This window comes from Erigeron canadensis, chromosome 1, assembly GCF_010389155.1.
Source record: "Erigeron canadensis isolate Cc75 chromosome 1, C_canadensis_v1, whole genome shotgun sequence".
In the NCBI taxonomy this organism is placed as follows: domain Eukaryota; kingdom Viridiplantae; phylum Streptophyta; class Magnoliopsida; order Asterales; family Asteraceae; genus Erigeron; species Erigeron canadensis.
The window spans coordinates 4,369,060-4,441,148 of NC_057761.1; the positions used below are offsets into that span (position 1 = coordinate 4,369,060).

General features: G+C 36.1%; 3 protein-coding genes and 1 long non-coding RNA gene across 5 annotated transcripts; 1 reads left to right on the forward strand and 3 right to left on the reverse strand.

Moving 5' to 3' along the window:
* Positions 1-7,308: 7,308 nt before the first annotated feature.
* On the forward strand, positions 7,309-9,890 carry LOC122603170 (scarecrow-like protein 1). The gene is made up of 2 exons (XM_043775806.1): positions 7,309-7,416; positions 8,141-9,890. Exon 2 carries the CDS (start codon positions 8,192-8,194, stop codon positions 9,746-9,748), a length of 1,557 nt encoding a protein of 518 aa, XP_043631741.1. The 5' UTR covers positions 7,309-7,416; positions 8,141-8,191; the 3' UTR covers positions 9,749-9,890.
* Positions 9,891-13,773: 3,883 nt separating this feature from the next.
* Positions 13,774-15,594, reverse strand: LOC122598588. The gene is made up of 2 exons (XR_006323657.1): positions 15,114-15,594; positions 13,774-14,320 (listed from the first exon to the last, which is right to left on the reverse strand). It is a non-coding gene; the product is annotated as an uncharacterized LOC122598588 (long non-coding RNA).
* A 181-nt stretch (positions 15,595-15,775) lies between these two features.
* Positions 15,776-18,636, reverse strand: LOC122598571 (UBP1-associated protein 2B-like). Of its 2 annotated transcripts, none has more exons than XM_043771175.1 (2): positions 16,991-18,636; positions 15,776-16,084 (listed from the first exon to the last, which is right to left on the reverse strand). In XM_043771175.1, the coding sequence occupies exon 1, from the start codon at positions 18,455-18,457 to the stop codon at positions 17,033-17,035; it is 1,425 nt and encodes a 474-aa protein (XP_043627110.1). In that variant the 5' UTR covers positions 18,458-18,636; the 3' UTR covers positions 15,776-16,084; positions 16,991-17,032. The 2 variants fall into 2 exon arrangements, with proteins under 2 accessions (XP_043627110.1, XP_043627102.1); XM_043771167.1 differs by having other exon boundaries at positions 17,033-18,635.
* Positions 18,637-21,156: 2,520 nt separating this feature from the next.
* On the reverse strand, positions 21,157-33,895 carry LOC122578124 (rho GTPase-activating protein 7). Its single transcript, XM_043750015.1, has 22 exons — positions 33,481-33,895; positions 33,227-33,263; positions 30,451-30,527; positions 29,087-29,157; positions 28,916-28,994; positions 28,676-28,820; positions 28,465-28,584; positions 28,242-28,319; positions 27,965-28,020; positions 27,749-27,818; positions 27,437-27,524; positions 26,557-26,800; positions 26,228-26,449; positions 25,753-26,082; positions 25,539-25,588; positions 25,170-25,230; positions 25,000-25,083; positions 23,808-23,921; positions 23,544-23,713; positions 22,873-22,942; positions 22,159-22,368; positions 21,157-21,734 (listed from the first exon to the last, which is right to left on the reverse strand). The coding sequence occupies exons 1-22, from the start codon at positions 33,532-33,534 to the stop codon at positions 21,558-21,560; spliced, it is 2,607 nt and encodes an 868-aa protein (XP_043605950.1). The 5' UTR covers positions 33,535-33,895; the 3' UTR covers positions 21,157-21,557.
* Between the last annotated feature and the right edge of the window lie 38,194 nt (positions 33,896-72,089).

A 72,089-nucleotide genomic window follows, 5' to 3' on the forward strand; every position in this document is an offset into this window, starting at 1 on the left:
ATTTTTACAAAGTTCGTACATACGATAAGAGGTTCTGAAAGTTCGTGCATACTATAAGTTTTCGATCTTAGTTATCTATATTTCCACGTAGCTTATCCCTGAAATCTATTATCATTACATAATACAAGGGGTTTATACGAATCTCGTGCCACCTAGCACGGGAAAGTGTGATTAGGATTAGGATATACGAATGACGATTCCCTGCTAATAAATCATATTATGTATGCGGTTTTACGCCATCCAATCCTATGATGGTAAGTGCTTTCGCAATTTTGGATAAAGGATGATTAGAGAGATCTTTGTTGCTTTTCGGAGTCTTTTCATATGAAAACTATGATGATACATTCTTTCTTCACTCACATTTTTATAGTGATTTTGTAGATTTCCTGTAATTATTAATATTTTTTTGAATAGATTTTATTTAAGATATTATCCAATATAATCTGATATAACTCGATATTGATATTATTCTTTTGGATATATATTATTCCAGATGTTAATACTTTCGACATATATTATTCTTTTGGATAGATTTTATTGCAGATATTCAATGATATTATAGACATTATTCTTTTTTTATAAATATTATTCCGTATATTATCCAATATTATCGACATTATTGATTTTCGTTTAGAAATTACACTATTTTATTATACAAAATTATATATGTATATATACCCTTGGTTGTATGAAACTCTCAAGAAAAAAAAAATCTCTCCCAACATCACAACATATTCTATTCTCTATTCTCTATCAAGGCCCCCTAATTCGTGTGATAAAAATATATTATCGTTAACATACGAATTATTCAATTGGCCTAGATATTATCCGTAAATGGCACGATAAGATAGATAATATATTTGTGTTTTATATGGGATGGTGATATAAACTCTTCACATTTAAATGTGATACTATCGGTTTATACACTAACTTTAATTTTTTTAGTTTTTAATTTTTTTTATGAACAACGAGTTAATAGTTAGCATTCGAGACATTACAGTGACATCTTATTGGGCAGTATGCGGAGCTTGAACCGCGCATGTCTTGGATGAAACCTTGGGCTCTCAATACCCCCTCAATAATCCACTCCTATGAGTGTAGGATGTCTGATTCAAACCCTGGTGGAGTTCTCTTAGGCCTAAAACCTTACCAATGAGCCCCTAACCCATTGGTTTTATTTATTAGTATATAGTTCTCACATGTGATAATAAATTTATTTCTTTTTGTATTATTTATTTATTTCTAAGAAAAAAATTAATAGGAAAAATGCTTATATAACTTGATATATAGAGTAATATAGTGTAATACATTTGTATATGGTAGCTTTGATGTCTAACATTCTTAACCCTCGTTTACCTATACTATTGGATGAGTGACTTTGTTCAAATAGTGACATGTTTCTTTTTTACCATATGGTTCACGATTCCATCTCTCTCTATCCATATTACTGACTTTTTTCGGGGCATACTATTGACACCAGTGAATTTGTCTATTGACACTCGACCCCAAAAGGAACGAAATTCGTCCCTTCTGACTAAGAAGATTCGCCCCTTCTGGCCAACATAATTATTGTTTTTTTTACCCTGACTTAAAGTGTAGATGTAAAAGCATATCTTATCCTTACCCTTTCTAACTCACTTCCCCTCCCTCTAATCTATTCCCAACCGGGTTAACTAATATGTTGTTAACAACATTTAATTGGTTGTTGTTGCCCTCACATTCAGAGGGATGATTATTTATTTATCATGTGAGAAATTCAGGGGGGACATGTTTGTGAGAGTAGCAGGAATGATGTTAACAGCATTTTATATTTTCCCATATATATATAGGGGGCCCTTATTTTGAGAATCCATTTTTTTGTAAGAACCTTGAGAACTTTTAAATTATGTATTGGATCTCATGTTTTTTTGTTCATTCACATGTGAAACGTTTTAAAAATATATGTTGCAGAAGAAAGTTTTTTTAAAACCTTATAAATACCCATTTGTTAACATGTGAACGAAAACGAGTGAACATATTCATTCACAAGTTCACAAAACGCTATTTTGAATGTCTTTTTAAAAAGTTTCTTCAACAACATACTTTTTTATATTATTTCAAATGTGAATGAACCAAAAGAACATGTGATCCAATACATAATTTGAGAGTTTTCATGGTTCTTACAAAATTAATGGTTCTCAAAATAAGAAAAGTATATATATATATATGTGATAAAAGCATGTGAATGTACCCAACTATGGAAAAAAGGCTATGTAATGTACCCTACTACTCGACTTGCTATTCAGTGTAACCAATTACGTTTTTTGGGTTATCCAACGCATGCAACCAGATACCCAACAAGTAGCAGGTAACCACTTGCATTTTTTATTTCCTTTTTATTAAAAAAAGGGACACATGTTACAGATTTAATATATTAAATATAAATGTATATATATACCCACCATCTATATATCTTTCTTTTCATTTTCATTTCATCTTTTTCTTCCCCAAAATCACCCGCCCGTTTTTCTTCTTTTTTCCTTCACCATTAATTTCTGTTAAAATTCCCCCAAAAAAACATATGATTTGCATTCCGCTTTGTAATTTATGAAGGTATTCATCGTCTATTTCTCTATATTTCAGTCTATTATATTAACCCTAAATTTCTAGGGTTTTGTTGAATTTTTATAATTTTATTATTATTTTTTTTAATCTTTTAAATTACTGATCGATGTTGTATTTTCTTCTTGTCTTTTTTTAGAAATATATTATATATTTTATCGTGTAGTTTACATGTAATATTTGGGTCAATTGAATAATTCATATGTTAACAATAATATATTTTTATCACATGATTTAGGGGGCTTAATAATATACGTATATACTTTAGTATACCAAAATGTTGTCAAATCTAAATGAATATTGAATAATAACGATAATGTAAGGAATAGTATCTACTCGGATGGATCTGGAATAAAATCTATCCAAAGGAATAATATCTCAAATAGTATTTATTAAGAGGGATGATAATAATATCTAGGGGTGAGCAAAAAACAAACCGAAAAAAAACCGATCTGAAGAAATTACCGAAAACCGAACAAAACTTAGTGGTTTGGTTTTGGTTTTTCAAGAACCGAATGGATCATTTTGGGTTTTGGTTTTGTATGCGAAAACCAACAAAAGAAAACCCAAACCGAACTGAATCAACGTATTCTTTATTTTATTATATATTTATATCATTATATATCATTATTTTTTTTACATACATCTATAAAACCATCAACATTATATATGCTTTAGCAATAATGATAATGATCTAATATATATTTAACTTACTCAGTTTGATTAATGGCTATATATGTATTCTTTACCCAAATCTTTAGTTTTGACATATAATGTTTGTATATCCAACTAAATTATTAACCCGCGTAATACACGAAATGAACATATATAATTAGTGACATTTGATGTTTTATAATACTAATACTATAAATGCATAACTATAAATAAAAGATAATGATAAATTAACCTAAAAAATTTAAAATCAATTCAACAATAAAATGATGACATTTTAAAGATTACACAACATTGAGTTAATTTTAAACCCACATCTATTATAAAAAATAGATTCAAATCATAACTCATTCCCGTTGTGGAATATATAAACTAAGTGAAATAAAAACCTCTATGGCAATTACAATTATTAAACACCACTAAAAACATAATAATATATGCAAGAAGTATTAATATTTCCCTTAGAACAAAAAAAGATAGTTCAATTTGAAAATTTATCAAATATCTAATGTAATGCAAGAGGCAACATTTAAAATATAAATTCTTGTAAGAAGTTGACCAAATACTTCTAGGATTACATATTGACATTAATTCATACTCTATTATTATTTTTTATTAAAAATGTACATATTTATTAGATACCTTAATTTTTTTGAGATTAAAAATATTTTATTAATCCATACTTAAAAATTTATTACATTTGCCCGGTAAGTCAATATATGTTTGTTTCTTTTCCTTAGATTAAGATTAAACATATTAATTTATAATACTTTTAGAAGAATTGTTATCAAATTTGAGAAATTAGCATAAAAAGGTGTTAAATGTGAGGCACTTTTATATTTGTCAGTTTCTTATATATGATATAAAGTTTAAATTTAAATTTTCAATAAGAACTATAAAAGATATTTACAAATTTTTTATGAGTTTCTTTCTTATAATTATAAATATAGTTATGTAAATTATCATTATAGGATACTAATATAAATGGAATATAGTACTACATAATATATAAAATAAAATAGTTAAAACTTAAAAGTTAAAATCAACAATAATAAATATAACAAATAAGAATATAAAAATATCATGTGTTATGAAGTAAAAAATATATAGATGATACATAGTGTGTTGTACATGGTCTATCAAAAATATCTTTAATAAAATAATTTACAATATCTAAAATTAGATAAATAAATAAAAGGCATAAGTTAAAATAATATGAAAGTCATACAAATTTAAAAGTATTTAAAAATAAAAATCATAAAGGTATTAAAAATGTTTAGTAAAATTTTGAAACATCTATCTATCAATAAACTGAAAAAAGATTGTATATCTTTTAGAATGACATGTGGCATGACACGTGTCTTATTTGATTTATATTAATTTAATTATTAAGAATCTATATGTTATAAAATTTCTATCATAACTATAAATTCTGGATTACATCTTCTTTTGTGTTTATTATTCTTATTATTAGTAATGACAAGATGATACGTTGCGGTTTTTTTAAAACAAAAATTTACTAATTTATTATAAACTATTTATTATTATTATATTTATAAATTATTCTTGCCAATATTTTATCTTCAGCTGACAATACTTTGATGACAAGGTATATCTGGACATAAAACTTTGATGACACTAATTTATAATTGTTGAAAGTTTTTAATGTGATGCTGAGTAATTTATTAGTTAGTGTTATTTTTTTAACATTAATTACATTAAGCATTTAATATTTAGTAATTTAGTATATAGTAATTTAAGGAATAAATCTGAAAAAAGGTAGATGATGCAAGCAAATTAATACAAGGGCTAAAATTCAAACTTGTTTTTCATCCAAGGGTTATTACTTTTGTAAGATTGAATTTAGAGAGTTGTTTTATTATTATTGGGAGATACAATAGGCGTAAACATATCAACATAATATATTTCACCTGCATACTTTATGTCATTTAAAACTTGTTATTTCTATATTTGAATTTTGAAGGTAAGTTTGGTCTATCGGTTAGCTGCTCATGTATGTATGTTACTCCGTTCTATTATTACAATAACAAATATTCTAATATGCTGGTAAATTTGATAAACTAGAAAAAACCCAAAACAAAACTGAACCGAAACCAACCTAAAAAAACGAATCGATCCAAAACCGAATCCAACGGTTTTCGGTTTCCAAAAACCGAAAGGTTTGGTTTGGTTTTTTGCTTTAGCCAAAAGCCGACCCAAATTGAACCATGCTCTCCCCTAATAATATCTATGCAAAAGAATAATATCAAATTATTATAGGGATAAATCACTATAAATATGTAATTTGAAAAAGGAATGGATCATTAGAGTTTTGATATGAAAACACTTTGAAAAGTAACAAAGATTTCTCTTAATATTCTTTATTGGATGACGCAAAACCGTATATATAATACGAGTTATCACCAAGGAATTGTCACCGAAATATTCTAATCCTAATCACATCTACTGTGCTATAAATCCCTTGTATTATGTAATGGTATTAAATTATATACTCCCAAAATTTATATGTGAATCGACGTATACACCATTTTATTCTACTCATATTAATTTATGTGTTACGATAATGTATGCTAGACATCCCATTGTTGAATCACGATATGAAGTTTCAAGCGAAGTTCACCTTAAAAAAAAGAAGTGAAACAACGACGAGAACCATAAATATCAAAACAAAAGTCTCTTTAAAATTTAGAGGTAATAACTCTTCATTTTTATTTTGCATTACCTTTAAAGTTAACTAGTGGTCGGGGATAACCTAAATGTTAAAAAATATATTTATAAAAAGTATTATACAAAAACCAAAAAATAAAAAAGGAAATAGGAAAAACAAAAAAAAACTACGAAAACTAAATGAAAGAATTATAAAAAAACAAATGATACATTTGAAAAAAAGTATAAAAATCAAATGTTTAAAAAACAAAAAACGAATATATAATGCAACAAAAAAAAATAAAAAACCAAATATATAGCAATTTAAAAAATTATAGAAGAACAAAATGTAAAGTTGAGAAAAATGTATAAAAAAACAAATGTTAAAAAGGATTAAAAAAACACAAGTTATATAAGGTTAGGGGGTAAGGTTAATAAAAATAGAAATAAGAGGGGCAGAAAAGAAAAAGGAAAAAAGGATGCAGCGGAAGAAAAAGGAAAAAAAAAAGGGACAAATTCCAAAAACAAAAAGAAAATCAAAAAAAAAAAAAAAAAAGCAAAAGGGGAGGGTTTCAAACTCGTGACTTCCCACCCCACAGCAAAAAAAACAAACCACTCAACCAAGCCTCACTTTTATGTTTAAGTTGATAAATTTTCTATTTAACAAAACACTGTAGATAAAGACAAAAATAGGTATTGTTAATGCGAATTCTTTTTAAATAGGTTATAATTGACTTTATAGAATGTTTTATAATAAATATTCATTTTTATCTCAAAATATAATATATATATATAAAATAATAAATTTTGGGTGAGTATATTCTTTTGTTCTTGTTTTGGGCTTTTGTCTTAATCTATACATCTTTATAAAAATTATCACACCCCTCATTTTTAGAAATAATTACACAATAGTTACATACAGAATTATTAAATTACTCATAATAAACACCCACTATGAAAAAAGTTTTTATAAGATACCAAATTTTTTCCTTAATGAATTAAATTACACTCTAAACATTTATTTTAATAATTAACATTTTATATTCTTATCTTCTAAAATTTTTTTACCGTTATAATTACATCAACCTACACCACTTATTGTCACCACCATCAATAGTACCATCACCGAAATCACTAGATAGCCTTCCCCATCAGCACTATCGCATTGCACGGATATCATGCTCATTATTATTAGATATATAAATAGTTAATTTATTTGTTGATGTTGGTGAATGACCAAACTTGACGATCACTAACTATGTTTGAATAAATTAATGTCAAGTAGTGTATAGTTGGGGAAAAGACTTATCTATTGCTTTTGACTTTCTATATAGCTTATGGTCTGATCTTTAAAATCTTTCTTTTTCTCATTTCTTTTCTTTTCTTTTTCTAGCCAAACAAACAGATCAATAATAATCAAATATATATCTTGTTGATTAAGTTTCTAATTTTCTTATCTCAGAGACTCTATATCAGGTAGTTAATTTTTCGTTTTTTGCAAGTGTTTCTTTAACTGTATTATTCGTATTGTTAGGTAGAATTATAGAAAATTCCAATTAGAGTTTTAAGCAAGGGTTTTTTAATTGCTATACAGAAATTATAATTTTGATATCAGTTGTGTTATCTATATATGATTCGGTGAACCTTGAATTTCCGGGATTAGGAGGAAGGCCTTTTGCTTGAGTTTGTCCGTGTATATGCTCTCTTATTTCGCTTTTTGGTTTGTAGACATGACAAAAACTCATTTTTTTTATGGTCAACAATCTGATGGAAGTTTATATGGCTACCCCCATGTGTTTTAGAGGATCCTAACATGTCTCTTCTTACGTGGCCGGAGGTCCCTATGGAAGCAGTCTCTCTACCTTTGCGTAGAGGTAAGACTGTCTACAGCTTACCTCCCCATACCCCGCGCAGGGATTGGGTCCTGTTGTTGTTGTTGTTGTTGTTGTTGTTGTTGTTGTAACATGTCTTCTTACCTAGTATGCAGATCGTAAATAATTATTTTTTTAATCTGATTTAAAACCTTGAGCAAACGCAGTAATCAGACGCAATCCCAAACCCCCATGTGTTTTAGAGAATCTGATTTAAAACCGTTGACCTCTGTTTCCAGAGGCAAGGGGTGTTAACCACTTATCCAACCTTACTATTTTCGATGATTATGCTAGTTTAGTACTGACCTTCATGTTTCTTGAAACCACAGATCATAACAAAAGTCAAATACACAACATCTGGACTCTGGAGTAAGTCAACGATGATTCGATCTATTTCACCGTATGGGAACCGCAAGCTTTATCTGTTGAATGGAAACAAAGAAAGAACATTTAACAGTGACGGGGATCAAATCATTAATAATTCTTCAAATCAATCTTACAGCGAAGATAGCTATGATCCAGCAAACTACTTTCTTGATTCCCCAACTGAGGAACATGAATCACATCTTGAACCTGAATACATGTTAAGTGAAAGTTTTGAAGATGGATTAAGTTATGATGAAGACAAAATGAGATTAAAGTTTCAAGAACTTGAACAAGCTCTTCTTGAGAGTGCTAATGAAAATGACGATTCTGGCCTTAGTCCAAGTATGGAAGTGGAAGGGGAATGCGGTTATTCTATGATCCTTGAATCACCAAAAGAATCTTCTTCATATGTTAGTAGCAAAGAAGTTACACCTACCGGGACTCATGCCACTACCCCTAAAGAGTTGCTTTTTGAGTGTGCTTTAGCTGTTTCTGAAGGTAACTTGGAATATGCATCTAATATGATAAACGAATTACGCCAAACAGTTTCCATTGATGGAGAACCTTCACAAAGGATCTTAGCTTATATGGTGGAAGCCCTTGCTGCCCGAGTGGTGGCTTCCGGTAGAGGTCTATACAAAGCTCTAAAATGCAAAGAGCCGCCTTCTAAAGATCGGCTTTCAGCTATGCAGGTTCTCTTCGAGGTTTGCCCTTGTTTTAGGTTTGGGTTCATGGCAGCTAATGGTGCTATTCTTGAAGCATTTTTAGGTGAAGAAAGGGTCCACATTATCGATTTTGATATCAACCAAGGAAGTCAATACATAACATTGTTGCAGACATTAGCGGTTCAAAACGTGAAAAAACTCCATTTGAGGTTGACCGGGGTCGATGATCCCGACTCCGTTCAACGACCTGTTGGTGGGCTGAACCACATCGGGCTACGACTTAAAGAGCTCGCTAAATCCCTTAATTTAGATTTCGAATTCAACTCTGTGGCAGCAACGACAATGGTAATGAAGCCTGAGACGCTTAATTGTAGGGATGGTGAGGCAGTGATTGTGAATTTTGCATTCCAACTCCACCACATGCCTGATGAGAGCGTTTCCACTGTGAATCAAAGAGATCAACTGCTTAGAATGGTTAAAAGTTTAAACCCGAAACTTGTAACCGTTGTGGAACAAGATGTAAACACGAATACAGCCCCATTCCTGCATAGGTTTCATGAAGCTTATAGTTACTATTCTGCAATGTTTGACTGTTTAGAAGCAACACTTCCAAGAGAGAGTCAGGAGAGATTAAATGTGGAGAAACAGTGTTTGGCTCGTGATATAGTTAACATAATTGCGTGTGAAGGTGAAGAAAGGATTGAGAGGTATGAAGTGTCTGGAAAATGGAAGGCGAGGATGATAATGGCAGGTTTTCAGGAGTACCCGATTAGTGAAAATGTGCATGATATGATCCGGAACTTGATAAAGCAGTATAGTGAGAGGTATAAAACAAAAGTGGAGACAAATGCAATTCATTTTGGGTGGGAAGATAAAGTATTGATCGTTGCTTCTGCTTGGAGGTAAGTTGCAAGTTGTTTCTTTATAGTTTGACTTGACTTTTTTATTTGGTAATAACCGATCTTCGTTGATGTAACTTGTAACTTATATGTTTTGTTTGGGTTACTATGTACTTAAATCTTGTTTCAATAGAAGTTGTTAAATGTAATATCTTGTACTGAATTACTGATAAACCTTCATAAAGTCAAACACTAGATACTTAAAAGTCAACACCCGATAAAATACATCTCGGTGTGAAAGTTGCATATGTTAGCATGTTTTGCCACCTTAGCCACCCTTTGTGCTGATCTCATTGTGCAGTTCCACCAGAGTTATATGTACATGTATTGAACTACACTGAACCACTGGGTTTCAACAAGGAGTATAGGTGCATCACTATTTATCTGTTGACTATAGCATATTGTTGCTGCGAGCAGTCACAGAGGATCTGATGCATCCTGGTTGTATATGATATATGAACACAATCTATAAAGAACGCTCTAATAAAAAGAACAGACTAATGTACACAGAAGATTATCATTTATTAGCTTTGTATCATACTTAATTTAGTACATAATAGCCAAATAAATACGAGCCTCCATCCCTGTACAACTTATTAATTGGATTTTAATCCTAAGCTTCCATCCCAAAAAGGACAATAATAGCCAAATAAATACGATGCAAACACATTCCTTAGCTTGTACATCAACAAGGCCTTGCCATGCCTACCAGAATGCCTTACCAAACGCTTGCATCATGACTCCACGTCGTTGTTCCTACCTAAAGGGGCAGCTCAACAAACCTTTATTCTGTCCTAATCATCCTGTACAGATACAGGGCTTACAAAAGCTTCGTGGATCTAAACAACTTGTTACCATATAGTAAGTGGCCGGACCCTGCTGTGGAGTTGATGTGGGATTTACCACCAGAGCTACCATGTACAGTGCAAGCTCACTGTGACTCAACCTCCAATTGCTGGGATGCTAAGGATGGCAAGCGAAGGTGTTTCTGTATGCCTAAATTCCGCTGGGATGCAGTTGCTGGACTGTGTGCTATATGTAATGATCACAGTATCCAAGGTTGTAAATATCGGTTTCAGTATCGTATTGGCCGACCCCCGATATGCGATATATCGGATATGCCGGGGATATATCGGATACCTTAAATTGTAAAGGAATTCATCTATATATATATATATATATATACACACACACACTAACAATATATACAATTTGACATAACTTTACATATCTTTCGATCTTAATTGCTATGTTATAAAGCAAATTTTACATATCTTTTAATCTTAAAGTCAGAAACCCTATTTTTGGTTTATAAAAAAAAAAAAAAAAATCAACTTTTTGACCAATATTGACCGACATTTGACCGAAACGATAAGTTTAGCCGATAACCCATATATCGTATCAGTTGAAGGCCGATATCCGATATATCATCAGCCAATATGGCCGATATTTGCAACCATGACAGTATCTATTCACATTGATGAAATGAACCTATATATGACCTTGCTATTGAATCGACATGTTGCAGATCTCAGAAAGGAAAGATCAAGACGAATTGAACTTGTCACAACTACAATCTGCACTAGCACCATACTTTTTTTAATAGTTAGTATTCGTGATTAAAAGGAGCATTAGATGCCGAAGAATTAAAGCAGCGCGACAACAACTTGTTTGTGAGTTGTGAGCGAATTGATTACTGCAACTGAAGTAGCAGAAGTGATTAATGATGGTGAGTGAATTGGCTAAGTGGATGGGAAGAGAAATTTCCGATGTTGGTTGAGGTTCCGCCTCCTCTATTGAGCTTAAACAGAAAAGATATAGTAATGTGGAAAAATAAAACTGAGAAAGTTATTCCTTTTGCTGTTAAAAGTGTTTGGGCAGATATGGTGTGAACTGAAGGCTATGACAAAATTGGAGAATGCTCCCAATGGTTGGAGCAAAGTTTGTGTTTTGTTGCACCATTGGTTTGTTATAAGGTTATTCATTGGGAATGGTATAGATATAATAGATGGGCATGTGATTAATTGGCCAGTCTTCATTGGCTATGTTGACTGTTAATACTATAGTGGGAATGGCTGGAAAATGTTTAAATAAAAGGCTTTTTAGTTTTTATGAGATTGTCCCGGTAGACATTACGTTTATTTATATGGTTGGTGCTGTAATAGATTATGTTTGATTAATGTGGGAAAACACTTCGGCAGGGATGAGGTTGGGCTTACAGAAATGCATAAACAAATGGGCTTAGTTTATGGGCCTTAGGATTGAAGCTTATGATAAAGAGTTTAGAGTTTGGAATTGGGCTAAAGGATAACCATGTGACCCATGTGATATTAAGATAACTGTAGAGATTTATTACAGAAGTGTCAAAGACTCACAGTTGAAGAATGACAATTGATAAACGAATCATAACATAACAATTATAATACTATATAAAAGTACTAGTTATTATTAACACATGATCTTAAAGCAGCCATAAAAATGACTATCTATAATATCTTATAAAGCAAACTGGATTCCTCCCTTAACTTAATTAAGAATCTGATAAGACAAAAATACCCTTAAATAATCTTCCTTGCTAAGCACCCTCTCACGTGATATACCAACTATGCCCTTCAACCATTTTCGTCTCTAGCAAAATAAAACCCTATCAACGCCACCACCAGATTGTCTTCCCCACCACCGCCGTATTACGCGGGTACCATGCTCGTATTTACATAAGCGTCCTGATAAATAGTGTCAAACGACAAAATTAACTACGAAACAACGGTGGATTCACGACAAGTGATATGTTAGTGTCGAACTACAATATTAACCCATGAAAAACGTCGGCTCCAAAGCAATTGATATGTAAAGAAGTGAGTCAAGTTACTGTGGGAATTTATCTTTGTTATACATATTAAAATTTGCATATCACCCTCGCATTTTAAATTCATTATTATTTTTATTTTTGATTTTTTTTTTTTTTACCATATAACTTCTATTCTAATAATTAAAGTAGGGCACTTTATATTATTACATGCATCCTTTTTATTTAAAATTTTTGTTTTAATTCAAATATGCATATTCCAAACCACTTGGAGTTAGGGACATGTACGGATACATGTGACACTTAAAAGAAAGTAACTTATGATTATGATCACTTATAAAATTACTCCTTACGTCTCATTAAAAGTATCATTTATTAAATTTTCAAAGTTAAAATTTTTTAAGGTTGACTTTGAATAAATTTATTTGTGTTTAATAATGTTTGATAAAAGTTATATGAATTTATTGTGTTTTAAATGGGTTTCAACAATATAACTTTTTCAAGTTTTATATAACACAAGATATATATTTAAGATCAAAGTTTATAAGTAAAGACTTTGAAAATTAAAAAGTGGACCCATTAATAAAAAGGAGGTAGTAATTCGTTTGTATTGTAAGTTTACAACTCTGAGCACGAACGCCCGATGTCATCTGTTTGGATTGTGCAATAGTGCACCATTCGTTTTCTCTCTTATAATTTTTAGACCTCAGGTCCAAGTATGAATCTAAGAGTATATTTGACAAGAGGTTTTTTTTTACAGACTCAACTTTTAATTTTGACCTCAACTCCTGTTATGTTAAAAGTTTTGTTTAAATATAATTAGTTTTTTTTTTTTAAAAAAACTCCAAAATAAAAATATTACGCTTTTAAAGAATTTTTAGTTTAAATGAAGTTTTGAATTTTTAAAATTACACGAATATCTTTTTAAGTTGCCGTTGTAAACATACAACTACCATACCATATACTTACAAAAAAAAAAAAAAAAACTTTAACTAACAACTTTATTTAAAAACTATATTTTACAATTACAACTATAAAATACAGCTAGAAGACATATTTACTTTGCCAAACATATTTCAAGATAGACATTTTTAGTTCCAATATTGTTTAACTTAACTAAACCATCCTACTACTTCCAAACAACAGATTTCGTATCTCTTGTCTTTACCAATCCTCTATCTGGGATAAACCCGCCCCATGCCAAGGGGAAGTCAGGTTCAAGAGAGTAATTTAAATTACTTATAGTATAAAGTATAGTAAAATGATCAACCTTTTCAATTAAAAAAACAAGTATCTACCAACGCCTTTGAATGAGCAATTGATGTCATTTGAACACTTGCTAACTTACAATCCTTTTTACAATAAATACATCATACAAGACAGCTATACGATATGGACAGATATGGTTGTAAATAGATAAAAACGGTTGTAAGTTTATCACCTTCTTTTCATTTGCTCTATGCCTCTATCTAATATCTTCAACTTTATAATTGTGTTGACAATAAGGAAATCAGATACATATAGACGCAACGATTGAGATATCATTTACATGATGGCCAAACAAATTTAACTCTGCGTCTCACTCTTAAAACAGAACATCCGTGACAATATAGTCCTCAAGATAATGCCACAACCCATTTATTGGCTTGGACTACTCCTGGCTATGTGCGGGCATTATCATGAACTCAGCCAACAACAGGTTGCTTGGGATCACCAACCGCGAGCAACCACTTGCGATTCCCATCACAATGTTTATATCCTTAACAACCAACTCTTCACACCATGTTTATTTAGTCAGAAACCAACACACGGCTTCAACAAAGTTTTGACCAACAATAGTGTTGGACAGTATCAATAAAATATTTACGAACAGCATAAAGAAGACTTGGTAATCACATCTATTGCAATAGTGTCAAAAGTTTTAACAAAGAAACGTTCTCAGGGGTGTTCATGATTATAAAAATGCTTATGCCTATTAACAAAAAGAAAATGCTAAATACAACCCTAACGACTGTAGTAAACATGTATAAAAAATTGTATCTTTCATATCAAAAGCTCACCCTTGAATTTTTGGTAAGTGTACAACTATTTTAGGCTCGCAAAAATAAGCTTTGTGCCTATAACAAAATGGATCTCTGCTAACTCGTGACCCCTAACATAAGGATAGTGTATTTAATAAACTCAAATTTTTCTCAAATATAACAATATTTATTTATAGTTTATATAAAATAGTAATTATTGCAATGAATTATGAACTTTTAAATATTTTTATTAAAGTGCAGATTTCATTAAATGTACATAACTTGTACACACAGAAGCAAGTTAGTAAAACCCTGATAAGAATATATATCATTCACTGTCAAAAGTTTTAAAAAAATGTTTTTATTAAAGGGCTGTTTGTTAACGCATCTAAGTGCTATTAACAAAATAAACCTTGACCCTTATTAAGCATGTTAACAAGCTCCCCAAGCTTATTACAGTTAGCTTACTGAAGTTAATAAGCTGTTTAGAAAAAAGCTTATTAAGTTTTGAAAAGCTAATAGGCCCTACAAAACCATGAACATACCTCTCCCGTCCAGGCTCCAGCCTGTGTATTTAACCATCATGGCATCTGTCATTTCTTCTACAAATGCTGCATGTGGTACTACATCCTAAGTTGATTTCTCAAACTGTTGTTCATGTTCTTGGGTTTCCACAACCCACACATATAACCCAATCCCAATACTCCAATAGAACAGATTACTGTCAAAAACCTATACAGCCACTCAATTAAAAAAAATAAAAAAAATTACCCTTTCAAGTGAGTCATGATAACCACATTTGAAGATAGTCTAATGTATACTATAGGTTCTTCAATAAAGAAAGAAAAGTAGCATTTGTTGATGTTGTGCTTGGCCAAACACCAAACCATTAATACCATAAGAGTATAAACAAAGTTGTAGATGGAAAAAGTCATTAAGTTGATGATTATAAAAAGGTTTTTGCAGGTCAGCCCAACCCAACCGCAACAAGCATTTTATAGTACTACCCAACCGTCTTACCTAATATAATACCTGAAGCAGCCACAGGTGTAGAATTGTATGAGCAGCATGGTAAAATATGCCACAGACCAGTCAAATGCCAAGCTCATTCTAAAACAGAAGCAATAAAACACTAGCTGATAGAAGTAAGCCAAATAAAAAATGCCAATGATGTTACTTATCGTGAATAGTGAACACGTCATAAAACTTGGTAATAAAAAGAACTAGATAAAGCATAACAATTACAATCATAAGTGCATAAAACGTTAATTATCGGAGTAATGGTGTAACTACCAGCTCCTTAAACATCTTTTTGTAAACATCATATAGTCAAAGTACTACATTGTTTAAAAAAAGTCCAAGAACTACGTACTGAAAATAGGGAAATACGGGTTTAACAAATCCGCTCTTTAAGCAAATGGTTACTTTTTGTTACATATAATAAAGACTTCATTTGCATAACTTTCTGGAACTTGAGAACATTCAGCGGGAGTCCAAAACAAAAACATGATGGAATCTGCACAATAAAATTGTATATTATAAAAACTTGATTTCAAAAACAAGATTCCCAGCTGAAAGAGTTTTGCCAACTGAAACTGAAAAAACCGTTAAGTTCATAAATTAAAATGAGAACTTATCAGAAAAACTATACTTACCTTTATACTACTCAAAGATGTATAAGCATTCTTCAAAAATAAAATTAACGTATATTGCCAAAACAAAAGTTCAAAGCAAAAGAATATACTTTTTGGACTCGCATCATATACAAATCACCATACGACAATAAAACAATGCAGGTAAATATCTATATGTTATGTTCCAATAATATGAGGCATGACTAACTGTAAATGCATGAATATTCAGGATGAAACTACAAAGCAACCTTATTTTAACAGAGTCATGAATAGATCCATGTCTTCAAAATCATTCCAACAAACAGAGAAAAATTACACAAATCTACCTCAGTTCCCTTTTAATAAAATTACATATGCCACGTTTTAACATGTTTTGTGCTTATGAGTTTATGTAAAACATAATTTTCTTAAAAAAACATCAGGACGAGTATAGAACAACTATATAGGAAATCCAAAACCTAAAAAATGTGTTTTCAAAAAGCCATTAGTTGAGATGCAAGACCAGCAGAAATTTAACCTACGTTACTGTCTGAACTAAATACTTAAAACATGACCATTTTACAATCCAGGCATCACCAACAGCAGTTTATACAAATTGGGATGTATACAATTTAAGCAGAGACACAGATAAGTCTTATGAACTTATGTTATCTAGAGAGTTTACCTGTAATGATTGTGTTATTATCAGCACAAATTTATATATTAACCAAAAATACAACAGCAAACATATATACACACATTTTTAGCAGAGATAAGTTTTATGAAATTAGGTTATCTAAAGAGCATACCTGCAATATTTTGTTATTAGAGCAAGGGAATTGTTCTCTCACCTAGCGACCATAAGGTGGTCGATTGCCGCCCTGTGGAGGGTAGGCACCCTGCATCCCTTGTGGAGCACCATAGCCTCCGCCACCTTGATTGCCATAGCCACCACCGGGGGGCATCCCTTGTGGAGGTCCACCTAATCCTAAAAGATTCCCAAGTCCACCTCCTTGAGTTGCAAGCAACGCAGTCAACGCTTGTCCCAAAGCCGGTGTCAACGCAGGTGGAACCGGAGTGTTATAAGACGGGGCCATCAAATGCCCATGTCCACCACTTCCTCCTCCACCTCCCGAAAACTTGCCCTTTTTCGAAACATGATGCCCATGTCCTCCATGTCCACCACCATAATGCTGATTCCCATGCCCACCACTTCCACCCTGCTGGAAAAACGGCTTATTCGGTTTAGGCCCATCAACAGCCTTCTGACAATGCAACGTATGTCCCTCAAACACCTTGTGGGGTTCCTCCAACGCCTTTTTCGCCCCTTCAACCGTCTTATACACATACAACGCAAACCCTTTCGGTTTCCCAGTCTGCTTATCCAACCCCAAAGGCCCATCATCGATCTCCCCAAACTTGGCAAAAAACTCGGTCAATTTCCCAGGATCGATATCCGCAGCCACATTACTAACAAATATCTTCCTCTGCGTATACTCAGACACAGTCTGTACAACAGGGGGAGGCGCAGGAACCGGTCCAGCAGACGCCAATTGGCACGACGTCATCCGGTTTCCGATTTTCTTCTGGGGTTCCTTTAAGGCTTTCTGAGCACCTGCCCTATGTTTAAACAAAATAAAAGCATACCCTTTCGATTTCCCAGAGACCTTATCCACAACCGCTTTGCAATCCTCAATCTCTCCATATTTCCCGAATTCGCTTATTAACACGTCTGAATTCGTGTCCCATCCTAAGCCGTGCACGAATATTTTTCGATGAGCTGGATCGATGTCTGCGATTTTCGACACGTTTTCGATTAAATCGGGGTGTTTGGAAACGGCTTCTTTGAGGAGGGAAATAAGCTGTTCTTTTGAGAATGGTTCCAGAAGCTTCTCAACAGGTTCATCTTCTAATTCCATATCCTCTTCTTCTTCTTTTTCTCCTTCTTGTTTAACACCATTGGATTCGGTTGTTGGAACGACGTCGTTTTCGGTCGTTTCCTTATTTTCATCTTCGTCGTGTTCGGATTCTTCTTCTTCCTCCTCGATCTCTTCTTCAACATCTTCGATCTCTTGAGGATCTTCTTCCTCTTCTTCAATATCTTCCTCTAGAATCTTCTCATCTTGTTGAGGTTGGGGATCTGATGGAACGACGTCGTTTACAGTGGGGCCCGGCTCTTCTTCTTGTGGTGGTTGGGTGGTGGTTTGTTGTTGTTCTTCTTCCTCCATGGGAACAGGTTCGGGCTGTTGAGTTCGAGACTTTCGTTTCTTAGCCATTGATGTATATATATATATATAAGTGTTTGTAGAGAGAGAGAGAGATTAGGGTTAGGTTTTTGATTTTCTAGGGTAACAAAAAGAAAAGAGATGAGTGAATGAAGGGAAGAGAGGGAGGCTAGGGTTTCAAGACAAAGATACGAGTCTCATGTGGTTCTCACATCTATTTACAAAAATCGTCCCTGCAGCCTTCAATTAGTGTGTCAAATACTCAGAACCAATTCAAAACTCGACATGAAACCGCTCGTCAACCCACCAACATGATTTTTTTCAGGTCGGGTTCAGGTTGGGAATTTTGACGCTTAGGTCGACCCGTCAACCCAATACTTTTTAAAACTAATATTATATATATATACACACATTGTATTTTATCTTTAAAGTAACGCTCTATATTCATTGATCATCAAAAACAAAGTTAACTCTTCTTTCTAAGTGTTTACAAATATAATGATTATTATCATAGTTGTTTATTACTATTTTTTTTTAAATAATAATAAACGAAATAAGTGATTAGTTTTCTGAATGATATTACTCTGTTATTAGTAACCTTGTTTTTAATATATTAAAACCAACTTGAGTCAAAACCAACACATTTAACCTGATATACCGTTAAATAATATAATAATTGGGTCAACCTAGGTTGACCCGAGTCAATTCAGGCTGGGTCAGGGTTGAAATTTTTGACCTGAAACTTTTAGTATGTCCGGTTAGAGTAAGAGATTTTTAATGTGCCAACCCAACGCGAATTGACCTAGGCCGCCCCAATTAACAATCCTTGATCTCTATTTCAAAAATTATAATTTTGGCCCAAACATATTTACATCAACACTTTTGGTCTCGACTAAAAGTATTAAAAGTCCAACATATGTCAGCCATGTGATGAGTATTTTTGTCTTTTCTTTATCATAGGAACAAAAAGTGTTATTAAAAAGCAAACCCATATATGAGATTTATACATATATAAATATAAACATACATACATCACCACTCTCTATCTGTTCACTCTCTCTACACAAAAATCTACATCTACATCTATAATTCTATGTCTATTATATCCACGTCTACATCTATAACAATACGTATATCTACATCTACATCTATAATGATGATGAGGCTATAAAATATTGATATAGATACTTATTTATTTGTTTGGATTTGTATGTATGTATATTATAAATGTTGTTGCAATATCTAATTTGATTTGAAATTTAAGGAAAAACAAAAAAGAAAGAGATAAAAGAAGATGATGTTGGATTTGTATAAAAAATTTGAATGAATCAAAGGTTTAAAATGATTTATAAATAAGAGGAAAAAAAATGAGTGGTTAAGATCTAAGAAGAAAAAAAAAATGAATTGTTGAGATTTAAAGTTTTTATAGATATATTAGGTAGAGATGTTTAAATTAGTGAATAAAGAATATGAGGTATTTTGGGTAGTTCAAAACACTTTTTAATAAAAAAAAAAAGAGGCAAAGATATGAATATTTTGGGTAGTTCAAATCATCTGTTTTTTTTTAAAAAAAGGGCAAAATGGTTTATAAAATAGTATTAGATATTAGATATATTAACAAAACTAGATTTTAGACCCGTGTCTGACGCTGGACACGGACTTACGATATTATCAATATTATATTTTCATACATGTAAATCTTAAAAGGTTATAATTTTGAAGATGTAGGTTCTAAGTGTTATACTTTGCAAGTTGTTGTACAATAATCACACGTTCGTCACTGTCATTATTAGCTGAGACATATTGATGAATTTATTTGTCGTAGTCATTCCACAAGGCACATGCTACAATAAATTCTCTTATTATAAAATATTTTGAAACCAATTGTACTCATAATGTGATATTATAATGAAAGATAATTAAGAATTAAAATATAAACATACTTGTGATACTGTAATTGACATTCAAGTATATGTCTTTAATCATGATGCTAGCCCATAACATGATTACGTTTATTTTCAATCATCTGTTCTATGATTATTAGATAACAATTATGTTTGTTTTCATATTTTTAATAACAATTAAGACTTTTAATTTGAGTTATATAAACAAATTTAAAAGAATATATACTTCTAGAACATTAAAAACATATATTGTATTTCATCTTTGAAATAATTATTTTTAAACAAAATTCTCCATATGTTGAAATATTTTCTAATAGATTAATGATTAAAAATTAAAAAATTCATCTCAATTTAATCGCTAAAGATAAATATAAATTAAATATTAAAGGGTAAAAGTTGTAAATAATTGGAAAACAAAAAAAAATTAAATTAATAAAACTTTTTCTATAAATATTAATATAATAATGTATTTGAATGATGATTATTAGGATTTTTAATTTGTAGTTAATCTAAAGCAAGAGCCAATTTTATGAAATTGAACAATTTGATTTGTTAATAAGTAATTAATTGAACTGTCTTATAGTATATATTATTATTATTATTATATTATTATTATTATTATTATTATTATTATTAATATTATAATAATAATAATATTTATTATTATTAATAAATTGTTATATCAACCGTGCTTTAGTATAATAGAGTATCCTTAATCTTACAGTTACACGGACCATCCATTCGATTAAGAAATTTCATTCATACATCCATTTAAAAGACTGTCCTAGCAACATCACTTGCATCCACATTTTCATAGAACCCATAGAGGGCAAAACATATAATAGCTTACAAAAAAAATATTCTCAATCGTGCAAGTTTGCAAACATGCAGAGTCCAAATTTTACAACAGCAAGAAAAAAAAGGATACCAAAACCAACATGGTAAACTATAATACGAATTTACATCAATAGATAAGGTGATTGTATCACAAAAAACACAACATTCATTACATTCTCAAACAGCTAGATTATCGATCATGGCAGATAATAACACTTTATGATAAACGGATATACTATGATACCCACTACAACTGAGATAACACTTTTTTTTTCTGGACACCAAATGAAGGGGAGGACAAATAAAGAGAGTCCAAAAAGAGACATTGAGACTAGAAAAGCAACTACACTCCAAAAAGAAATAAGGATATACAGATGGAGAGCTTTGGATGAGCGTTTAATAGAGATGTTTTAGCGAGGGGATGATTGTTTATACATAAAATCTTGGGAGGAAGTCCCATAGTTTAAATCAAGGTTGTGAAGTTGTTCCATAAGTTGAGAGCGCCGTTCCTTAAAGAAATCAAGACGGGTTGTTAACTCTACCAAAGTGGAAGATGCAGCTGATGGATGTCGTGGATACTCAACTACCTAAAAAATATATTTGATTAGAAAACAGGTTAAATGGGTCAAAAGTCCTATAAGGCTAATATGATGCAAACATCTTCCTAAATTGTTTTATGCAAATCTTTTAACCTACCAGCAAACTTTGCCACTATTATCATCACCTAAATTGGTTAATAAACAAGAAGCAAGATCATTCATATGTTACATGTCTAGTTTCTGATAAGGTTGTCCGGCACCTAAGCTTAGGTGTGAAACCCCTCACATACTAATATTTTATTATTTCTTGTTTAATGAATAAATGCATGGGCCCCCATGATTTTTATGGATTAAAAAAGCAATATGTGAGTGTTCCTCACCTAAGCTTAGATACCCGACAGCCTTATATTCCCATCCCCCTGCATATAAAGATGTGGTAACAAAGAGGCATATAAATATAAAATGTAGCTACCTCTGCTGGTCTAGATGATGATGGGATACAGGCAGAATCAACAGCCCCAAAATCATCCACGGATAAACTTGTAGATGCCTCGGTACTTTTAGAGTCGCTCAAGCTTGTAGATTCTACAAGCTGCTGCTTCCGTAAAGGCTGCCTACTATTATTAGCAGATGTTATTGTTTGTCCTTTATTGTTTCTTAGCTCTTTTCCTAGTGAATTTTCCTGCATCACGACATTGACATGCCAATGGAGTACAATAATAAAATTAGTATTATTAATCTAATAAAGTAATTAAGTCGAAATAACAAGATCCAACGGAATTCAAAATTGGAAATGATCGTTGAACAGATACGAACTTGGAGTGTCAAACATCATCCTAAAACAATTTAATACCAAAAAAAAAAACAAACCACTAAACACAAAATGGAATCTGGTTTAACAGAATACATGACTCCGTTTCACCCAACTCATTGTTCTTTCTAGTAAAGCCTATGCTTCTTTGGGTTATTTAAGTTAAAATTTCTGTTGAAAAATGCAGAGGAATGAGATGCACATGGGCTCAATGTTTTCAAATATTCCATGTATATATCAATTAGTAGTATGATTAAATTATTATTTCTTTATAGCTTTTACACATTGCAGTCAATGACCTTAGACACATAATGGGAGAATTCTAAACATTAAAAGCGATTACTGATTGAGCATACGTGTTTAAAAGCTAATTACCTCCGTCCTCTGTTTCCTTTCATTATTAATAAAAGCAAGTGTGGTATCAAAATCATGCTGAAAAAATCTCCTGTGAAAGACAAAGATAAACGACATAAGAACAAGTAATGCACGATCCAATCAGTATGACTGCAAAAAGTTATTTATCCCATATTTTGTTTCAAAAACAAAAGTATGATTTCAGACATTTTGTTACTACAAATAACTGAGATAACAAATGGGCAGAATGGCTAGGGTCATATACACTAGAATGGGTTCCACAAAAAATCTTTTTATAAGTAATTAGTGTCAAAATATTTACAAAAACATATCCTTTCAATAATAATCTAATATTCAAAATTATTGACTTAGATGATGAAAGTACACGTTTTGTTGCCTTTAAATTTGCTCAACTCGTTTGACATGTTTCCATTTTAGCTAAATTATTTATTGCACCCATTTGACCTGTTAAAGATGAAACATAACCCGAATTAACCCATTATATGTAAACCAGTCAATAGTGATAGATATTTTGCATTTTGCAGTAATAGAGCAATAGTGTAGCTAAAAAAATTTAGGTATTTGATTATGAATAGTTAACTATACTCGTGTACTTGTGCATGTATTCATCTATGTCTTTCATTCCATCAAACAAGAAAAAATACAAAGAGCAAAGAAACTGGAAGACTAACTGTTGAGAATTATGATTATTGACATGTTGGTATCGGTCAGAAGCATCTGAGAGAGAGCCATAGTGATGCTGGCGTTGTTGATTAAGTTGATGATGTAATTCTGCAACTTTTTGCTTCAATCTAGCTACATCTGCTTCTGCAAGAGCAATCTCCTCCAGTTCAGCCCTTGTCTTCATTCATTCAAAAGATACAATATATAAATATAATTGGCAGCAAGTCTTTGAAAAATTCAATTAATGAATAAGAAAAGAGAAGAGTGGAAACCTTTAAATCCATGGTACGTGATCCAGAAATCTGTCCAGAAGACATGCTTAACCCAACTTCTAATGCAGCTCGTAAATCCCTCTCAGCTTGTAACTGCTCCTGAAGTCTTGAAACCTAAAAACGATGAACAAGCTCTTTAGCTAAAGACTATCCTAATAGATCCCTCCTAATAACTCAGTCATGAATACTTTTTGTTTCACTTCGAAATACAATACCACTGAAAAACATAAATTATGGAAGATTCACAATATGTATCTCACTTCAGGGGGTACTCCTTTATTAGACCCACATATCTTAATGAAGAGGTTAACTTAGGTTATGTTCATCACTAGAGGATGAAATGGCCAAAATCGAATTTGTTGAAAGAGGATGGGTCAAAAACCTTGGAAGTAGCTCAATGTGTATATTTGATACTAAACTCCTGTATAACTTTCAAAATTAGGCTCGAAGCGTAATAATAGAGTTTTTTAAGCATATTTTCACACATTTTTCTTCTACAAAGGTTCGGAAAACGGGGAAAACAGTGTTACAGATCAACATAACCAGAACCTTTCTTTCTGACCTGACAAAGAAATTAGCAGTTTTGACATGTTACCCAGTCTCACCTATTTTGCCATTCTATGACTATTATATTCATCAATTTTCACAAATCCAAATATATTACATTAAAATTTGAGCAAGATCCAAATTGAATTTAAAGTTTAGCAGTCAAGATGAGATTTCAATTACTGATAACAGAAAAGTAGGGGGAAATAATCAACATAGTAGAATAAAAATGGTTGTCCTAACATTAGATGTGGAATTTCAAAAGATTAACCTAGAAGGGATCGACTTAGTTGCGCATAATAACTAAAAGGTTGAAAGTATAAAGGTTAAACCTTCGCTAAAAATGAGCAGAGTCCCAGGTCGCTATTCGGCCAATGTGTATTCAATGTTTACAGTCTCCTAAATCACTTTGTTCAGTAATTCAGTTTGTTCTTTTAATGATACAATTTGAAGTAATTATTGAAGTAAGAACATAGAAAAAAAGAGAAGTAAATTTGGTAGGTAAACCAAACCCAGACGCACCTTACTTAATAACTGTACGTTTCAACCATCAATTTTGTGACCTCTAACTTACATTGAAAATAAAGAAAAGTAGGAAATAAAGATTGCGTCCAAGTTGAAAACAATATAAAAAAAGACGGCGTACATCTTGCTCAAGCGCTAATCGACGCTCATGCAATGCTTGTTTCCTTCTTTCCAGACTAGCTTGAAGTATTGCGTTTCCTCTAGCCTAACAATCGTGAAGGTTATATACTGTTAGCAAATTTATTGTCATTGCAGAATAGGCACGAAAACTAACATAAAACCCAATATTACCTCCTTTGCGATTCTTTGCCTCAGGTCATTTTTCGTGAGCTCAAGCCTTTGAATAGCAAGCCTAAGACCACATTAATTATTGCATCAATACAAATTCAAAAAAAGTTAATAACATATTGAACTAAAGTAGACATCATTGCAAAATAAATTAACCAAGAAAATACCACATCACTGTGGCAAACGAAAAGATATGGATACATGAAGTACCTCCTAATGTAGAAATAAAAATGCAAACAACTTGCATACATATGTGCATGTAATTAATAACTAAACAGAGCATGAGCTAGTAAAAGAGACAATGTTGTCTTTAGAATGGAGTACAATAGAAAGCAAACATAAAAAAAAAAAACCAAAAATTAATAATCTTACTCTTCTTCGCCTGAAGAATCAACAGATTCCATTGATGGAGTCTTTCTTCCCTAAAATTTAAATTAAGAGAAAGGGTTATCAGGCCCAAAATCCAATTTGTTTATTAATAATTAATAATTGAGCAAACAGAAAACTTTCTTCTAACAAGTGAAGAAGATAAACACAAATTTCTCCAATTTTGTTTACAGCTTCTACTAAACCAAGCAAGACTTACATTTTTGCGCCCCCAAAATGTGGAGCGCTTGGTATTACTGTTGGAGCCCGTAAATTTGCTAATTGGAGTCTCTGTGGATGATTTAGCAGCAGATAGCCCCCCTTGATCAATAGAAGAAAGTAATGTCCCAACTGATCTATGAGACTCACTTCTTGACAATATGCCAGGAGTGCCCATCTCATTTTCATATTCCTTGTTCCGATGAATATGTTGCTCATGTATTTGAGCATTAGAATCTTCAAGCCGTTGAAAGTTCACCAAATTAGAATTTGGTTGTGGGTTAACATTGTTCCTTGGGGATACAACATCTGTTTCATCTGCTCCATATGCCTAAATTCACAAAATGAGTGCTTTTCAGCTTTTATTATCGGCAAATTACTAAAATAGAAAGTTCATCAAAACAACCTTATAATAATAAATATAACTATAGGTGACAATACACCAAGATGTAATGTGATCGGGAGCAAGCAAAAACCTTAAAGTCGTAAAGATCACTGCAAGCATAACCACTGCTTTCACTCAGCTTTCCACTGAGTACACGCTCAGGATCCTCATCAGTTTCTTGATCGGCTTCATTTTCTGCATCATGGTAGCCATTCACTTTGCTTACCAATTTCTCATCATCAATTGAATCTTCACTCCCGCTATTGTCCATCCGAGAATCAGCTGACATACAACTTTTGAGCATAGCATCATCCTTAAAGAAAGACAAAATACAGCAGCAACATGGCTAGTCAAATAATTATAGCTCTAAGGTTACAGTCAAAATCTAATATATCAAACACACACCATAAAGAAGCTTACATCAAAGATATTGTCATACTCCTCAAGTAGAGTTGTAATAATTGCTTGAGCATTATTAGCAGCATTTGCAGCCGCAAGAAGTTGTGCAGAGTTGTCTGCGCTATTATCAAAATCATCTTCCAGTTCACATTCACCAGCTAGAAGAGGGCGTAAGAGCAGCGGCGCCATACAAGCAGCAACTGCCGATGGAGTCATCCGATTTTCATAAGTATGTGCAGAAATAGTGTGCATCATCTTCAGGATTCTGTAAATAAATAAATTCGACTAATATAATGAAAATGAAAATATTCTCAAGTAAAAATACAACAGATCTTAACTTCTACTTTAATAAGAGAAAATCCGCGACAATAGCCAATTTTCGTTGCGATCGTACCAAAATAGCCAACAAAATCGCAAGAAGAAATGCCAAAACGCAACAAGAAATGCCAAGTCGCAACAAGAAATGCCATAATTGCAACAAGAAATGGCAAAATCGCAACTCGCAGTAAGTTTGACTTTGACTTTAAAGATACTAGTTTATTACCTAGTACACACTTAATAAGACATTTGACCTTTCTAACCCGCTTCATTTCCCACTCTCTTTTGAAAGTACCAGTTAGAAACATAAAATAACCCGAAATGACGCTTTCATACATAAACGGGAGTGAAACTGCCACATCGAAAAAAGAGAAATACATGACCCCAAGCTGATCCATCGACCATGTATGCTGATACATCTCCACACACAAAGAGATTTTTCCAATACATTCGTTTTTAACCAACTGCCAACATTTACTGTCACTATATAATAAAGAGCATTCATGACTAATGATAGATTCCAGGGGTGTGTTTTGCACAGCTGGTATAGTATAAACCAGAGTAAGAAAGAGAAAAAGGTCACCTTTGTAACAGACGCCTGTTCGGTTCAGGAAATGTTTCCATGATTGCAGACCTCATGGCATTTACTCGAGCTTCCTTCCGGTCAATTCCTTGTTCAATCAACACGAGGGAAACAGTATCAGTACACATATTTCCAAATGCATCGAATTTAATATTTAAACACATCCTTAATGATGCTTATTTATTCAATACGAGTATATTCCATTAAATGGGTTTGGAAAATCAATCAAGAAACAATGAAAACATCATTTAATTCAAAGCACATGAATACTATATTCCTTAGGTCCTGGAGGAATAGAGAAGATGAACTCACTATGAGCTTCGAGCAATGCAGTGCAGCAGGATGCAGGAACAGGGGATGAGGGTAGCTCTCGAAGGACATGCTGCAGATGACACAACGTATGTAAATGTCTACTAGAGCAAGAAACAAGACCCAATATATAAAACTTAATCTTCTTCAGTTAATTATTCCAAAAATCTTTAGCTATTGTCATTATTTACATTGATCTTGTTTAAATCAGTTATGCACCTTGACACAGTCACCGACTACATGAGCATCCTCATCAGAACCAAATTCCGTCTTTCCTGGAACAAATATAGACAAAAGTTAGTATTATTGCTGCTTGATTGTTAAAAGTGATTGCAGTAAAGAAAAGGAGAGCACAACAAATGCAAAAATTCTGCCCGAACGTAAAAAGAGAGGCATCAAATCATAGCAAAATGGCGGAACAACGAAGAGATGAGTGAAACATTCACTTGACAGCTCGTGGCTTCCAGATAAGAAGATAAATTGAAAAGTTATTAACCTGTTTCATAGTCCTGAACTCTCCGATCAACTTCCTCAACATCTGCAGCTTGTCTCAAGATACCTTCTATTTTGGTCCCTGTAAAGCATCAATTTTATAGAGTACACTTTAGCACATAAAGACTGGGCACTTTAACTATAAGATAGGATTTCCCTGTTGTCGCAATCATATCTCTACGGTTTCGTAATCCACAGTAATTCAATAAACTTAAACAGAATCTTACCATGTTTCTCAAGAAATCTAAGAGCTTTTTCAAGGAAAGACGGGCCTCCATCTATGTCTTCCAATGCTAGCAATATTGGACGGCCAACAACTAAAGATTTGATGGGTCTTTTGTCTCGCCCTGGAAAAAAAATATTAAAAATATTAAATAACTTCTCATAGCAGTTCCATGCAAAGAAACAACCACAATTAAAAGATGAAAGTTGGCAAACATTGATGAAAGGGGCCCTCAATAGAATCAGTAGTATCATTGCGGAAGATCCCATTATGCCCCATAACAATAGCTGCGCTTGGTGCTTGAGCAAGAGCATGTTCCAGAGCTGTCTTCCATTCGAATAAATCCTCTGATGTCTCGGCCTGAAAATTTCTATAACTGTAATGATACGAAAATAACCTAAAAAGCATATATAATTATATAAATAACAAAAATCTTCAATCTGTCATGAAAATACCTTGAGAGTAAATGCCCGTCCATCACGCCCATCAGGAAAGAGAACAGTTAACAGCTTTTTGTCCTCTCTAACAACAACGCTGCAAAAATAATATACACCACATTATAGATTAGCACTACCACATATACAACTTCATATAAATACATACCAGAACCACCAGTCCACCATTACCTTCCTGAATTATTTAAGTCAATCCCTCCTAGTGTTAAATTTACCTCTCCACCTCTCTGAGGAATTGCACTCTGCATAAATCATACGGTACAACTTTAGCAATTGAAGAAGGAAACATGCATGTGAGTGTTGAACAAAGAAAGACAATGAAGTCAAATCAGTAAAAATCTGAGATCATGGTCAGGTTAAAATACAATTAGAGAGATAGTTAAGGTCAGCCAAGTTAATATAGTAATAAGGATTCTTAATTAACAGAAAGGCTTTACCATGCAACCATTTGATTCAACGAGTCCGGTAGAGGTATCATCGACTCGGTAATGAAAGGGTCAATTCCGGTTATGTCTAATTTTAACAAGTCAAATGTGTAGAAAGAACTTTTCAAATGGAGTAAAAAGGCATCCAAGGCATACATTTAATGCATTAGACCTCCTATATAATGTTAACTAAAATACAGGTCATTAGTGAAATAACATTATTTTTGTAATCATATTTGACACTAGTTAACTTACAAAACTAGCAACAAACAAAATCGAACAAATTGTTCTTAAGGCGAACCGGACCTAACCATCCAGCCCATACACCACCTCTATGTCCAAATGTGTCACCGCTGGTTTGTAAAACTGAGCTAGATGGGACTATCTAGCTACATAATACTAGTTCACCTATGCCATTGTTTGAACTTTGAACCAAGTTTGTGAAACTACTATCTTAGTTTTGCTTGTTCTCTAAGATGATTCTGGACTCTATCGATTGACAGCAGCTATTCTTAGAATTCATTTAATTCATATTGAGAGATAGAAGATTAGTGAAAAAAAAATAAAAATATTAAGACTAACTTCCTATTTAATTGATCATAGTATAACAATAGTTTCACTGTTTCAGATGATGTAGGAAATTCTTTTATAGCTTGTACCTTGTAGCTTGTAGCTAAGTCATACGGAAAAAATAAATGGTAGCTAAGTAGCGAGAGCCCCTGTTTCACTAATAGCTGGGAAGGAAGAATAGCAAAGACAGAGATGCAGCGAATCACTAAAATGGAAGACTAACTGATCAATGTTCTTTTAATTCTCTCAGTTATTAGATATATAAATTTCTATATTTTTTTTTCTATGGCTAACATTTCTGGACCATTGGCCTGTCTTGCTAATATGTCATTTCTATTTATCATCATAATTTTGTTAGCAGTGCATTAGTGCATAAATAAAACATCCCTTCTAGAAAAAGAAATAGACAATATATGCAGAAGACAAAGAAGCATAAATTCAAGAACTCACCGTTCAAACATAAAAAAATGATATATATAAAAATCGATACAAGAACTTAACAAAATTTCTCAAATATACAAAGTGAAAAAGATAACTAACTGGATCGTTTTTAAAGAACACCAAAGAAGTGCGTGTGAGAATAAACCAGCGCTTCTTCCATGACTTCCAACCTAAACCTGAGGCAGAAAAAAGATTCGTGTGAAGAGAAGCGATAAACCAAGTGAACGGATCTAAACTTAACTATACAAGTCACAACTAAACATTGCATAACACACGTCACTAGACCATTTTAAAACTCCTATGATTATCTTATAAAGATAGAATAATACAAGAAAAACAGATTATGCAAGCTACAAACCCTCTGGGATAAATAATAAGATAGTTGAGAAGATATCCATATCTAGGTGTATGAACTCCCCAATATGGCAGTTTTTGACCTGTGAACTTCAAAAGTTCATGGGTCATGTATTTTTTGATAACATACCGGCATATTTTGGCAAGTTTTAGCAATTTCCAATATATTGTACACGAAAATGTTCAATATAGCATTTCAACCTTAACCTTTCTACAAGCTATATAATCACAACCTTATAAGGGTTGCACCTTGTAAGACTCGCACAATATGTTGTACAAGAAACCAAGTTTTATGATAGAGAAAGTGATTGTAAGATAAAATCATTAGTTAGATTTTTGCTTCTGTTGCTAATCAGCTTAGAAAACTTGTTGAGTGTGGTTTGAAAGGTTTCAACTCTTCAACAACACTGCTGACCAGGACATCCTTCCTAGAGAGAAGCAACTGACTAACTTCAAAAATTATAAAAATATATATGAACTACATAGGTTTGCAATATAATGTGCTTCATGATCCTTAACAGAGAAAACATGACGTTAGCTTAATTGGGTCCAATTGTACCTTTATTGTTTTGACAGACAAGCAAACAACTATTAATTCAAATTTTTACAATATGTCCACCACTTGGTTTTAAAAGGCGATAGGCGCACAAAAGCGATAAGGTCCATTTCGCAAAGCGCAAAAGCGGGGAGTTTTTCGCACGCAAAGCGCACACTTATGAAAAAAAATTATGAATTATTTATATAGTATTTATACACAAAATACAAAAACACCATTAGTATGATACTCTTATGTCCGGCTTTGATCAAATTTGGTGTTTGAAAAGAAACTCCCAAAAGATTGTTTGTCTTGTTGAGGAAAAAGAAAGAAGAGATTAATCTTGTTGAGAAAGAGGAGGTAAGGAAAAAAAGTTACTTATTTATAAATACAATCCTCTTGTGTACAAAAAACATTTTTTAGTGCCTGGGCTCACAAGAAAGCCCAAAAAGTGAGCGCTTTTTGTACACCCTGCACTTTGGGTACCAAAAAGCTCTAAGGCTTGCGCCTAGCGCTTGAGGCGCGGTTTTTACAACCAACGTCCACCATGGGACTAGAACCCACGGCCTATAAATTAATATATCACATGAGCACATCAACCTATAGGTTGATGGGTCCAATTGTAAATAATGTTATAGTTTTATTGCTTTTTTTATAATCATCCTCACAGACTTGGTCTTTCCTAAATTTCTATAGAATGTCACTAGCAATGGTTTGGCCATCATCAGCTTGGCTTTTCGACTCCTACATTCCCCTCAACACATGCTGGTTGACTCTAGGCAAAAACCTTGAAATATGAAAGAAGTATGAATAAAGTAACCAGGAAAGCATTTATTCCCTGTTGATAAGCGATTAACAAAGTCGACAGGATTATGCAAGTACTTGCTTTCAGAGCATTATTATAGAGCTATGAATTGGCAGAGATGACCTACCTCTTGAAAGAAAGTTCATTTATAGGAATGGGCAGCTAGAAAAGAACGTGTACAGATAGGAGAGAATATACTGCTTTTACGGTTTGGACAAGACACTAGCATCATATGGAAATTGTTAAGACCCGATGACGAAAGATGGAAAGGCACAACTGAACGAAACGTAATGGGAAACCAGGGAGGGTAGCCTAGGTATGCTAGCAGTTTGTTTGACCTCGAATGTGGCTCTATCAAAAATTTACATATAAACCTAACAGTACTATCCAATTAACCTTATTTCAAAATAACCTTAAATGGCAGTTAGCCTTTGGTTTGGGTAGTTAACCTCTATAGACAAAACCAAAATAAAGGAACTATGAGTTGATTCCACAACAATCACTATTTTTCATTAATAAACTTTCTTGTCCAATGAAATGGTATTATGTTTATGTCACCAATACTTGTACTAGCTTAATGATTTCAACATCAGTAAGTTCCAACAAAAAGAATGAGAAGTGACTCAGTGAATCAATATAAATACTAAAGACCTTATCCTACACAACGCTCCTTTATTAGCAATACGATAATAATGCTATCAATTTTATAGCTAGGAGCATGAGTCGTTCTTAAACTGATGCCTACATTTGCATAACTAAAGTAGATTCAAAAATCAAACAAAAAAGGAGTGTTTTTCATTTTCCATATCGCATATTCAACACTATTGCCCTAATGTTTGTTTACACTCAGAATATGTTCTATAGTTGCTAAGTATATTGACTTGCACTTCTCATCCATCATATACGGGACCCCACTGTCTATAGCTCTGTCGTTTGTCATTGTAACAAATGATCAAGTTCACTAGCTCATTTTGACTAGCAAAACACATGACTTGACACAGCCTCTGGGTTAGTATATCCAAGCTCCACTTAAAGAGTCTAGTTTCCAATAAATACACATAAAGATACCAATATAACAATTCGAAAGTAGCAAAAAATTTTCACTTTTCCAAATACAAACATAACCATTAACCATGCACTTCTAATCACAACTTCAAACAAAAGGAAGAATGTTTATGCACCTTTCGAAGATATAAATAATGGCCCGCTTTTAAAGACCTGCAAACAATTTCCCACAAATCTTCAGAAAGTTAAAAACTTTTACTACCACAACTACATTATCCATCAATGCCAATCTAACTAAGTCATCATAGACCCAACTAAAAAGAGAGGCTTTTTAGTAAATTAAACCCCACAAAAAACCAATGTCAAAATCGACGAAAAGATCGGTATTATCAATGAACAACAGTTAGCAAATAACAATGCAAAACAGTACCGTATTAGTAGCTCCAATTCTGGGACGCTCAAAAGCCGCCAAAGAAACAGACATTCTTAAAAAACATTGTCAGAACAACATTATCTTCAAATGGGTAATCAATAATTATACAAAAGAATGAAACCCAGATCGAAAGTTACAAACTTGGGTGAAAAAGAACAAGATCTACTAATCAAAACAGCTAGGGTTTCAAGAAAGTTTGAGGTAAATAAATGTGTAGTGTAATGTAATGTTGTAAGATTAGGTAATAGTGGTGTTGCTTTTCACCTACTTTTGAGTTGTGTAATTTGTATATATAATTAAGAAGATTTTGATTTTGATTTCATTGATGATAGCAAAATGGTGAAGAAAAGGCCAAGTCAAGTGGTTGTAAGTTGTAAGTGGCATATTTTGGTTTTTTATTGGGAGACTCTATTTCAATCCGTGATTCTTGGTTGGTCAAGCCAGGTAAGACTTTCCTTATGTTGTTATCTTGTACTCTACTTTTTGCGACAACGTGTTTATTGTTTAAAGCTTTTTAACTAGTACATAAGTGTTGTATCCAAATTTCACTTATCCAAGTAAAGTTCATACAAAGTAATGACGTTTAAATAGGTTTAACATAACATTTTTTTAAAATAATTGACAGACATATCTATATTATATTATAAAAAAAATATCACTTTATTAATAAATAAAGTGTTAAAAATTATGTAATATTTTCAGTTAGCACCTTTTAAAATATTTTATGTCACCCTTAACATTAATAATTAACTTACACTATCAATTCTTTATCTTTTAAAATATTTTCATTAACTATTTACACCACTTGCCTGTTTGCACACCAAACCGAGATTAGGTTAGAAATGGGGTGATGGGTGTTTTTGGTTATTCATTGGCGATTCCCCGAGGGTAGAAATGGTATCTTTTTACGCCAATCGAATAAGTGAGGGTGATCTCTTCATGGTCATATATGCTAATGTATCGTATAGCCAGCCGTTAACGTATTACCGAATAGGTTTAGATCTTGTTGATCGTATGAGTAATGTTGTGTGTGTATATTCCGAATGGTGGGAATTATTGGAGCGATTATGATGACGGCCCTTAGGTCTTATGAATCTCCTTTTATAGGAGAAATTCCCTTTAAGGAAAGAAGCTTCCCCTTCATTAGGGTTTCCTTGATATAAGGAACAGAATATTATCTTCCTTTTTATCAACTTATTAAAGATGGAATCAAATCCCTAATTTACAGGGGATCGATCTTATCATTTAATTCTGTTTGAAGCCTCTGTTACAGACGACCCTTCATATCATGGGATATTATTGATTTTCTGCACGGTAGGTTCTGTGTGTCGCTAGGAGGGTATATCATCAAGCCCCCCGGTCCAAGGGGATGTCTTTTGCCAAATAGGCATTGCCTTGGACTAATTCTGACAACCTGCCAATTCTTTGAGGGTTTGAAGTTTCAAAAAATCGGAAAGCCACGTGTGGCAGTGCACGCATCTCAAGGCGTGTTTATCGAAGGTTATGGTTCCTTCTTTTGATAATAAAAGGCCGATATCTACTTCCTGTGAGTCTGTCTCTTCCCTCTTTTTGCATTGACTATCGCCGCCGTTTACTATTCTTTTTATATTATTACTATTATATTTTTCATCTTCTTTCTGTTTATTGTATATGTATAGATCTCGCAAAAGAATGTCATCCAAGAGAAAAATTGTAGACGTCAGATCTTCTGTTGTTCCTCTAGATGACACCGCTGCTGTGAAGAAAGGGAAAGGTCTTGCTGGTGTGTCCCCTATGACTTTTTCTGGTACTAGTGCTCGTAAATTTATGGAGGAGGAGTTACTTTCATAAGATATGGGTGAACGAAAAAATCTTTCGTGGCCTGTCCCGGGAATATGAGTATTCTCAAGATATGTTGAAGGAATCGCATCTCATTGTGGAGAGTTTGCTTGACAAAATTGCTGGCTTAGAGAAGCGTTTGATAGAACAAGATATTGAAGTAAAAACTCTTCGTGCAGGGTTGGAAAAGCATCATGATGAACTTTTGCAGAAAGATCTTGAGAATATTGAACTCTGTGAGGAAGTAAAGTGTTTTGTGAAGAAAGTTATTCCTCATGTGTGTGAGAGTCTTGCTACGGGTCCCCAAGTGGTGGGGTTGGTTGATGATGTGGTGAATTCTTCCAAGAAAAAAGGTGTGTTTTCTGTTATTCATTCCGAGCACTCATCTGAATATATCTATGCGAAGGAAGCTTTTGATCAGGCCATCTTGAAACTCGCAAGTTATCATAGCAACTATATTTATGACATTACTCATCTTCGTAACTCCGGGGCGTACGACTTTCTAGTCGTGAAGCCCCATTTTGATTAAATGTTATAAATCTTTGTTGTAGGATTTTATGTTTTTCCAGACTTTGTAATTGTCTTATGTGATGTTTGTTTATGCGTATATTGGGTTGTCTGTCTAGGCGTCCCCGTCAGATTCTTCCCATTTTAATTTTACTGAGGTAGCGATCCTCGTATACTATCTATTAATGACTTTTAGCATTATCAGCTCGTGGCTGTTTTAGGGATTGGCTCTTTGTAGAGGCAATTAGTGGAGATGCATAGTCCTATTATATGTATGTGCATTGTCCCCTTGAGGACTTTTTTGCATCATTAGCTCTTGGCTTTATAACAGTTGGCTCTTTAAACATAGAGGCAAAAAATAAAGACACATAGTCTTTTCTTCAATATATATGTGCATTGACCTTAGATGACTTTCTGCGTCATTAGCTCTTGGCTGTATGACATAAACAAAATAGTTTATTCAGAAAAATAAAGAAAAAGGATACCTTAACAGTGGAATTTTCTTAGGTTTGAACTGTTCTAGGTCCTATCGACCGGAGCCCCTTCGGGTGTCTCTAATTTGTATGCTCCATGTTGGTCCTAGCTTCAGTGTATTCTTGTTCACTTGCACTGTTCAAACGTAAGACATAGTCTCCGGTCTTGAAGGTTGTTGGGTTTACCCATTTGTTGTAGTAGCCTTCCACTTTCTTTTTATATGCGCCCTCTCTGATGGCTGCAATTTCTTTTAGCTCTTCCAATAGATCGAGGTCTATTCTTAATTCCTCGGAGTTTCCCTCCGTGTTGATCATTCTGTGTGTGGATACCTAAAATTCTGCAGGTACCACTGCTTTGGTTCCATACGCTAGGCTGAAGGGTGTTTCCCCATTGCTTCATTTCGGGGTTGTTCTGTTGGCCTAGGCACTAGTGGCAGCTCGTCTACCCACCCTTTGTGGCTTCATCCTAGCCGTTTTTCTATCCCCTTGATTATTTCTTTGTTTGTTACTTCGACCTGTCCATTCCCTTGAGGATGGTATACAAATGTAAATGACTATTTTATTTGCAATTCTTTGCAAAATTCGGGAAAAACTCCTTTTGCAAATTGTGGTCCATCATCTGATTTTATTGTTTGTAGGATCCCGAACCTACATATGATATGTTCCCATACAAATTTCTTCATCTGGTCCTCATTGGTTGTGGCAAGTGGTTTTGCTTCCACCCATTTGGTAAAATAGTCAATAGCCACGACTAAGAATTTCTTTTTGTTTGGGGCTTCGGGGAGTGGTCCTACTAAATCAATTCCCCATTGTATGAAGGGTCATGCCGAAGTCACTGAAATTAAATTGTTCTTAGGCTGTCTTGGAACATTGACGCGTACCTGGCATGCTTCATAGTTCTTTAGTAACGCTGTGGAGTCCCGATTCATGGTTGGCCAGAAATAGCCCAAACGCATGGCCTTCGTAGCGACAGACCTTGCCCCCAAATGGGATCCGCATATTCCTTCATGGATTTCTCGAATAATCATTTCTGCTTGTTTATGTCCTATGCAACGTAGCCATGGCGTTATGAACCCTTTCTTGTATAATTTCTTATCCAGGATTTTATATTGCAGGGCTTTAATCTTTATTTTTTGGGCTTCGTCTTTATCTTCCGGGAGCATGCCACTTATCAAATATTCATAAATTGGGGTCATCCAGTTTTTTCATTCCTCTTCCGCAAGGTCTGATACTTGTTTTTCCTCAATCGACCTCTCTTTCAGAACTTCCACCAGCACTTGCTTTCCCAGATGATCGAATGTAAGGGATGCCAACTTACTTAAGGCATCCGTCTTTTTGTTTTGATTTTTCCGGATGTGCTCTATCTCGAAGTGACTGAAGCATTGTAACACCCCGAGCTAGAGCTCGAAATATTACGGAAATTTTATAGCACACGGTGGAATTAATGTAGGCAAACTAAATGATGATAAGTGAATTTAGTGAATCCAATACAAGTCAAATATTCACACAAAATGCATAAAGAGCAAACGACCATCAAAGTTTACAAAAAAAATCATCAACAGATGGCTATCGATCCTAAGCATAATGCAAAGAGTGGGTATATGGATCCTTGATCCACGTAAGTCCAAACCCAAGTCAAAAGCTAGCAACTACCATGCATCTCATCTTTGATTCCCTGAAAAGTGTACTAAACAAGTCAACACCAGGTTGGTGAGTTCGTAGTAATGGTTCACGAGGAACCAACGTCAAAAATCACAATGTGTATAAGTAAAGAAATCAAGTACATACAAGTAGCCTTTGTGTGTCACACATTCCATACAAAGAGATTACACGACAAGTAAAGCGTGTGTAGTAAATAAACACAAGTGATGTCAACATCAAGATATGTGTCGTATGTATGTCAATGTCATAATGCATATCATACGTGTGACCATTAAGTCAACAATGCAACGATCCTCACATGTCATCACAATTAACAATGTGGCATCTCAAAATCATCGGCATATATACGTCTATATACCCGGAGTCATGTACGTTCATCAAATCAACACAAGTGCATACGTCTATACACTCGGATGTACTCATTTGTCTCATCAACAATCATATCATTATATATGCGTGTGTGTCTCAATCATGAGTCCATATATAACCATCAAACCAACCACAATGATACGTACATACACTTAGGAGGATTCTACTTTCAATGTGTTAGAAATCCAAAAATAGTGATACATTGTAATTTAAGTTATGGACTTACTTGTTGTTAAGTCATGAGTTGATGATTTCTAAGGTTGAGGGGCTAATTGTGATAATTAGAATTGTTGGTTAGTTTAGACTATAAATAGCCCTCAATTCCTTAGAAATCATAACTTTGGCATAACCTAATCATAACCTTGACACATTTTCATACTATTACATCTGAATAACACACACTTGATCCCAATTCTCTCTCAACACACACACAAACACCAAGAACACACACAAACACTAAACCGCCATTGTTGATGTGAATTCGAGTGATAAAATCGTGTTGTTACACAATGAGTTCTTGATGCTTATATATAGGGTCACCCGCAGCCTTCCCACCACATCTCAACCCTTTGAAGGCATAACCGACCTTTATGTATGTACAACTATCCTAAATAATCATCCAATCATATCCATATGTGTAAACCAAGCTCAAGTCACACTTTCAATGTCACAATCAAACAATCAAGCAATCAAACAATTAAAGATATAAGTGTACCCTTTTCAGCCTGAATCTCAATTGAGTAGGGAGCTACGGAACTCACCTTGAGCGGCTAAGACAAGTTAAGATTGGGCTACAAGCGTAAGATATTCGTCACACGTTCACAACCTATAGTTATACATACATACATATTAATATATGTTCATACGTTCATGATACGAGACTCGTTTGATCATAAGAATCCAAAATTATTTTTGTCGGATGGCTATGAGATTAGGGGGATGTTAGGAATTGACTTGACATGGATTAAAACGAGTTAAAGACATAAGGGAAGAAAGCGGGCAGCAACATGTGCAAGAATAGTTTGACTAAAAAGTCAAAATTTGACAAGAACATCCAAACCCTAATTCGACACTTGAAATCCGATTTTTGTGAGATTCAAGACTCAATTCGAAATATAATCAACATGATTGAACATAAGAAACATAACCCCTTTCATAATTTCGTTCCATAACATCACTTTAACTTAATATTCGTTCTTGACCCATTTTGACCTCACAAAACCCTAATTCGACCTAGACCTCGATTTGAAGAGTGTCAAGACATGTATTGAGCATAATTTGACATAAGTAATGTGTATGAAACTAACCCATACTTTAAAAATCATTCCATAACTTCAATTAAGCCTCAAATCCGATTTTGACCTAATTTATCCAAGTTGTAAACCCTAAAATCGACCCGTTAAGCTTTTAAACCAAAATTTGACTAAGGGTTGTTTAGGTTAGACTTGAAACATGATTATAAACATAAAATGGTGAATTTGAGATGAGTTTTAGTTACCAAAATTACCTTCAAAGAGTCAAACCCGAATTTGAGCTAGATGGAAGGATTTCTTATACTTTAACCTTCAAATCCTCAGTATGATGATTAAATGATGATAATGATGATGAATTTAAGACTAATCTAGCTTGAATAACATTTATTGATGATGATTTGTTAGAGAGTGAGTGAGGGAGTATGTTGGGTCTTGCATTCAATGTGTGAGAGAGAGAGATGAAATGAAAGGAGTGGATGAGATGAGGGAAGAGTTGGATTGGGTGGGGTTTGGATAGGGTTGGGTCAAATGTAATTAATCTCTTTTTTTTTATCCAGCACTTTTAGACTAATACCCCACGAATTAGTCTTATTCTGTCTATTTCCCATTTTCGCCTCTTTTAGACTAATACCCCATGAATTAGTCTTATTCTGTCTATTTCCCATTTTCGCCTCTTTTAGACTATTACTCAGAGAACTAGTAGCACGAGTTACACTCATGAAGGGTGAATCCGAAAAGAAAAGGCAAATGTTACATACATAACTAATGAAAGTCAATGGGTCCAACACCACGAATGTTACAATTAATCACATAGTCAACAAAAGTCAAATAGGTCAAAATTCGCGAATGTTACATCATTCCCCCATTAAAATAATTTCGTCCCGAAATTCATCAAAACACTAATTACTAAACAAATGTTGGTACTTAGACCTTATATGGTCCTCACGCTCCCAAGTGAAGTCGGCGCCACGTCTTGCATTCCATCTAACTTTAACAATTGTGTAACGTTTATTCTTGAGTTTCTTGACTTGGCGATCTAAGATCTCCGCCGGATCTTCAACAAAATTAAGCTTATCATCGACTCGTATCTCGTTCATGGGCACATGATGAGTGGGGTCCGCCAAGTATTACGTAGGTTACAAATATGAGAGACATCATGTACACCACTAAGTTCTTGTGGAAGTTCTAGTCGATATGCAACCTTTCCAACCCGTTCAAGAACTTTGAAAGGACTGATATATCTTGGCCTGATTTTTCCTCTTTTCACAAAACGGATAACACCTTTCCATGGAGATACCTTCAAAAGCACATGATCGCCAACTTCAAACTCTAGCGGCCTTTGTCTCATATCGACATACTTCTTTTGTTGTTCACGGCCCAATTGTAACCTCTCCTTGATTTGAGAGATCACTTTTGTTGTTTCTACTACAATTTTTGGCCCGATGAGTTGGTTTTCACCAATCTCCGCGCAAGCTAGGGGAGATCGACATACTCTACCATACAATGCTCTAAAGGGTGCCATTTGGATGGTAGCATGATTACTATTGTTGTAAGAGAATTCAACCAATGGCAAATGGTCTTCCCAACTACCACCAAAATCAATAGCACAAGCCCTCAACATGTCTTCAAGCGTTTTTATTGTTCTTTTGGTTTGTCCATCCGTTTGAGGATGGAATGTCATGCTCATATTGAGTTGTGTACCTATTGTATGTTGAAAGGCTCTCCAAAAACTTGAGTTATACCGATTATCTCTATCGGAGATGATAGAAATTGGAACTCCATGTTTAGACACCACTTCTTTAATGTATAAACGTGCTAGGGTGTCAAACTTATCGGTCTCACGAATGGCCAAGAAATGAGCCGACTTCGTTGACCGATCCACAATCACCCAAATCATGTCACGACCACTTTTTGTCTTTGGTAGCTTCGTGATGAAGTCCATTGCAATATGTTCCCATTTCTACTCGGGTGCTACCGGTTGCACCAATAATCCGGGTGGCTTCTTATGATCGGCTTTCACTTGTAAGCAAGTAAGGCACTCACTCACATATCTAGCCACATCCCGCTTCATACCCGGCCACCAATAGAAATCCCTTAAATTAAAATACATCTTATCTGATCCGGGATGGACTGAATTAGGCGACCGATGGGCTTCATGCATGAGAAGTGTCCTTAGATTTCCGAAGATGGGAACCCAAAGCCTTTCAATTAAATATAGCCTATTGTCAATTTTTCTATCAAATTGTTGCTTCATGCCATCCATGTTTTCATAGCCAAAGTTCTCCGGTAAGATGGCTTGCGCTTGGGCTTTTATGATTCGGTCACGAATGTTTGGCCTTACCGTGAGACTCATAACTCTAGCCCGTCTTGGCTTGACCCTAACCTTCCGACTCAAGGCATTGGCTACAACATTGGCTTTGCCCGGATGATAACGGATATCGCAATTATAGTCACTAAGGAGTTCAAGCCAACGTCTTTGCCTCATGTTCAATTCACTTTGATTAAAGATGTGTTGAAGACTTTTGTGATTGGTATAAATCACACATTTGGTGCCATAGAGATAATGTCTCCAACACTTCAAAGCAAATACAACCGCTCCCAATTCCAAATCATGTGTCGGGTAGTTTTTCTCACGCACTTTCAATTAACGAGAGGCATAAGCAATGACTTTGCCCTTTTGCATAAGAACACGACCCAAACCTTGCCCCGAAGCATCACAATAAACGAAAAAGTCTTCAACTCCATCCAGGATAGTCAAAATAGGTGCTTCACACAACCTATCTTTAAGAGTTTGGAAAGCTTGCTCTTGTCTATCGTCGTATTCAAATTTTCTTTCTTTTTGAGTCAAGAGTGTAAGAGGTTGTGCAATACGGGAGAAATTTTCAATGAATCTTCTATAATAACCCGCCAATCCAAGGAATTAACGGATCTCGGATGGTGTTTCGGGTCTCCTCTAATCCTGAACCACCTCAATTTTTCTTGGATCCACATGAATACCATCCTTGCTCACCATGTGACCAAGAAAGTGGACCTTCTCCAACCAAAACTCACACTTGGAGAATTTAGCGTACAACTTCTCCTTTCTCAACAGTTCAAGTACTTCACGCAAGTGTTCAACATGCTCTTCTTTTGATTTAGAATAAACAAGTATGTCATCAATAAAGATAATGACAGACTTGTCCAAGAAAGGTCGACACACCCGGTTCATCAAGTCCATGAACACCGTCGGTTCATTAGTCAACCCGAATGGCATAACGGTGAATTCAAAATGGCCATACCTTTTACAAAAAGCCGTTTTATGAATGTCATCTTCATGTACTCGGAGTTGATGATAACCCGAGCGAAGATCGATTTTGGAAAAGTGCTTGGCACCTTGAAGTCGGTCAAATAGGTCATCGATTCTAGGAAGAGGATACCGGTTTTTCACAGTGAGCTTATTCAACTCCAGTAGTCAATACACATTCTAAATGACCCGTCTTTCTTCTTGACAAAGAGAACGGGAGCACCCCAAGGAGATTGGCTAGAACGAATGAAGCCTTTCTCTTGGAGTTCTTTGAGTTGAGTTTCAAGTTCTTGTATTTCGGTTAAGGCAAGCCTATAAGGAGCTTTTGCCACGGGTACGGCTCCGGGAATAAGATTGATGCGAAAGTCAAGTTCACGAGATGGAGGTAATCCCGGTAAGTCATCCGGAAAAACATCGGAAAATTCATAAACAATTGGAACGGTCTTCAATTCTACCTTTGAAACGGTAGCACTAAAGACTTTAGAATTTGAGGAATCGGATGTTTCACCTTGAACTCTAAGAATTTTACCGTTAGACAACGGTATTTTGACAACCCTCTCACCACAATCAATATTTGCATTCACTGCCGTCAACCAATCCATACCAACAATAATGTCAAAGCTACTAATCTCAAGAGGCATAAGGTCTATGAAAAATTCCACGTCGGCTAAGTTCAAGATACAATCACGTATTATTTGGTTAAGTTTAGTTAGAGGCTCCCCAATGGTAAGCATTCATCCACCTTAGACTAGTCCCTGTCAGCGCCACATCAGCAAAAAACACTCCAAGGACTAATCCCCCCAAAATGAACCCAATGGACTCATCCACCTAAGACTAGTCTTGGACCCACCAATTATTTAATTCTACCCATTTATCATAAACTTTACACTTTTAACCCTCTAAAATTTATGACAAACTAAAACATACCTAAATAAAAACATTACATTAATAATAAAAACATTATATTAATAATAAAAACATTACATTAAAAATAAATAACATTACACAATTTATTTATAAAATAAACATTACAGTACTTGAAACATTGCACAATTTATTTCTTCATCTCATAAACTGCTTTGGCTCTCATGATAAAATGGTTCAAGTTGATGACTGCACAAGCTAGTTGTTGCACAGCAACTTGTATCTTGTCGATCTTCCCCTGCAAATACGTAAAGTATTGACACTCAAGATCGGTACAATACCCAGTTTGTATATAATCAATTTATTCTTTACACCATTGCTTCTTCGCATTAAGTTTTTCCCCAATTGCAACAAGCTCGTATCTGAACATTTCGTGGTCGAGTATATCAGCCATGATACTGTCATCTACTTGATCGACAGTCATTGGTGGTTTTCGGTTAGGGGGTCTTGATGAAGAAGCCATTTAGATGTTTGTGATTTTATCAAAAATGTTTGATCAAAGAAGCCAGTACTTATAGCTAAACTAACTGACGCTCCCCCAACGTTCGAATTCAAAATATTTACGCTTCTAGTCCCTCCAAAGTTCGAATTCAAAATATTTACGCTTCTAGTCCCTCAAACGGCCAAAATTTCAAAAACATTTACACTTCTAGTCCTTGAACGGCTAGTTGGATTCTGATTCTATAAATACCAAGCCATTGCACAATTAAGTTTCATTCTTCTACAAACCCACTCACTCTTTCTAAGTAAATGGCGTCATCATCATCAAAAAAGAATGTTCACCGGCCTCGTCTGACCGAGAATGAGATGAAAACAAGAATCATGGCTGATATCAAAGAGGACACCCTCCTCCAAACTGAGATGTCCGGGATCATCGGTTACCTACGAGAGAAAAGGCGACAATGCGAGCAGGAGGTTGAGGCATTACAAGCACCGGGCCGCAAGGTGTCCAAACACGAAGAGACATATTCATTGTTTCTACAGGATGAGGGCAAGCAGGTCATGAGGGTGGTCGATGATGTTTTTAAGGCCGGTCACATGTTGGGTGAGCAATGCACTTGGGCAGAATCATTCCACGACAACTGCGGAGAAGACAAATCAACGTGGGAAGTCAAATGCCCCCAACACGACAAGTGGTGGCTGAACGAATATGCTAATCGTGGCTTGGGAAAAATGTCAGTCAAAGATGATGACGAGTAATCGTAACGTTATTTATGTATTTCGTGTTTTAGTCATGTAATGTGTTATGTGTTTTGATAATAAAATGTGTTTTGATATGAAATGTGTTTGATTGTTACAAAAAAGTAGCGGTTAAGGACTAAAAGTGACACTTCTAGGAACCACTTTTGATAAAAAAAAAGAAAAAAAAAGATGAGGGACCTGTTTTGCTAACTACCCAAAATCCTATTAAACCGTTGGAATTCAAAAAAAAAAAATAATAAAAGGTTGAGGGACTTGTTTTGCCAACTACCCAAACTTCTATATAGCCGTTGGAAATTAAAAAAAAAAACAAAAAACAAAAAAGCATTCAACATTCGTCCCTGCAGGGACTAGTCTACCGGACGAACGACCCGAACGAGAGGGGAACGAGTCCCACCCAACGGTGTGGACTCGTCCCTGTGAGCCGGACGAGCACGAGAACGAACCATTAGGGACCTTCTTAGTGACCCGTTTACCATTTTGTTAGGTCAAAAATCGACTAAGTATAATTTGTTCAAAATAGTTGAAGCTCAGTGAAGAATGCTTGCTCAGGATTCTGAAGTCATTTAGAATATAGCTCACTGAAGCTTCACTTCAGATTCAGAATCAACCAACACTGAAGACGTTCAGACGGAAGTTAAAGACTGAAGACTGAGGAAGAAGATCATCTCAGAAGCAGAGTTCAGAGAAGATCTTACCTGAAGTTGAATCTGAAGAGGCTCAGTGAAAAAGTACTTACAACACTTTTTCACTGATTACGAGGAAAGTCTTTTTGCAGCTTTAACTACCTTTACCCGGTTAATTACTATCAACCTGGGATTGGGAAAGTTTTAGCAAAAAGGTTGGGAATAAAGTATGTCAAGTCATATCAAGAAACTTACATACTTTACCTTAAACAAGCATGTTATGGATTTGTCCCACGAATCCATCCAACCATATTTAGTACGGCATATTGCCATGTCATCAGGACATGTTTGCCTATAAATATAAGACTTCTCACACTTGCAAAATTGCTTGGAACTTTGGCAATTGCAACGTGTGATATTACTCTAAGTATTCTTACGAGTAATTCCTCGTCGCATAGATCATTTGTATTTCTGGGTTGTTTAGATACTTTTACAAGTGTGATTATCTTTGTTCCGCAACAACTCTTGTATTTTGTTTATAAGCAATAAATAAAATACATTGAAAAGTACATCTCGACTCATTGCCATAATACTTGATTATATTTAGCATTTTATATAGTTTCAAGCAATTATATCTTATTACTCTTATTCATTATCTGGATCGTAATTCTAACTAGTCATATCTAGTTTCGATTTACTTGCCAGTCGGGTTACTTGATATAACTTGTGATTATTATTGTCTAACCTTACATCTTGTTATATCTTGATCTTGTGTATATCTTGTTAGGTGGACCTTACATTTGGTATCAGAGCCGCCCAGGTTCAATCATTAAGTTGTTATACCTGTTTTGATCCTACAAGATGTCTGGAACCGAACAACCAAACCCTAACCCAAATGCCAATATGAACCAAAATCCACCACCTGCACCACCAGCTCAACCCAGTGTTCATGTTCACTTTCCAAACAATCCGGTACCTAAATTTAATGGAAATAGTGACACATTCATTACTTGGAAGACATGTATGCTCAAGTACATCGCTGGTGTTGAAAGACACTTAACCACCATTCTTGTTGCAGGTTCTTATGTTCCCATGAATGCATCAACTGTTGTCTTTAATCAAGATGGGACCCCTAGGTTAACACCCAAAAAGAAAGATCATTGGTCAGAAGAAGATCATCGTTTGGCTGACCTAGACTCTAAATTACAAAACATGATTCTCTTTGCTGTCTCAGAAAGTTTGAAACCCACTCTTGTTTTACTTGATAATTCTAAGTTGATGTGGGAAGAATTGCTAACACAATTTGAAGGAACAAAGGAAACTGTCACCACAAGAAAAGTTTCTTTGAATAAAAAATATGAAGCATTTTTTGCATTACCAAATGAGTCTTTAACTGAAACATATCTTAGGTTTACAAATTTGGTCAATCAATTAAAAGCTCTTGGTGTCACAAAAGACAAAGAAATTTTGCTTGAAAAATTTTGTGATATTTTGCCTTCAAAATGGGAAAATTTGATCATGGTGTTAAGACAAGGCAATACCCTTCACAGCCACACTCTGGCCTCTCTGTATGGTACTTTTAAATTTACTGAGGAAAACAAAGCAGAGAGAGCTGTGGCTGAGCAAGATGCAAAGAATCATTCATCTACCAAGTCAGCTCTGGTTCATTATTCTGAACCTCAAGATACTGCCCTACTATCTTCTAAGAGTGATCAGTCTGACTTTGTGAAGAAGATAGTAGCTGAACTAATGAAAGTTGGTATTTCTGATTATGCATCACATGAATGTGATGAGGATGATGATGATGATCTGATTGCTATGATTGCCAAAACCTTTAATCGCTTTAAATTTAAAACCAAAAGAAATGGCAAACAATTTTCTTCAAACAACACTGTTGATAAGTCCAATCTTGAATGTTTTAAATGTGGAAAGAAAGGACATTTTATGAAGGAATGCAGATCATCACAACCTTCCTTATCACACACTGCCCCTAACCACTCTATCTTTCAGAAGCCAGATGATGGGTACAAAGCTAAGTACAAGAAGCTGAAAGCCCACATGGCAATGATGGCACAAGAAGAATCCAACAAGAATAGCTGCATGGTAGCTGACACTGAAAAATGGGAGGATTCTGACGAGTCATCTGACGATGAAGAAGAAGTAAGGGATATGTGTTTCATGGCTCGTGAAGATCAAAGTCATGTTGTTAAGTCTGATGTGGAATCTGGTCGTTGGGTGGATATTATCATGAAAAAGGTTAGTGAATTTGGTTTTGAGAATGATGAAGGACTAAAACTGGATCTTTTAGTTCGAATTGAGGCCGACATATCATATGTTGAGACTGTGCGTTCAGAAAGTATTAACAATTTTGAAATAAATTCTTCTGAACTGAACGCGAGTCAGGCCAGATTGAAAGAACTGAAAGATGTTCAGTTGACCTTGAAAAGTTATCAATCAATGGTTTCAAAATTAGAATTGGAAAAGGAAGAACTAAAAATCATTTTGGAAAAAGAACAAAAAATAATAAAATCTTGGATGAAATCACCTTTTCCAGAAGCTGCCATAAAGAAAACTTTTGAAAACCAAAGAATCGCCTATGGCACTGGTGATCTTCATCTTGCCTCTGTAATAACTGATCTTGATGCTCTTCCAAAAGAAATGAGACCAGAAATTGTTTTTAAAGATCTTGGAAAATCAAAACTGATAACTGATCAAGCCCAGGAACAACCTGAGGGCAAATCTGAAGCAAGTCAGACCACTGCTTCAGAAAAGAAGACTAAATCCAAAAAGCCTTCCCCTCAATCTTCAAATCAGGTTTCCAAAAACCAAAAAAAGAAGAAGAATGCCATCCCTGCTGAGCCTTCTACCTCAGATTCTGGTAGAACTCAGGTGTCTGATCAAGAATCTATTTTGTTAAGGATTGAAAGTCAATTTCAAAATTTGGCTAGGCAAGTGCAAAGCTGTAATGCACGATTAAAAAATGTTGAAAGCACTCCCCAAAATCCCAAACAAAACCCAAAACCTTTTTCAAAGAAAATTAAACAAGAAAAGCAAAAATCTGAGGAGAAAAAGATTTCTGAGGTCATTAAACCAACTGTTTTTGTGTCATCAGAAATTATGATGGGTTCCCAAAAAGAACTAATTTTTTTGTGTATGTGCAGGGTGACCGTAAAAAGAATACTTGGTTTCTTGACAGTGCTACTGGCAGAACCATGACTGGTCACAAATCCCTGCTGGAGGAATATAGGGTGCAAGAGGGGCCCTCATTAACTTTTGGTAATGATGATCATAGACAAACTGAAGGATATGGTATTGTGAATAACGGTCAGGTCAAATTCACAAAAGTTGCATATGTGAATGGTTTGAAATATAACCTGATCAGTGTCAGCCAACTTTGTGATGATGCCTTTAAGGTTTTATTTGATATTTCACAAGGCACCATATTCAACAGAGATTGGAAGGTAGTAATGATTGCTCCCAGAAAAGGAAACATTTATGTAGTAGATATGAACAGTGCTACTTCTGAACAATGTTTCTATACAAAGGCTGATGAGGACACCAATTGGTTGTGGCACAAAAAGTTATCCCATCTCAATTTCAAAAATATAAATAAGTTGTTAAGAAAACAACTTGCGGATGGGATACCAGCCATGTCTTTCAATAAAGACAAGCCATGTCCAGGGTGTGAAATGGGAAAGAAGAAAAGAGCATCTTTCAAGACTAAGCAAAATTTCAGCATCACTGAACCACTTCAGATGCTACACATGGATCTCTTTGGTCCTGTGAATGTTCAGACAAGAGCGGGGAAGAAGTACACTTTGGTTGTAGTTGATGAATATTCAAGATACTGTTGGGTAATCTTCCTCAGAAATAAAAGTGAAGCTGATACTCCAGAGCAAAATGGTGTTGTAGAAAGAAAGAATCGAACACTGATTGAAGCTACCAGAAGTATGTTGAATGAGTCAGGTCTTCCAAAATGTTTTTGGGCTGAAGCTGTTGCAACTGCTTGCTACACTCAGAATCGTTCCATTTATGTCAAAAGACATAAGAAGACTGCCTATGAAGTACTCAGAAATAGAAAGCCTAATATTGGATATTTTCATGTTTTTGGATGTCCAGTATACATTCTGAATGATTCCAGCAAATTGGGCAAATTTGATGCCAAAGCTGATGAAGGGTACTTCCTAGGTTATTCAACAATTCGCAAGGCCTTTAGAGTCTATAACAAAAGACTTGAAAAGGTTGATGAGTCAGTTCATGTTACCTTTGATGAATCAAATTCTGCAATCTTTGATAAACCAGTCTCTGAACCACCTTCAGAAAGTCCTCTCAGTTTCGGTGATTCTGATCAAAATGACAAATCAAATCCAGCTCAGAACCAACTTCAAATCAGCAAAGTAACATTCCATTCTATCCTTCAGTCACATTCAAACTACCTACTGAATTGACTATTGGATCAGACGTGCGTGTTACTCCTCAGATATCAGTTTCCCCTGAAATACCTCAGAACGAAGAATTTCATGATGCAAATCGTGATCTACAAGATGATGAAGATGATGAAACTGAAATAGTTTATTCTGATCCATCTTCTGAAGTAGGACAGAGGAGTTCTTGCACTGATATCATTGTTCATCCTGGTCATTACTCTAAATGGACTCGCTCACATCCAATTGATCAAGTGATTGGCGATCCAAGTAGAGGGGTTCAGACCAGAAGAGCCACAAGCGATCAATGCTTATACGTCAGCTTCTTGTCACTGATAGAACCGAAGAAGATTGACGAGGCTTTGAAAGATCCAAGTTGGGTTGAAGCCATGCAAGAAGAGCTCAACCAATTTGAAAGGAACAATGTTTGGGAGCTTGTTCCATGTCCCCCCAATCTGAAGAAAGAACCAATTGGGACAAGATGGGTCTTTAGAAACAAGGTAGATGAAGATGGTCATGTAATCAGAAACAAGGCCAGACTTGTTGCAAAGGGTTACGTACAAGAAGAAGGAATTGATTTTGATGAGACTTTTGCACCAGTGGCAAGACTAGAATCTATCAGAATTTTCTTAGCATTTGCAGCTCATCATGAGTTCAAAGTCTACCAAATGGATGTTAAAAGTGCCTTCCTAAATGGAGAGCTAGAAGAAGTTGTGTATGTGTATCAACCTCCAGGGTTTGAAAGCAAAGAAAAACCTCACTGGGTGTATCGACTGAACAAAGCATTGTATGGTCTGAGACAAGAACCTAGAGCCTGATATGATACTCTAACTCGACATCTTTTAGATAATGGTTTTCGTAAAGGTGCTATAGATAACACTTTATTCATCTTGCATGAGACAAGTGATATCTTACTTGTACAAGTATATGTTGATGATATTGTGTTTGGGTCTACAAATAAAAAATTGTGTGAAAAGTTTTCAAAAATTATGTCCTCTGAGTATGATGGGTGAATTGACATATTTTCTAGGTCTTCAAGTAAAACAAACCAGTGATGGTATTTTTATTAATCAAGAAAAATATGTCAAAGATTTATTAAAGAAATATCAATTTGATTCAGTCTCATCTAAAGATACTCCAATTTCTGCACCATTAACCTTGGATTCAGATCCTAATGGAAAACCTGTCGATCCCACAAAATATCGTGGTATGGTGGGATCATTAATGTACTTAACTGCAAGTAGACCAGATATAATGTTTGCAACATGTCTTTGTGCACGATTTCAATCTGATCCCAGAGAAGCACACCTAAATGCAGTAAAAAGAATTTTTCGATACTTGAAAGGTGTCCCCAGACTAGGTCTTTGGTATCCCAATGGCTCAAGTCTAGATCTCATGGGCTATTCAGATTCTGATCATGCAGGTTGTAAGATAGATAGGAAAAGTACCACAGGTGGGTGTCATTTTCTTGGTGGCAAATTAGTTAGTTGGACAAGCAAGAAGCAGAATGCAGTATCATTATCAACTGCTGAGGCTGAGTACATTTCTGCTGCAAGTTGTTGTGCTCAGATCTTATGGATGAAGAATCAACTAACTGATTATGGTGTTAAGTACACAAGAACGCCAATATTTTGTGATAACACAAGTGCCATTGCAATATCTCACAATCCTGTCATGCACTCTAAAACCAAGCATATTGATCTAAGGTACCATTTCATTCGTGATCATATTTTAAAAGGTGACATTGAAATTCATTTCATTCCCACTGATAAACAACTGGCTGATGTGTTTACAAAACCTTTAGATGTCAAAACTTTTAAACATCTCATCAGTGAGTTAGGAATGGTAAATCCTGTGTAGCATTTCAGGGAGAATAGACAAAAATGTTTTTTACAAGAAAAAGAAATTTTTTTTTGAGGGGGAATTTTTGCCTCAGAAAACACTCTGTCTGAAATGTCTCAGGAACTGAGGGACTTCAGAATTTCTAGAATATGAGAAGGTTCAGATTGCACTTCCTTAACCTCTCTTAGAATTTTAAATTATTCAATCTGAAGTCCATCAAAACCTTTTATTACACAATGGATACCTAGTTGGCACGTGGACACGTGATTTTTACTGTTCCAGGATACCTTTTTGCTGACGTGTCATATTACTTGCGCCGTAAAGGAAAATGATAATTGCTTTTGCATTTAAAGTGGTTGAATTTTTCTTGAAAAAGTGGGGTCATGGCCGTTGTTGCATTTAATGCGGACGTGTCGCCGAAAATTATTTCGGACTTCAAACCCGATCAAAATTACCATCAATAAAATATCAGGTTTGAATTCCAAAATCTTTTTACTTATTTTCAACAAAAAAAAAATCCTTTGAATTTCTTTGAAAATATATATATCTTTTTCCAAGATCATTCCTTCATTTACTTCATTTTTCATTTACTCCCAATGATATCTCTCTCACATTCTCTCAAACATTCATTTCATTCTCTCAAATATTTAACATTCATTTCATCTTCTTTCATAACTTCAAACCCTAAAGTTTCTTAACACATTTTCATCTCCTTTCTTTCATTTCATTCTATCTCCTTTTAAAATGGCTTCCTCATCATCACTTAAAGAACCCAAAACACTCATCGCTTTTGAATATTCTCCACCCAAATCTGCTGTTAAACCCAGCTCTCAATGGCCAAAAGACTTTGAGTCTAAAACCATTCGTTTCAATATGAAAAATTTTAAAGCAGCCCTGAATGCCAAATCTGAAGGGCTTATGGGCAGATTAAACGCGTTTCTTCAACGCTGTCCCATTTCATACGCTCTTACTGCTGACCCAGAGCGTTTATACCATCGATACTTGCTGGAATTTTGGTATACGGCCGAAGTTGCCAAAGATGAGAAGTCAATAGCCTTCACGCTGAAGGAGGGTACGGTGAAGTGCGTATTGACGCTTGACGGTTTCAGGGAGGCGCTCAGGCTGAACTATTTGCCTCCCAACACCCCGTACACGAAAAGACAAAAAGGGGTGAACTTCAGGGAAGTTTTGCTGGTTACTGGCCACAACCAGATCGTTGATGATGATGGCAATTTGAAGACGTCGGGCCACATCTTCATTGCTGGTTTCAAGGGGTGCTGGAGATACTTTTGGACACAGATTGTAGAGTGTCTCGGAGGGAATAGTGGAGGACTGGATCAAATCTCTTTGATTCAGGTCGAGATGGGCTACTATTTGTGGCACGGGATGAAGATAGACTTTGCTGAGATGCTATTTGCTCAGCTGTTGACTAAGTTGAAGGGGAAGAGGAGCATCCATATTGCCTTCCCCAGATTTTTAAGTATTTGTTTTTGGCGATTCTGGGAGAAGGATACACTGACGTTCTTCAGGAGAGCTCTCAGACCGAATTTTGCAAGGACCTCTCCAAGATGACCGAGTCTGAGGACGAACCTGAACTGTTTCCTGCTATGCTTCAGGTACTTAGTAACAACATTAAAACTGACACAGCACGACCGGCTGGCTCAGAAAGATCACTGGGTGGGTCACAAAAGAATGTGAGACCCACAGTCGATCTAGTGGCAATACGCTACACTTGTTTAAACCCAAAACAAGTTCTACCCTGCCACCTTCATCATCCACTGACCAACCTGAGGATCTCTCAAAAGACTCCTCAGGATTTCCAAAGGGTTTATTAACACTGCGTCCTTTTAGGCCATCCTTACAACCCAAGGATATTAGTACCCAAGCTCAGCCTTCTGAAACCTCAAAACAGGTTTCAGAAGAAGGTCAAATGGGAAACCTACAAGCAGCCATCTCCAAAACTTCTTTAGGAGGAGATGGTGAAGATATTGGTGTGTCAGCCCAACACACATTAGAAGTTGTGTCTGCACATGCACTCCCTGTAACTTCACAAATCTTACACTCTTTGCTTGCACAAACTTTTGATGTTTCTCAGGTGATACCCAGAGGAATGGAGGTTTCTAAGTCTACGGCCGATGATGAGACTCTTGGATCCAGCACAAGAGTTACTGAGGCACAATTGGTATTGTCTAAAGCAGTCCCATCTCTGACCAGTAATGATGCACCTGCTGAAGCAGCTGCTGAACTGGGTGCTGGTTTGGATTCTGGGAATCTAGACCAGAGCATATCTGACCAGAATGTAAATGTCTGGAATGAAGATGAGCTACCTGAGGGAAACCTCGAAGACTTTGTTTTTGATGAAGAGTTATTGAGGGAGAATCTTTCAGATTCTGAGCCAACCCTCACTCATTTTGAAGAACCAGAATCACCATCTCTTTCACAACAACAACAACAACAACAACAACAACAACAACAACAACAACAACAACAACAACAACAACAACAACAACAACAACAACAACAACAACAACAACAACAACAACATATCATCGATCTTGATCCACCTTATCAACCACCACCAATTTCTCATCAACACTCTCTATTTCCTCAAGGCACAACTCCAGCCTATGTCACTTCTGCTATCTTTCAACCACCTCTTCAATTCCTTCACCCACAAATCCATGATGTTCCACCAAGGAGGATGTATGATCTGCCAGGAGAGCAAGAGAAAGAGCTGGATTCTGAGACCGAGTCTGATGGTCCTTCAGAAAGAATCCTGGAGAAATCTCTAGCGAGCATCAGGATTACTCCTTTTGTTGCTTCGGCTTCCACTTTGACTGCTGCACCACTAAGCATGGAAGCTCAGCTAGAGAAATCGCAAACTGTAGTCCAAAACCTTCTCATTCAGGTTGAGCGCTTATCAAAATCTCTGGCTGCCAACACCAAGTCTCTAGCCGATCTGAAGGATGCCCAGGGTGTTATGGGTACTGAATTTACAAGAATTGCAGTGAATGAGAGCTTGGTGGTTCGGAAGTTGCATGAATTGGTGTCATCTTGCAATGGTTTAAGTAGGGCGATTGGTGAAGCCTTCAAGTTGACCAAGAGGGATGTGCAGAGTTCAGTAGTTGCGAATCTGCAATCCTGGTTATTAATGATACAAAACTCTTTCTTAGCACTTGAAATGGAAGTAGGTGAGTTGGTTAAGAAGCCGGATGTTGATGCAGAGTCTCTTGGTGCCTCAGTTGGTGAAAAAGTTTCTGCGACACTGAAATCTATTTTTTTTGAAGATCTCATTTCTTAGATTTCAGTGTCGGTGGCTGACAAAGTTGAAGAGAGGGTCAGGGTGCTGGTTTCTGAAGTCTCTAATGCAACAAATGACAAGGTTGACAAAGTTGTAACTGAAATGAAAAACTCTGTGTCAACTCTTGATAAACAAGTTCAGAACTAGTCAAAGCAACTGGATGAAATCCTGGCCCTGCTCAAGAAAACTCCTGAAGTTGTTACTCCTCCTCCCTCTGGTGCTCTATCTGATGAAGAGCAGGGGTTACTGAAGGAAGTCCTGGAGCATGAGAAGCTGAATCTGAACTCTACATTCAGATTAAGAGCTCAGTTTGCCACTATGTCGAAGGGAATTTCTGATAGTATTTCCTAGCAGAATTGGGAACCTCTGCAGGGCATGCAGAAGGCTATTGAATTATATGCAAGGATGCCTGCGGAGATTCCCAAAGGGGGAAGTGATGTGCCGATTGGGTTGCTGGCCAGCTCTCAAGAATTAATCGAAGCAACCAAGAGGACATCTGGATCTGAGGGGGAACAACTAAGGTTACAATCTGAACCTCAACCATCTGAACAAGCAAGGGAAGATAAAGGCAAAGCTAAGATGGTTGAGGAGCCAAAGAAAAAGGGGGCCAAGGACTCTGGCTTTGTGGTTGGTGAGAATGTGGATGAGCATGGTTATCCATTGCCAGACTTAGAAGCTGATCAGAAGAAGTTGGAAGCCCTTCAGAGACAAGTCTCCAATCAGTTCATAATGTGGAGAGAGACTCAAGAAAAAGATAGGGCCCAACACTTGGCAATGGGTACCATTGATTTGGTGGATGCTGCAGCTCTTGGTCTTTCAAAAGAAAGATATCAGAAGATCAAGCATGACGCAAGAGTGCAGAAGGCATTGGTGGATATGGCAGAGTATGAGTATGGGATGAAGTATTCTCCCTTAGAACAGAAACTGGACCATCTCACTTTCAAGATATCTATTGAAGATTTGATAAAGAATAGAAAGAAAGAGATGGAGATTAAAAAGAAAGAAATAATGTCCAGTGTTCTGAAAGCTGAAAAATAAATCTGCAGGCCACCCCAGAAGCCTAAACTTACTGGCCCAAGGACTTCAAGGAAAAATGCTCGAGATGCTGACCTCTCTACATTCATACCCATTTCCAAAGAAGTTGCTCAGGTAAAGGATAAACATGAGAAGGATCAGTATGATTACTACATGAAACACAGGTGTCATCCTGCAAAGATCCTGGATGTGCAAATTCTGAAGGAAGATGGTCTGAAGCTGTTCAATCTGATTGTAAAAAGAGAAGGTAGAACTGAAGAAGAGTATGAGCAAGTATTGGTGCATAAGTTTGGGTATTCTGAGCATAAGGAGATGATCAATGCGCTGAAGGGAAAACCAAAGTCTCATCTGAATGGCGCCTGGATGCTGAAGATCCAACAGAAAATGAAGGCCAAGGTTGAGATGGGGGAAAGACTATTTGGAAAGATCAGCTCTCCTAAGAGAAAAGCTACTGAAGGACCTTCTGGCTCAAGGCCTGCGAAGAAATAGTGTATCTCTTTGTAAATACTTGTACTTGTAAATATTTTTCATTTCATTTCATTTCTGTACTTGTAACTGACAATCATCTCAGTATCTTCTATATAGTTGCAAGTTACATCATATTATTAGAAAATAGTTTAAGTTAGAAAACAAACAAGAAAATTTTTCTTAAGGCATCGTGATCTATGAGATGTCCTTAGAAATATTTTTACAACTTAAACAAAAACTTGTATTTTTAGACTTACAAACTTGTATAGATAGAAGTGTAAAATACATGAACTATTTTAGAACAAATAGGGGGAATTTGTTAGGTCAAAAATCGACTAAGTATAATTTGTTCAAAATAGTTGAAGCTCAGTGAAGAATGCTTGCTCAGGATTCTGAAGTCATTCAGAATATAGCTCACTGAAGCTTCACTTCAGATTCAGAATCAACCAACACTGAAGACGTTCAGACGGAAGTCAAAGACTAAAGACTGAGGAAGAAGATCATCTCAGAAGCAGAGCTCAGAGAAGATCTTACCTAAAGTTGAATCTGAAGAGGCTCAGTGAAAAAGTACTTACAACACTTTTTCACTGATTACGAGGAAAGTCTTTTTGCAGCTTTAACTACCTTTACCCGGTTAATTACTATCAACCTGGGATTGGGAAAGTTTTAGCAAAAAGGTTGGGAATAAAGTATGTCAAGTCATATCAAGAAACTTACATACTTTACCTTAAACAAGCATGTTATGGATTTGTCCCACGAATCCATCCAACCATATTTAGTACGGCATATTGCCATGTCATCAGGACATGTTTGCCTATAAATATAAGACTTCTCACACTTGCAAAATTGCTTCGAACTTTGGCAATTGCAACGTGTAATATTACTCTAAGTATTCTTACGAGTAATTCCTCGTCGCATAGATCATTTGTATTTCTGGGTTGTTTAGATACTTTCACAAGTGTGATTATCTTTGTTCCGCAACAACTCTTGTATTTTGTTTATAAGCAATAAATAAAATACATTGAAAAGTACATCTCGACTCATTGCCATAATACTTGATTATATTTAGCATTTTATATAGTTTCAAGCAATTATATCTTATTACTCTTATCCATTATCTGGATCGTAATTCTAACTAGTCATATCTAGTTTCGATTTACTTGCCAGTTGGGTTACTTGATATAACTTGTGATTATTATTGTCTAACCTTATATCTTGTTATATCTTGATCTTGTGTACATCTTGCTAGGTGGACCTTACACATTTCAATGTCAAGCACATAGTTCAAAGTACATGGGTGCATATCAATCAAGGGAACAAAACTAGAGGAAATGAAGCTATAGTCGGCTCCGGAATCAAAGAAAACCGTTGCATAATGACCATTAAGAAGAAAGGTACCTGCAACAACGTTGGGCTACAAGCGTAAGATATTCGTCACACATTCACAACCTATAGTTACACATACATACATATTAATATACGTTCATGATGCGAGATTCGTTTGATCATAAGAATCCAAAATTATGTTTGTCGGATGGCTATGAGATTAGGAGGATGATAGGAATTGACTTGACATGGATTAAAACGAGTTAAAGACATAAGGGAAGAAAGCGGGCAACAACATGGGCAAGAATAGTTTGACTAAAGAGTCAAAATTTGCCAAGAACATCCAAACCCTAATTCGACACTTAAAATCTGATTTTTGTGAAATTCAAGACTCAATTCAACATATAATCAACATGATTGAACATAACAAACATAACCCCTTTCATAATTTCGTTCCATAACATCACTTTAACTCAATATATGTTCTTGACCCATTTTGACCTCACAAAACCCTAATTCGACCTAGACCTCGATTTGAAGAGTGTCAAGACATGTTTTGAGCATAATTTGACATAAGTATGTGTATGAAACTAACCCATAATTTAAAAATCATTCCATAACTTCAATTAAGCCTCAAGTCCGATTTTGACCTAATTTATCCAAGTTGTAAACCTTAAAATCGACCCGTTAAGCTTTTAAACCAAAATTTGACTAAGGGTTGTTTAGGTTAGACTTGAAACATGATTATAAACATAAAATGGTGAATTTGAGATGAGTTTTAGTTACCAAAATTACCTTCAAAGAGTCAAACCCGAATTTGAGCTAGATGGAAGGATTTCTTATACTTTTACCTTCAAATCCTTGGTATGATGATTAAATGATGATAATGATGATAAATTTAAGACTAATATAGCTTGAATAACTTTTATTGATGATGATTTGTTAGAGAGAGAGTGAGGGAGTATGTTGGGTCTTGCATTCAATGTGTGTGTGTGTGTGTGAGAGAGAGATGAAATGAAAGGAGTGGATGTGATGAGGGAAGACTTGGATTGGGTAGGGTTTGGATAGGGTTGGGTCAAATGTAATTAATCCTTTTTTTTTATCCATTACTTTTAGACTAATACCCCACGAATTAGTCTTATTCTGTCTATTTCCCATTTTCGCCTTTTTTAGACTAATACCCCATGAATTAGTCGTATTCTGTCTATTTCCCATTTTCGCCTCTTTTAGACTATTACTCAGAGAATTAGTAGCACGAGTTACACTCATGAAGGGTGAATCCGAAAAGAAAAGGCAAATGTTACATACATAACTAACGAAAGTCAATGGGTCCAACACTACGAATGTTACAATTAATCACATAGTCAACAAAAGTCAAACATAGTCAAATAGGTCAAAATTCGTGAATGTTACAAGCATTCTATTAATTCTTGGACTTTCTGCAGGTATAGCTTGGTCGTTTCCTTCTTTGCTTCGTATTCCCCTTTCACTTGGCATGCTACTAGCTGTTAATTGACGTATAGTTGTATGTTTCGGATTTTCATATCCCTTGCAATACGGAGTTCTGCTAACAGTGCTTCGTATTCAGCCTCATTATTAGTTACCACAAATTCAAACCTTAGTGCATAGGTAAATTCCTTATTCTCCGGGTTAATTAGCATGAGGCTGACTCCATAACCATCCGAGCTGGTCGCTCCATCGGTATATAGCCTCCAGGTATCATTTTCTACGGTTCTTGTTACCTCTAGGGACGTTGAGTATGTCATGGATCCCTTGACTTCATGTACTTCTGTAATAAAGTCCGCTAGGACCTGTCCTTTAATTGCATGTCGGGCCCTGAACTCTATGTCATGTCCCCCCAACTCGATGGCCCATTTAGCCACCCTTCTTGATTTTTCCGGTTTTAGTAATATCTGCTTTATCGGTTTGTCCGATAGCACCACAATTGGGTATGCATGGAAATACCTTAGTAGCTTTCGTGCTGCCTACACTAGGGCTAAATTGAGCTTCTCCAATTCTGGGTAATTTGCCTCTGCGCCCTATAAGACTCTGCTTTCGAAGTATATTGGCACATGTTGATTCTCTCTTTCTGCTACTAGAACAACACTTACACATTCAAGAGAGGTCGCGAGGTACACGAAAAGTGTCTCCTTCGGTTTTGACACTGTAAGCGTCGGTAAGTCAGCGATATATTCTTTCACTTTTTCTAGAGCTTTTCTTGATTCTTCTGTCCATGCGAAATCTTTTTTCTGGATACACCCTTTCAATGTTTTGAAAAAAGGGAGTTGTTTGTCAGCACCTCGGGAAAGAAAGCGACTGGGTGCCGCAAGCTTATCGTTTAAACTTTGAACTTCTTTATATGTTTTTGGAGGCGGGATCTATTTTAATTTGTTGACTTTAGACGGATTTGCATTTATTCCTTTATTACTTCCGTAGTACCCCAAGAACTTTCCTTCTTCTACACTGAAAGAACATTTCTAAGGATTGAGCTTCATGTTTATCTTCTGGATTTTTCCGAAGGTCTCTCTAAAGTCTTCTATGAGCCTTTCCTCGTCTCGACTTTTAATGACCATATGATCAATTAACTTGGGATATGTAGATCCTGCGTTCTTTAAACCAAAAGGCATTTTCTGATAGCAGTAAGTTCCTTTGCTAAATTGTATAAAAGGCTGTTTTATCTTCATCCTCTTCTACCATTTGTATCTGATGGTATCTCTTATATGCATCTAAGAAGCACTTAAGTTTGTGTCACGCCAATGACTCTACCTTCTAATCGATTTCCGGTGGGGGGTAACAGTCTTTGGGACATGCTTTGTTGATATTTGTAAAATCAACGCACATCCTCCAGCCTCCGTCTCCTTTTCTTACCATTACAGGGTTCGCGATCCAGATCCGGTAAGTGGATTCCCTGATTATTTTGACCTTTAACAGTTCTTCTACCTATTTTCTGGCGCCTTCATCTCTTTCCGCTAAGAGGTTGCGTTTCTTCTGGTGGATCGGCTCTATATGCTTTCGTTCATTTAGGCAGTGCTCTGTTACGAAAGACTTTCCATCCAATGTTAGGACCCTTGGGATCCATGTCATATCTGAGTACTCCCATGCAAAGATATCTATGTTGGACTGTAGCAGCTTCCGGAGCTTATACTTGCATTCGTTTGAGAGTTGGGCGCCTATGGAGACCGGTTGATCTGGGAAAGCTGGGTTGACCACTACTTCTCTCACGTCCTTTATTTTATGCTCTTTCTTCGGGACAGACATTTTTTCCTCCTCTATCCTCTTTACGTCATGGACTTCTTTTGTTTTCTCATAAGATGAGTGGATCGTTCCTATCTTTAGTGGGATCGAAACTTAATGAGCCTGTGTATCACAGATTGGACTATTTCTAGCCGTTGCATTGCAAATCTTCCTAGGAGTATGTTGTACGGTGACGGGGATCGTACTATTACGAGGTCCAAATTTTCGGTCCTCTCGTGTTCCTCGTCTTGGATACTAATATCCAGATCGATTTCTCCTAGAGCCCATGCATGTTCCCCTGAAAACCCGACCAGTGGGCCGCGGGGGTCTGATCTTCGTGCCAGTAAAGAATCTGGCAATTTGAGAAAGCAATGTTCAAAGATGACATCGCATTCGCTTTCGCTGTCCAGATAGACTCTTCGTACATCGATATTGAATATTGTCGCTTGGATGATTAGCGGGTCATTTGAAGCTTTGTTTTTCCCTAAAGGAGGGAAATAATATCCCTCTGGCTCTTCCGCCCTCGAATTTGAACGGTCGGGTATTGTTTGATTGACCGCCATGAGAGATCTATTGTTTTTCAAGGGGTAGGATTTGTTTTTCTTTACCATTGTTATGGCTTGGATGCACAAAAATCTTAGTGTGGGTTTTCGGGTTCCAATGAAATAGGGTCCCACGGATGGCTCCAAATGTTTGCGCACCAAACCGAGATTAGGTTAGAAATGGGGTGATGGATGTTTTTGGTTATTCATTGGCGATTCCTCGAGGGTAGAGATGGTATCTCTTTATGCCAATCGAATAAGTGAAGGTGATCTCTTCACGATCATATATGCAAATGTATTGTATAGTCTGTCGTAAACGTACTACCGAATAGGCTTAGATTTTGTTGATCCTATTAGTAATGTTGTATGTGTGTATTCCAAATGGTGGGAATTATTGGAGCAGTTATGATGATGGCCCTTAGGTCTTATGAATCTCCTTTTATAGGAGAAATTACCTTTGAGGAAGGAAGCTTCCCCTTCATTAGGGTATCCTTGATTTAAGGAACATAATATTGTCTTCCATTTTATCAGCTTGTCAAAGATGGAATCAAATCCCTATTTATAGGGGATTGATCTTATCATTTAATTCTGTTCGAAGCCTCTGTTACAGACGACCCTTCGTAGCGTGGGATATTACAGATTCTCTATGCGGTAGGTTCTGCGTGTCGCTAGGAGGGTATATCATCAATGCCTCATTTACCACCAACAATTGCCCCCACCACCACATCTTCGTCGCCACAACCACTACCACATTGCTCGGGTAACGTGCTATTAAACAAGTAAAACATCTCACCCTCTTTAGACCAAAGCAAATAAAACATTAAAAAAAATGCTAGTAAATGCCACTATTTGTAACAATTAATCGGTTGCCAAGTTGTATCTTATCGTTGAAGAAACTAGTTCACGAATACGTATATTAACATATATTATTTACCAAACACTATATTTATCATTAATGGTCATGGTTATTAGTGATATTATAACTAATACCCGTGCAATGCGGCGATGTTCGTAACAACGACGATGTAGTAGTGGGGAACGACTGGTGGCAGTAGAGGCGGCGTCGAGTGGCTTAGATTATTGATGTAAAAGTAATTAATGTAAAGAGTTGATGGAGGTATTTTAAATGATAAATAACTGACAGTATAATATAATTATTAAGGGTATTTTAAACATTTTCCCCCATATAACTTTCAACATGGGGCTATTTTTTGTTAGTCCAAGTTTCACTGGATTTCTCCTGTACTGGACTGGATTGGTCCAATCGACTGGAGCTCTACTGAATATTTGTCTAGAAATAATTGAAGACCAGTGAACGACTTACTTGTACAAGAAAATCAGGACGACACCAGATTTCAGTTCACTCGACTTCACTCAAGTCAAGATCTATTCCACTGAAGACATTCTCACTGAAGTTTGAAGAAAGAAGACAGAAAAATGGCGGGGCGACCCACTGGTAGTCTTACTTGATCGATGACTGGAGCCTTTGTCAGTGTTCTAGAACTTACAAATCTGAACACTGATTACGAGGAATTGACTATTTGCCTTTACATACTACTATCCAGACAAACCTTTTGTCTATTATTAAAAGTACACACGCATGTAAAGGTGGTTGATTAAAGTAAGACAAATCACAACAACATAACTTTATTCTTGTACTTTAACCAATGCACTTAAGAAATTAAAGTTGTGTCCTTAAATGAATCCAACCATATTTGTATGACATAATAGCAGTGAATTTATTTACCTATAAATACCAAGTCATTTCCCTCGTACAAATTACTTTTTGCAATTTGGTAAACTTGACTAAATACTCTTGATCGCTAAAAGGAATACTTCACAACTTTAAGTATTTCGATCTAAGGAGAATATTTAGCAAGTATAGATCATTTGTAATTCATAGATTGTTAGGATATTTACATTCGTGTATTATCTTGGTTCCGCAATAATCTTGTATTTTATTTATTATCAATATATAAAATACACTTGAAAATTACATTGTGTTTCACCAATCTATTTACTTTATTACTTTATGTCTTGTATTACTTTATTTATATATTTGCATTTATATTTAAGTAATACTAGTTTTTTTCTTGTATTGTATCTCTAAAAACGAAGTCTTATTTAAAGATTGTTCTTGATTTATTTACATTCTTTGGGTTATACCATCAAGTGTGGGACTTATATTTTTTTTATAAGATAGTATAAATATGTTTGTTTTATTTTGGGATCTCCAAAGAGGCAAAACCTTTCACTTTCCATCATTTATTACCTACCAACATTCGGTATATCACCAAATAATTTTAGAAAGTATAATTGTTTGATCAAATAATCGCATTATGGCTCAACCGGAGGTGTGGATATGGTTGTTGGTGTTTATCGGCGATTCCCTTACGGTCAGGGGGTCGGAGACCGCTTTACACCTATGATTTGTTGATCCTAAGCCGTTCGTGTCCGACTTAGGGTCATAGGGATTTGTTTAGGGTTTATTCGGAGGTCGAATAAACTATGAGTGAGGGTTTATGTATGTGATGCGTATGATCCTTTTGCCGTGAGGCTTTTCCTCTATTAATATAGAAGGTAGATGACTTGGAGAGAAAGGTAAGAGAATTAGGGCAAATCTCTTCCTCCTTTGTGAATATCTTGTTTCTTTCTTGAGGAGATTTTTGGGTATATCATCAAGCCCCCCCGTCTGATGGGAGGTTTTATCTGTAAAACATCGCATTTGACTTCAAAAAACATAATGTTACAAGCATACCTTTGAGGCTTCGATGAGGACTCCTGAATCTGCTGGTGATGCGGTCAGTTCTCTGAAGTGTGGTTTTAAGGGTAAATACGTCATTTTGGTTTGCCGCGTAATTGCACCTCCGATAGGTTAATACGGATGTGCGTATCTCGAGGGGAGATTTTAATCGATGGTTTGGGTCATCGATGCGCTGTTTTTTCAAACCTTCTGTCACACCCTTTTTATTTTCTGACGACTCCAATATCCTTCTTTGTTTCAACCGTTCCCTCTTCCATTTTACTCTCCCCTCTTTATCAATTATCCTCGCTTCCCAAACGATATTCATCTTTACCATGGATCGCAATTATTTTCGTATTATCAGTACGACTTATTCAGATATGATGGAGGGCGATGTCGCCTAGTTTCGCCAATGTTTCTGCCGCCCTAATGATCCTGAGATTAGGGTTCTGGGTCGAGCAGAATCCATTCTTGATGCACCGCCTGGCTTCGTAGGTATGTACACAGATCCTTTTTCCGGTGGTAATCTTAGGTTTCCCCTATCCCCTTGGTTGTTAGGGTTACTGGATCATTATGAACTGCATATGTCCATGGTACATCCTCTGGTGATCACTGTTATGGTGTTGTTTATCATTGTTTGTCGGGCATTCGAATTAGAACCCCGGATAAGTTTGTATGGATATTTTTTCAAGTTTTGTGTTCATGATGGGTGGGTTATGGTGGAGGAGAGACCCGGTAGGCTATTTTTTGATATAGATGATTCTGACATGCTAAACTGGAGGCCAGGGTTTTTAGTGAGGAGTATATTTATCCAATGTTTAGGGGTATATTGGATAGGAGTAGGTTGGTGCTGAGGGTATCATTTGGGGATAGCGATCTGGCTTGGCGTTCTTTAGAGAATGAGTTGATTCGCCAAGTGCTTGTCTCTCCTTTTTCACTGATTGCGTATCCCAATGTAATCCTGTATCTTGCTGGGATTACGTTATCATGGGAAAGTTCTCCTGATATGCCCGTCTTGATCTTGTGTTGCGAAGGTACTATCCCTTCTTCCTTTAATCTTCATTCTGCGTTCTTTGAATAGCTGATGTTTGTATCTTATATTTTTTTTATATGTCCTTTGCAAATTGACCCTTAGGGATGTTGTTATTATGAATCCTTGGGGAATGGTGGTTGGCAGAAGGCCATTGGTTCCTTCTGATGGTGAGGGACCTTTGTTTGGTGGTGTGTAGCTGCCGCCTCCAAAAAGGCGAAGGATTGGTGAGGGCCCTTCTGCTATAGAAGATGTTGTAGGTAGTGAGACCCCTGTGATTATCCTGGATTCGCCTACGAGGGATGAGACTGGTGCAACTATCATTCCTCAAACTGCCGGTGGCCATGAAGGTTTGTATCTTTTCCTTTTGTCCCTCCCCCCTTTTTTCTTCTCCTTTATTTTTTTTGTTCTTATGTGCATTCTTTTTCCTTTTGTAGCTGGGACATCTGACCTTGGACGGAGGCCTGGGAAGGAGCCAATTGATGAAACTGGAGCCACCACAACTGTCATTGGGACTTCCTTGGTTAGGCCTACTTCCACCGGAGCTACCACAACTGTCGTTGGAGCTTCTTCTGGAGCAGGTATTTACCATAATGTGTTGGCTTCCTTTGGCTCCCTGTTTCTCAGCTTTGCCATCAGAGCCTGAATATGATGGTCTCTGGTCGTGTGAGGACCATTTTGGAGACCATGCCTGTTCAGAGGCTTGCTGAGATAGTGAGATTTCTGATCAAGCTTCGTTTACTGCTGGCATGATTAGTTCTGCTGCTGCTGCCAGGATGCGCCATCTGGAAGAGAGTTTGGAGAGGCATAGGTCAGAATTGGTTTCCCTTAGGGCTGCCCCGTCCTCTATGAGTGCTTCGACAGGAGCTGCATCTCTGCGGAGGGAGCTGTCTGAATCATAGGAGGCGCTGTCTCAAGCTACTAAGAGTCTGGATGCTGCTCATGAACGTATTGCCTCTCTTGTTTCTGAAGGCCCTGCTGGTATGATCAATAGGTTGGAATCGGAGCTCGAGGATGCTAGGAATGCTAACAGGCAGCTGATTTATGGTGTTATTCCTCATGTCTTCCTAATGCTGATGGCGAGTCCTAAGTTTGATCGTAGCCTGGATGAGCTGGTAGAGGCTAATCGGGCTGATGCTCGGGCCTCTTTTGCCCTTTGTCTAGAGTGTGATGGGATAATCACGCTTGGAGGTGATAGGGAGAGGTTTGCAGGTAGAGAGGCGTAGATTGGTAATGTTGAAGAGGTGTTAAGGAATATGACCTATCCCTATATCCAACAGATAGCCTCTAATCCCAATGCCTCTATTTCTGATTTGTATAATATTAGGCCTCAAGGGATGTAGATTTCTTGATATAATGACTCTTTTTTTCCGTATTGCTCCGTTTATATTGCTTTCCTCTTTTGTTTACGAGAGAATAATATCCCTCATAAGTGCATTCCTTTTTTAGGGGAATGTCTTACACACTAATGCTTATGTACTTCAATCATAAGGAATGAGTAACTTATGCATTAGCCTCATGGGTTATTACCTCATGATTATTTTAAAAAGTCTTATGGGCGTCCCCTTAACAATTAAAAGATTTAAATTTTATGCACATTTAGAATAATATTACGATCGTTTTTATTTATTTGGAAGCTTATATGTACATGGCAGGAGGATGGTACAAAAAGAAATTTGTATTTTCCTAGCTACTATTTTTGTGCTGCCCTATTTGCTTCGTTTAATGTGCCTTATCCCGAGAGGAGATCATGCTCCAACCGGTCTTAATGCCTTCCAAAGTCTTTTGCTTGACGTCTTCTTCGCTCTCTGTTTCTTGTAACACCCCACCGTTGGCGGAAACATGAAGTGTCATGAAAAGTACAGCACGACATGGAATTACATAGATACTGCTAAATGAAATAGAATATAATAAATACATTCTCACATACATGAGTTCGAAGTCATAACAGTGCTAAAATAGCTTATTACAACCAAGTCCATAAAAAAAATATTCCAAGGCATGTAGCCTTAAAGTCTGAAAATAAATAGAGGAGCACTAATCTCCGAAGTCCAAGCCTAGAATAGCAGTCTTTATCCCTGATTAGCCTGAGTACCTGAAAAGTATACTAAAACGCGTCAACACAAAGGTTGGTGAGTTCGTAGGTTTTAGTCAAAAAGTCTAGTCAAGAAATAAGTCTCTTGTCGATTATTTTAAGTCTAAACCAGTAATAGTTCAATATATTATGAGCAGAGTTACGCCATAATAAGTCCAAAGTCTCAATGTCTCAAAGTTCGGCCTTACGGTACCTGCCTTAGTCCAAAGTCTCAAGTCCCAACTCATACAATAAGTACGTCCAAAGCCCAAATCTAATAGAAATTCATTATTCCGTGCTAAAGTCTTATTAGACTAATTACGTACATAAACAATACGAACTAAAAATGACCGGAAAGTGCTTTCGGAAAAATACGGTCAGATGACGGTTGTCACAGCATTACCCCGTTAAAAGAATTTCGTCCCGAAATTTAACTCGAACTAGTCCCATTAAACAATTGGGGGTATTTTGTCTTGAAATGATCTTCCCGTTCCCAAGTATATTCAGGCCCTCGCTTTGAATTCCATCGAACTTTGATAAGTGTATACTTGGTTTTCTTTAGTTTCCGCACCTTGCGGTCCACAATCTCTAAAGGCTCTTCAACAAAATTCAACTTATCGTCAATACGGATTTCGTCCATAGGCACATGACGATCTTCTTCAGCTAGGCATTTTTGAAGATGAGACACATGAAATACGTCATGAACTCCCTTAAGCTCTTCTGAAAGTCTCAATCGATAAGCTACTTCGCCAACTCTTTCTAGTATCTCAAAAGGTCCAATAAATCTATGTCCAAGTTTTCCACTCTTGACAAATCTAACCACTCCTTTCCAAGGGGAAACCTTAAGGAGTACACGGTCTCCAACATTGAACTCTAAAGGTCTACGTCTGACGTCCGCATACTTCTTTTGTCGTTCACGTGCTAATCTAAGTCGCTCTTTAATCTGAATTATTTTCTTGGCAGTCTGTTCAATAAGCTCAGGCCCAACCAATTGGCTATCGCCAAAGTCAGACCACGCGACAGGTGATCTACATTTCCGTCCATACAATGCCTTGAAAGGAGCCATATCAATACTCGCGTGATAACTATTGTTGTAAGAGAATTCTATCAAATGTAGATGATCATCCCAATTACCACCAAAATCTAAGACACAGGCTCTCAACATGTCTTCTAACGTCTGAATCGTACGTTCACTCTGACCATCGGTTTGAGGATGGTACGCCGTACTCATGTCTATCCTAGTCCCAAAGGCCTTCTGGAACCCTCGCCAAAACTGAGAATTAAAGCGAGTATCCCTGTCTGAAATAATCGAAACTGGTACACCATGTTTCGATACGTCTTCCTTTACATACTTTCTCACTAATTTCTCTGTGGGGTCTTTTTCACGAATGGCTAGGAAATGAGCAGACTTTGTCAATCTATCGACGATCACCCATATCATATCATGACCCTCCTTCGTCCTAGGTAGTTTGGTAATGAAATCCATAGTTATGTTCTCCCACTTCCATTCAGGAATTTCCGGTTGTCTGAGTAATCCCGCAGGCTTTTGATGTTCCGCTTTCACCTGTAGACATGTTAAGCATCGACTTACAAACTCAGCAACATCTTTCTTCATGCTAGGCCACCAATATAATTCACGCAGATCATAGTACATCTTGTCGGTGCCCGGATGTACCGAATACCTTGTATTATGAGCTTCGTTCAATATTAACGTTCGTAAATCACCAGTTGAAGGAACCCATAGTCTGTCCACGAAATACAAGCCATCATCGTCTCTTCTATCCAAATGTTGTTCCATTCCTCGTAGTTCCTTCTTAAGATGATCTTTATTGCTAACAACCACCAATTGTGCTTCTATGATCTGATCTCTAACATTCCTTTGCACTGTGATACTCATAACACGTACTCGTCTAGGCTTAACCTTTTCCTTACGACTTAAGGCATCGGCCACTACATTGGCTTTCCCCGGGTGATAACGAATGTCACAGTCATAATCGCTGAGTAACTCAAGCCATCTTCGTTGTCTCATATTCAAATCTTGTTGATTGAAAATATGTTGTAAACTCTTGTGATCCGTGTAGATTACACACTTGGTTCCATATAAATAATGCCTCCAACACTTTAATGCAAAAACCACTGCTCCTAATTCCAAGTCATGGGTTGTGTAATTCTTCTCATGGACCTTCAATTGTCGTGAGGCGTAAGCAATCACTTTGCCTTTTTGCATGAGCACACAACCTAATCCTTGACCTGATGCATCGCAATACACTACAAAGTCATCAGTTCCTTCAGGCAGACTCAAAATCGGCGCATTACATAGCTTATCTTTCAAGATTTGAAACGCTGCATCTTGTTTTTCACCCCAGACATACGGCCTATCCTTCTGAGTTAATTGCGTAAGCGGCAACGCAATCTTAGAGAAATTCTCGATGAACTTTCTATAGTAGCCAGCTAGTCCAAGAAATTGTCTGACTTCAGTCGGTGTTTCTGGTGTCCTCCAGTTCTTGACTGAATCAATCTTGCTAGGATCCACGTGTATTCCATCCTTGCTCACGACATGTCCCAGAAAATGTATCTCATCAAGCCAAAACTCACATTTAGAAAATTTTCCATACAGTTTTTCCTTTCTCAGTAAATCCAGTACTTTTCTCAGATGTTCAGCATGTTCTTCCTTTTGTCTTTGAGTAGATTAGGATGTTTGTCGATGAACACAATTACAAACTTATCCAAATACGGTCGACACACTCTATTCATCAAATCCATGAATACTGCTGGAGCGTTGGTCAATCCAAAAGGCATCACTGTGAACTCAAAATGTCCATATCTTGTCCTAAAAGCAGTCATTGGTATATCGTCCTCGTGTACACGCAGTTGATGATACCCTGAACGTAAGTCAATTTTTGAGAAACACTTTGCACCTTGAAGTTGATTGAACAGAGCATCAATTCTAGGAAGAGGATAACGATTCTTTACTGTTAACTTATTCAACTCACGGTAGTCGATACACATGCGAAAAGAGCCATCCTTTTTTTTGACGAATAAGACAGGTGCTCCCCACGGTGACTGACTAGGTCTAATGAATCCCTTGTCCTGAAGTTCTTTTAATTGTGTGGCCAATTCCTGTAATTCAGTTGTTGCTAATCTATAGGGAGATTTTGCTACAGGAGCTGCATTAGGAACGAGACTAATGCGAAAATCAAGTTGTCGAGACGGAGGTAAGCCAGGTAATTCATCAGGGAAGACATCCTGATAGTCCCGAACGACGGGGACATCAATCAAGCTAACCTCTGTAGCAGACGCATTCATGACACGACCCTCAAAAGAATCAGACATCTCGCCCTGAACTTCTAGTATCTCGCCATTTGGTAAGGGAATTCTAACAATTTTTGCGCTACATAGAATCGTCGCATCGACCAAAGACATCCAGTCCATACCAACAATGACATCAAAACTTCCCATTTCAAAAGGTACTAAGTCAATAAAGAAGGCATAATTATTAAGAACTAATGTGCACGAACGGATGACCTGGTCTAATCTGACTAACCCACCATTAGCCATTTCTACGTCAAAACATAAATACATAGGGCTCGGCTTAGCACTCAATAAAGGAACGAAACTAGTCGCGACAAAACTATAATCAGCTCCAGAATCAAAGAGAACAGTAGCATAATGACCATTTAGAAGAAAGTACCTGCAACAACGTTCGGGTCGTTGCGAGCCTCGGCAGCATTTAAAACAAAAGCACGACCTCTAGCTGCTGGAGCCTGATTGCCCCTATTCTGATTGGGTCCAGTAATCTGTAGCTGGTTAGGATGAACTGCCACTTGAACCTGTTGCCCAACCCACTGAGGACATGTGTTTCGATAGTGATCAGTGGCTCCACATTCATAACATCCTCCACGAACTCCGGTTGGTCTCCTTTGATTCAATGGTACAACATTCAATGGTGCCCTATTCAATGGTGCCACCTGAGTCCTTGGTTCTCGACAGTAATTTGCCAAATGCCCAGTCTTATTGCAAATGTAGCATGTTAAGCAATTCTGATTTGCTGCATGGTGAAGATTGCACTTGGTACACTTAGGATGAGGACCCACATAATCCCTTTTGCCAACATCAGTCACTGCAAATACCCTGCCTCTGTTTTGTCTCTTCCCATCAGATCGCCAAACTTTCTTATTATTACTCGTCCCACTGATTTCCTTCCTTTTTGTCCCAACAGCAGTAATAGTTCCACACTGAACCAACTCCTCTGTCATAGCCTCAGACCTCAATATAGCCTCCTCTAGGGTAAGTGGGTGAACAGCAGCCATAGTCGACCTAACTTGAGGAATTAACCCACGAAGATACTTCTCTATACCTTTGTTCTCAGGTTCAACCAAATGTGGAACGAGCCTTGAGAGTTCATTAAAACGGGTAGTGTATCCAGCATGATCAGCACCGACCATCTTATGTTCTAAAAACTCTCGTTCTAG

Bases quoted from the DNA above. Each gene is read 5' to 3' on its own strand.
- LOC122578124 (XM_043750015.1), bottom strand. From the start codon at position 33,534: ATGTCTGTTTCTTTGGCGGCTTTTGAGCGTCCCAGAATTGGAGCTACT. The intron at 25,589-25,752 runs GTAAGTCTTGCT...TTTAAATTTTAG, and splicing joins CATTTTGGGGGCGCAAAAAT to GGAAGAAAGACTCCATCAAT. The intron at 23,714-23,807 runs GTTTCCACTCTT...GAATGAATGAAG, and splicing joins CACGTACCATGGATTTAAAG to ACAAGGGCTGAACTGGAGGA.
- LOC122598571 (XM_043771175.1), bottom strand. From the start codon at position 18,457: ATGGCTAAGAAACGAAAGTCTCGAACTCAACAGCCCGAACCTGTTCCC.
- LOC122603170 (XM_043775806.1), top strand. From the start codon at position 8,192: ATGATTCGATCTATTTCACCGTATGGGAACCGCAAGCTTTATCTGTTG.